The sequence below is a fragment of the Abrus precatorius genome, unplaced genomic scaffold (assembly GCF_003935025.1).
Source record: "Abrus precatorius isolate BTA unplaced genomic scaffold, Abrus_2018 Scaffold2, whole genome shotgun sequence".
In the NCBI taxonomy this organism is placed as follows: Eukaryota; Viridiplantae; Streptophyta; class Magnoliopsida; order Fabales; family Fabaceae; genus Abrus; species Abrus precatorius.
In genome coordinates this window covers 23374188-23446276 of record NW_020874362.1, presented here as the reverse complement: position 1 = coordinate 23446276, position 72089 = coordinate 23374188, and the positions used below count along the sequence as shown (strand labels likewise).

The window sequence follows — 72089 nt, the reverse complement described above, 5'->3', positions numbered from 1 at the left end:
TATATTTAATATATATATATATATATATATTCAGTAATTCAAAATTAATTTTATTAAAATTAATATTACTCAACGAATACTTAACCTCGTCGTGATACCGGCCGGTATATACATTTGTTACCGGCGATCTCTCTTCACACAGCTGGTAATATATCGTATGGATAAAAATATTAATGTGTGGAACCACCAAATTTACTTGTAGTTGGCGAATTGCTTGCGAGAGGAAATGATAGCCTATGTGATTGATCAAATCAATCTGTACAATGCAAATGCTTTTGCTTATCTAAAATTTGTTAATAACATACTTTCTATTACATTTTTTATATATTATTTAAACTTTATATATAAATCTTATTTATGTTTTTAATGAATTATACTCATAGTTAAATAATTTTTAATAAATTTTAATTAATAATAAAAATATATATTACAAATGTATTAAAAATATTTTATTAATACTTGTCCTTATATTGTATTGTTAAGATGAAACTTCGCTCAAAATGGGACTACATATATAGGCCAAACCATAATGCTGTTTTTCTTTATTAATTCAGCGGCAGTTCCCACCAGTTATGTCAACACTCTTACTATTTACTATATGAAAAATGGAAAACAAACTTGGATATAAACAGAAACTCAATTAGGATCACCTAAACGAACGGTTAATTGATAGAAATTTACATTATCTTATATTGTTAACTAATATGATATGGGCATTGTTTAAACAAACTTTTTTTAAAAATATTTGTAAGTAAAAATAATGAGGTGCATGAATAATTTTTTTTAAGTTATAATTAAATTATGCAACTTAACTTTTGAAGAATTGATATGATAGGACTTATAAAAAAACTGAAGAATATAAGTTAATTTTAACTTTCAGGAGAAATTTAATTTATTTTACTTTTTAGTTTTGTTACACTTTTATTTTTAATATTTTAATGTATGCAATTTTAATTTCTTAATTTTAAGTTTTATATTTAATTTTTCTAATTTTTTAAATTTGCATAAATTAGTTGTGTATTATATGTTTATTATATTTTTGTTAATATTATTAGATAAATTTTTGTAGTAAAAGACTTAATTTTAACAATTAAAAAATTTAAAAGACTAAATATGAGTAATTAAAATTAAAGAAATAAAAGTTGTGTGTAAGTTAAAGTATGAGAACTAACATGGTACCAAAGTCATGCTTCTTTATATATTTTTTTTTCTCCAATAAATACTTATTGGCCATTTGTCATTGAAGTTATTATAGTTGATCATTTCACTTCTTAACTTTATAAATATCTCACTTTAATCCTTAATTTTTTAAAAAGTATATTTTAGTTTTTTTTTTCATTTAATTTTCATTTTCATTATTATTATCAGTCAAAAATAAATATAATAAATGGGTACAAGGGTATCCATACTCATATACATCATTCACATGACATCTATGTCTATCCTAATTTCATATACAACAAAAGTTCATTTGTCCATCCATGAAAAAGAACAATTAAACCTCTATACTTTTCCATCACTAATTTGACATTAAGATCATTATATTTTGTATGAATAAAAACTAAAATAAATGTATAAATATTAAAATAAGATTTTTGTAAATTTAGGGATTAAAATGATTGACTTTTTAAATTTGAATAATTAAAATAAATATTTACTATACTTATTGATAAATTCAAATAATATTAGAAAAAACACAATTTTTATAAAAAATAGAACTCACAATAATTAGTTGAAGGTTCTACAATTAAATTTAATAAAAAAATGTATTTTTCTCCTTTTTAACATTACCATGATACATTACTCAATAACATAACACGAGGATATAAACTTATTATCAAGAATGTAGGACGTAGGATATAATTTGAACTCGTGTAGAGTGTAGACACGCTCTATCACCCATAATTCTATCAGACACACACTTTACCTTAAATGTTTGTTAATTAAAATTATATTTTCATTCCAATAGTTTAAGTTGAAAATTAATATAAATCTGCAAGTTATTTAGTTTAAATAAAAATACTAAGAATATTTAAATAATTATACCGAAATTTTGCCAAATTTGGTTCTTATTTAAGGTAATCAGCACAAATTTTTCTGCTTTGCTGACACACATTAATTGCTCTTGGTCATAAGAAGTAGAGGCCATGCGCATTTATTAATTGCTTATACATATCTTTCCAGTATATATATATATATATATATATATAGCAAGCAATATTGGAAGGTGCTGTAGCTAGCAATATGAAGATAATGCCGTGTAAACAAAGCAAGTAAAGGTGTGTCATTGTTGCAGCTATAAATCGGTTGAAGATAATAATCAATTAATATGGGTACAGTTACCCGATAAAATAGGGACGTTGTTTGTATTTGGTATTACTTATTTGTCCATTTAAGCTCTACGTAGTTATATGTTTAGTTAGGGTTATTGTGAAGTTTTTCTAACCACTTTCAAGTATCAATAAACCCAAGAGATTCCATACCATGTAATAATACTGGCTTAATTATAACTAGTAAGAGTATAAATACTTATAGTTTTTATTTCTCTATTATAACTAAATTATTTAATTTGCAATATTTTTATTTGAATTTAATTCTTCAATTTTTAACTATTACTGTACGTCAAGTCTTTGTCACTTTACATAAAATCCTTAAATCCTTGATTTATGCTCAAATAATTAGAAGATTTTTATTTTTTTATCATAGAAACTAATTTGAAACCCTATAAAAAGTGTTGAGTTAAAACTGTCCTTGTTAATATGATTTTTATTGAATAAAAGTCAAACTGTTGATATACATTGTAATTAAAAGAGAATGGAAGCATATATGATATGTGCTTGTTTTCAATTCAGGGGATTACCAAGGTGCAATAAGTTAAAAAGAGAGAAAAAACGGGTAACAAATTTAATTAAAGTGTTGGTTAAGGATATGTCAAGCCTCTCTGCTAGCTTTGGTTGCAGTCACTAGAATGAACGAATGAATTTTGGTCTCAATTTACTTCTCCAATTAGTCTTTGTTTGGAGAAACTTACAATAGGAGTCTGTGTTTTCAAGCTAAGGTAGTTGAATGAAATAGATGAATTAAATAAATTTTAAATTTAATTATAATGAATGGGTAAAAAATAAAACCTAATCTATTTTATATTTTTAAAAGAACAATTTTAATGAAAATTCATTTATTAACAAATTTTTAATTCATCAATTTAAAATATATTATATTTTGATTTATTAAATACATTTTTATAGAATAAAATTTAATATTTATAGACATTCAATCACGATGATATTTGCTCCTCCAAAGTCCAAAAATATACAATAGGTTACGAATAAGCCGATCTAGTTTGCATTAGCTCAGCCCAAACTTGTTGATCGTTAATGGACCCAACATGGTTGGCATACTTTTTAAATGTCAACCACTTTGGTGCAAGGAATATAAATTGCGAGGACGTTCACTAATAGCATGAATGAAAATTGTAAACGTGAATTGAACGCAAAAATTATAATTAGTAATGTTAAAATAAACATAAAGTATGCCACCATATATCTTAGCAAACTTGAACTTATTTTCATAGGTCTAAAATTTTGCTTTGTTCACCGTGAAAAGGTTCCAGAGAACTAAAAATATTGCCTTTTTGTTTCAGGAAGTTTGGCTTTGTTGATATACTGAAATTTTATTTTGTTCTAGGTGGTTGTACTAGCATAAAAAAAAAAAAAAAAAAACCAAATAATGAGTATCCTTGTCATTTTCATATTTAAAAAAGAAAATATGATTTGATTTACAATACTAAAAGATTCATAAAATTTTGTCTAATGTATATATTGTTTAGCCAACTCAAATCAAGCAGCCAATGCGACTAATTCCAAACATAAACGAGTGGAAATGGATGTTAAATTTTTTGAACTACCTCGAAAAAATCTAAATATGTTGATTTACTATGTCTCACTAAAATTAGTGAAGAAAAATCATATAAGGTATGAAAAAAGAGAAGTTCTCTATGATAAAAACAGATAAAGAGAACTCATCATTATTTTTGTATATTACGATACCATCGTTTTTCATATTTAAATTGAGAATTCAACATTAGATCAAGCTAATTTTTTTACACTAAATTTGCAACTCGTACATATATATTTTTGTCATATTGAATCGTTAAAAAATGCATGAAGAGAGAGAAAAATGTATCACGATTTTTTACTTTGTCATTGAAATTTTTTTATTTTTTTATTTCTTGTTTGTGAGCATTAATGTTTTGTTCATTTTTGTTGCTTGTAAGCTTAGTCAGTGTACTCATTAGAGAACTTCTTGTATCCTTTGTTGAACATAGTAGATTATTTCTTTAGTATAGGCTATTCGTAGTTTTTACTCTTATCTTGAAGGATATTTTAGGTTAACAATCATTTGTCTTTTGTTATATTTTATGGTTCTATTTTTACTTTATTTTTATTTGTTCTATTATTTATTGATCACTTATTATGTTTGTGTTATTATATTGACATTTCTTTATTAATGAATTGATTGTAATGTACAATGAAGACCTGCTTAATAAGAGAAGAAAATTTGTAGTCCTACATTTTGTTCTTAGATTTTATTTTAAAAATTTAAGATGAAATACTTACTTGTTAGGTACCACTGTATGGAAGAATTAGTTTGACAAGTTCATCCATTGGGTTTGAGAAACTATTTTTTTTTTCATTATAACAAAAAAAAAATTATAGAGAGCTCTCCAACATTGTTTTAAAAAGTATATTAAACCACTCTAACAAGTATTCTATGCAAAGTGGATGTTAGAGAGTGGTTTTCAAAGCATTAATCTAGAATATAAATTTTAAATTTTTTAATGTTTTTTTATAAGTCGGAAATTCAAAATTTTTTTTTTGTAAGTACCTAAAACTCAAATTTGCATGACATGTTAACCAAATATTTTACATTGAAATGAATGAAAAACTAGTAGATAAAACAAGATTTCCCAAAAAAACATGAGATTTCATTACTAAGAGACAAAAAGGAAAAGTTAGAATAGGAAGAAAAGTGTGAAAATAGAAGTAGTTAACTTTCATGATGTCATTACAAGTTAAGCAATGCTCACTACTGGAATTATGGTTATTACCTGCAAATTTTTTTCTAGAAATTTTCTACAAAAATTCATGCAAATTTAGAAAAAAAAATTGTTTATTTTCCACACACACAAAAATTAGTATAAAAATTTGCAACAATTTATTAAGTTTCCTACAAAAATTTTCAAGAATTAAAAAGGTAAGAAAAGATCATGATTTCCTACAATTATTTTTACCAATATTTTCATAAGAAAAATTTGAAAAATTTTTTGCAGCAATCCTTAAAACTTCTTGTGTTGTTTCCTTGGAATAAAAAAGGTAGAACAAGCTTAATATTTTTGCAAATTTTTGTGCAAAATTTTTTATAGAAAAAAATTGCATGTAAACTTATAGAAAAATTTAACGATCTTATAAATTTTACTGCCAAAATAATTGTAGGAAATATTTGCAGCAAAATCTGTAAAAAAAATATTTTTTAAATTTAAAATAAAAAATATCCATTATTCACAAAAATTTAATTAACTAATTTTCTCATTACAAGAAAATGAAATTAATTTTTTAAAAATATAAAATAATTTGAAGATATTTATAAAAAATTTAAGAAAATTTTATATTAATTTAAATAAAAAATATTTTTTATTGACAAAAGATATTAATTGATTTTAAATAATAATTTTAATTTTTTATATGATTTACTTATTATTTGAGTGTTTGTGTGAAAAAAATTTATATTTTGACTCTCGTATAATTTTGTTAAAATTAATTTTATTATTATTGAAGTTATAAAAAAATATCAATATATTTTTATTAGATATTAAAAAAAAGCAATATATTATATGTAAAATTAAATTATAAAAATTTTTATAAAAAAAATTAAAAGTTAATTTTTAATTAAAAGCTTATTCACGTTTTTCTCTCTTTTCACTCTCTTAAAAGTAAAAGAAGCTCGCTCATATTTTAGGTGTTCTAACAATTTCTTAGTTTCTTACATAGTTACTCTTACTCAACCTCTTATTTTGAGAAAGTTATAAAATTTTGCTCCGATAGAATCTGCTTTCTTGTTTCAGCAATTGAAGTATCGGCAAATTGGGTAAGCTAAATCATAATAACAATCTTTAATATATTGCAGAATCTAAATCTGTTGCGAAATCTGCAGAATAAACATCAGCAGCCTCGAAATTTGAAGTTGGCTAGGAAAGAGTACTTTTAGGGCTGAGAAGGTCTGGGGTGAAGCAACCACTCTCGTTCACACTATTCTCACAAACTCTCAGTTTCTCAAATCTCACGTTCTTCCAACTTTATGTTAGAATCGTATCTCAGGTTTCTCTCCTTCATCACTTTGCTTTTTTCTTTTGGATTTAACAAATCTTCAAGCTCTATTTTATAATTTGTAAAACTCAATTCGATAACTTTAGCTCATTTTTTATTTTTTATGTTGAATGCATTATTATTATTATTATTATTATGTTGAATGCATTATTCTTATAAACATATATAAGAATGAAGCGCTTTATTCTTATAAGTGTTTAAAAGTTAAAAGTTGTTAAAATATCTCAAAATTTTAATTTGTGAGAGCAATTAATACATACTTTGTTTAAATATTTAAGTCCTTTAATTTAAAGTACTTCTTCTAAGAATAACTAGAAAAATAACAAACCTCAATTTATGATAAAAATGAGTTAAGGTAATTTAAGTTTTACCTTAAATAAGTTTGCCTTTAATTTAAATTTTATACTTGACTTTTTAAAAGCCTAATTGAATTTAAATGTTATTTTTTAAAAACTGCTTGATAAAAAATTTTAAGTAAATCAATAAAATTATTTTAAACAAACCAAAAGATTTAAGAAAATGCTAACTAGTGTTTTAAGGAACTGATTAACGAATAAAAAAATAAAAATATTTTATTAAAAATTGTAAGAACACTCCTTTATTTTCATGTATTTTAATATAATTTTTAATAAATTATTGTTATTTATTGTTATTTCCTTAATTAGTATTCTAAGAGTATTGGTTAGTAAAATTCAAAGACTTACTTTTGTATGTAGCTTGGTCACCTAATTTAGATAGACAAATAATTATAGAATATTAATATTAATAATAAAAATAATATTGTTAGTATATATTTTTCATTTACTTAAAATGAAATATACTAAGTTTAAAAGATTGTCAATTAAAATTTAACATTGTTTTAAGATTTTTAGCTTAATTAAAATTTTAATTTAATTTTTTATTGTAAAAATAAAATGTAATTAAATTTAAATGTAATTTCAAAATCAAATTAAATTTATTTTATTTTTATTTTAATTTAGATTTTTATTTATTATTAAATTACTTATTTTAAAAATATTTATTTTTATGGATTGATTTAATATTTTATTTGGATTTAAAATTGTAAATTATATATTTATTTACAAAGAAGGAAAAAAAACTAAATTATGAAAAGGTGTTTAGGGCACGTAGCCTGTCATATATTTATAATTATGATAAAAAAATAACATTTATATAAAAAATATAATAAAAAACTAAAATAAATATATTATAATACAATTTAGTTTAGTTTTGTTCAATTCACTTTTAGCAATAGTAACTGAAATTCAAACCAAATTACAAAATTTAATGAAATATTTTTAATCTATTTAGAAGTTTAAAAAAATTGATTTAATTTTGAACATTCCAACTTAATTGTAATTTAGATTTTTTAATTGAATTATAAGTAACTTTAACTTTTCAAATGTGTTTGAGTTAATAAGGTCTGTAATTTTTTTAATTTAAAAAATTGGTTCATGTTGCTGCTTTTTTCACATTAAACCTCTAAATTTATTTTTTTTCCCAAAAATTTAAGAATTTATGATAATTTTGGAGCATTAAATGATTTTAAATTTTTTAAATAGGAAAATCTATAAGCTTTAATCAAATTTGAAGGATGTTATAAGATTTGATATTAAGATTTGAAAAGAAAAAAAATAGTATAAAAGAAGACAAATGATAATTTTTTTTTCTTTAAGATAAAATTTCACATTTTAAATGGTAAATTAAAGTAGATAAAGATTATAAAAATTTTATTGTAGCACCCTATATTTTTTTATTTCAAATATGTCAATTTATGAAGAGTTGTAAGAAATAATTAAACTTTCATCATCCAAATAAATTCAAATTTACTTAAATGAAATATTTATATTACTAAAATTACGTGTAAAATCATAAAAGTTAGAAATAACTGCATAAATATACTATAAATTTATATTAACATACTCGAATTTTTATTTACATCATAAAATATTACATTTACAAACTTTTCATTTAACATATTTTAAAATATACAGTAGTTCATATTCATCTCACATACCTGAGGATCTGAAACTATTCATCTATATCATGTCGTCCTTTAATTTTTGTCAAGTCCTCAACGATTAATTCATTATCCTCTTCAAGGTAGGCATCACTAGAGTCCGCCACTATTTTTATATTAAAAAATCTCTCAAATGTATAGCTATTAAGCTTTCCTGGCAAATCATAATCATAATAAGTAAATACATTATTCATTATCTGATAAGGCTTTTCTATTCCATGGTATAGATGAAAACTAAAAGACTGATGAATTTGATCACTAGTGGAAAAATCAAAAGGTACTGTATAATTATAAATTACTTCTAAGGTATACTCCTGATCATCGTCAAAATGCACTATAAAATTTAAATGTATTACACGTCTATATTCTTCTAAAAACATAATTTAATTTACTACTAGCATAAACATCTACTACACTAATATGCACGGGACGTGTCGTTATCTTTACTACCTGCAGAGTGATGTAAAAGTGAGCATCTATTCTATTTTTCTAATATAACATAGATATATCATAACATTTATCATAACAATATCATAATTATACAATTAAATAACAATTCATACTACATTACCACATATCATATATTTTATTCATCATTCATGTTCACACAACCTTATTGACATTTCCATTCTCAAATTTGCACTTTAAGTGTAATGTGATTATAGTCATTCGATGCTTTCAGTAGTTCTTAAGGTTTTACTCAATCATATAAATAGTCATCAGTTAACTCATATACACAGATACAACGTATATAATAATGAGACTCTTAGCAAAGGCATAGTCAAGAGTCTAGTTGAGAAACAAGTGTGAAGCCATATGTCACATTCGTTCTCAAACAAAATGTGTACATAAACGCGAATGTCATTTACTACTCTACATTTTTCTCATATTTTCTTATCATTTCCGGACTCTATACCCCTAATGTATCTCTGTAACTATTTGCACAAAATTCATTTAGTTTTCAGATTCATTCCATAATCCAATCACAAGATCGTGCTTAATAGCACTTCTAGACTAATTTCATGTTGCTCATACTACTAATTCATAATATCAATAATCATATCATCCAATAAATTATCGATGACTTATTCATCATATTCAGATATTTCTTAACAACAAATAGTTACAGTATATCTCTGTAACTATTTGCACAAAATTTATTTAGTTTTCAGATTCATTCCACAGTCCAATCACAAGATCGTGCTTAATAGTACTTCCATGCTAATTTCATACTGCTCATACTACTAATTCATAATCTCAATAATCATATCATCCAATAAATTATCGATGACTTATTCATCATATTCAGATATTTCTCAACAATAAAGTCATACCATATTCAATGCATTCATTAAATATCATCAAAACTTGCTCAATCATAATTTTATACTTTTCCATCATATCTTTCATATGAGTATAGTATGATTAGTCAACCAAACAATCAAACATATACATAACGACAATCTTTCTTTATTAATACTCATTATTCTAGCATATATTATCAGAAAATGCTATATAAACATACTCTCCTAAACTCAACATATAACCTATAACATATAATAATAAAATAGAGCTCCCTTTACCTTACAAAGTGAAGATCTAAATAAGTGTTGATGATGAAGAACTTTCAAAAATGGCACTTCTACTTAGATAACACGAATTTATCTCTTAAGAAAAAGATTCAAAGAAAACAAGCTGTAAAAATGCGATTAAAATTAGGAAAACTTACTTAGGATCATGTGAAACGAATGGGTAATCACGAATTTGGGAAGAAATAAGTGTTTTGAGGGATTTTATCTGAGAAATTGTAAAGAGAGTTCAGAGAAATGAAGTTTGGACATGAGAGAAAGTGAAGAAAATGAAGCTTTCATACATGAAAAACCTTAAATACGCTTAGAATCGCGGCATTCTCACTACATCGAGCATTTCTCGTTACAGCGAGAAATTACTCGTAACTCCTCGCTGTAGTGAGAGACTGTTAATACACCGAGATGCTTTCACGCTATAGCAAAAGTATCAAACAAAAATTGCACTCTGTTTTCTACACTTTTTGCTACAGCAAGGGATCCTCACTATAATAGGACTTCTCACGGCATGTGATATAATCTTATCTACTTCTCTGACTACAGGGAGAAAGCTTCAAAATGTTCCAATTTCACCGCTTTATTCTCGTTACAACGAGAATTATCTTACTATAGCAAGAATCTTACAGTCCTAACACTTCGAAATTTTTTTAATATTTTCTCACATGCATATTTATTATAACAATACAATTATAATTACTATAAAAATAAAGATGTTACATTGTTTCAATTTAAAAAGTTTTAACTAAATATAATAAATTAAAAGTTTTGAATAAAAATATCAAATTTAAAATTCAATTAACTAAAAATTATCGAGACTGAAGTTACATACAAAATAAAATAAAAAATAACAATAAAATTAGAAAAAGCTAAAACCTGTCTCATCACAATTCTTAAGAAAGGCATTACTAATTTCCCGCTTCTACCTGAAATAATAAAATAATATTCGGTGCCTCGTTGCTCGTGCGCTATAGATTGTCCAAAAAATCAGATCCTTTTCAAAGGAATACTTTGCTTGTTGTTTGCCAACTTCTCCACATTTTCTTTGTTACTTTTTCGGGTCACTTTTTTCCAAGCCACTCTCTCTCTTTGTTCTTCACCTTCAGTCTCTTTTTAAGTGAAACCGTGAAACTCTTTCTCACTTCAGTTCTAGACACAACCTGCGCAAAAGCATAACTTCATTGCAAGACATGGGTACTTCTGACAACAACAACTTTCTCCAAGTTGTCTTCAACAACTTCGATGTTCTTGCTCTGTATGTTTTTTATTTTATTTTATTTTATTTTATTTTTCAGATATCCAAGCTTTTCTGTCATTTCATTTCAAGACCCAAATTAAGCATTTTATTTTGTTTAATTAACATTTTGATCTGAGGGTAACATTCTCTGTTTGTCTTTTCCCGTAGGCCCTTGGTTACTCTTGTTTACCCTTTGTAAGTATGCTGCTGCTTTTCATTTGGGAGATTTATGTTTCAATTTTTTACCTGTTTTTTGCGTACCCTCTGTGTTTATGGTAGATATGCTTCAATTAAGGCTATAGAGACCAAGTCTAGTGCTGATGATCAACAATGGCTCACGTATTGGATTCTGTATTCCATTATCACAATATTTGAACTCACATTTGCCAGAGTTCTTGAACTGTAAGTTTCCTTCTTAATAATGATTGAATATAGGAGTGAGTACATTATAAATGGTTCAATTTAGCTGTTGAGTGTGCTCTCTGTTCCCTCATAAGGACGAGGAGCCTACATTGTTCAATCACCTAATTTGTAGTTGCTTCACAATTTCACTGCCACTCTTGTTGATCAAATTCATATGATGTAGAGGTTGTTGATAAATGAAGCAGTTGCAAACTGAATGCCCTTTTTTTAACTGGATGAGTTTGTCTTTGATGGGAAATATGTTTTAAATCCCTGTATTTTCATAAAACTTATTTTTGTTTTTCTAAATTAAGCAATTTTAATCTCCTTCGATGACGTGGTCCAACAAAAAATTAACACACGATAACTTTTTAGTTAATCATGTAATTACTAAAGACTAAAAGTATTAAAATGGACCAAAACTGAAAAAAGTAGAAATTAAAATTTTATAGAAATATAGGAAAACTTTCACTGTTATTTCTCCAATATAATTGTAATGCTAATTTCAGGCTTCCCATTTGGCCTTTTGCCAAGTTGATATTCAGTTGCTGGTTGGTTCTGCCTCACTTCAACGGGGCTGCGGTTGTTTATAGGAATTACATTAGACCATTCTATATGAACCCACAAATCCCAATTCCACACGCTTCTCAAATCTGGTATGTTCCACGAAAGAAGTCCTTATTCAGTGAACCAGATGATGTTCTAAGTGCTGCTGAGAGATATATGGAGGAACATGGTACAGAAGCATTTGAAAGACTTATAAGCAAGGTATGCATATTACCCCATGTTCTTGGTGAAGAATTATTGGTCCTGCTCCAAGGTTAGATCTTTCTAAATTTGAGTAAATATGGCTTTGGGACTACTCAACTAGCTTATGTTATTAGAGAATTTCCCTATCCCTAATTATGCCTTAAGATATTTCTGAAGATACAACATTTAATGATGAAGTAAAAGTAGAATTTTGGACAAGTCTCGTATAGCTGTCCCTGGATTATTGCGTATTGACCGAGGGAGATTTGGTTTCTTGGTGTATATTTTAGAAATTTATCAGTAAGATTCAGTATGAGTAAATTTCTCAATAATCATTTGTAAGATAAGAAAATGAAATGAATTAAGAAGATAAAATAATCAAACAACCTATGCACCTTAATTTTTTTAGAAATTCTCTTATTAAATTTCTCCATAAGTTGTGATGTGTATATTAAATTTTTAAGGACGAGATACATGAGTTAATTTTAACTTATACAAAAAGTTTAATTAATTACACTTTCTTCTGTATTTGATTTCTTATATTAGTACTTGTCTAAAAATTTATCCAAACTAATCTTAAATCTATCTTACTTTCTACATTGACTTTTACCAATGCCCCCTTTTTTCCTTTTTGAGTCATTTGAGCTAGTGAACCCTGAATACACCATGAAATTTCAATTACGAGTTGAAAGTACATGTGTTTTAGACGGTCATTTCTCTTGTAAATTCATATGGTGGTAACTTTTTAACATAGCAAGTTTCACTTTTGGTGTTTGTGAAACGATATTTTAATTATAAAAACATAATAACATGTATTTATTGGCTTTGATGTGCAGAATGACAGACAAGCTAGAGCAAGAAGGAATGGAAATTACATGATCTTTGATGACGACTATAGATATTGAAATTTGTTAAGGCATCACTTTGGCAGCAGCTAATATTTCAATAGATCATTGTATGATCTTTTATGACGACCATATATATTGTATTTTGTGAAGGCATCACTGTGCCAGTTGCTAATATTTCAATAGATCATTGTGGAATGAAATATACATTAAACTATTGTAGTAGTTATAATTCTCTTTATCATGAATATTTTAATAGATAGTAGCTTTTTCCTTGATTAGCCCTTTAGCCTGATCTATAAGAAGGTAAAGGATCTTTCATTTAGTCTTTCCTCTCTCGTTTCCCTTTTTAGTAACATCGGAGATGATTATTGGTTGAGATTGATGATAGAAGAAATCAAACCCGTGGGTTTCAAAATTGATGATTTGCCTGAAATTTACTCAAAGTTCTCTAGCTAATTACAGTTTGCATTCTAAGGAAAGGACATTGGAAGTTTTTTATTATAATAATCTTAATATAATTTATTATTTTTTATTTTAAATTTATTATTATTATTTATTATTTTAATATATTTAAACATCAAATACCTTTTCCTCTATTTTTATTATCTTTCTTATTCTCTGATTTCTTTCACTCTTATTTTTTACCTTTTAATTTCATCTCTCATCCAAACAATTAAATGGTCCGCCCCTTAAATTACTCCGCATGCGTAGTTCTTTAATTTTATTTTAACTTGAATTTTTTTCTCATCTTAATTCTTATTTTAAATCAATCAATACACAAAAATAAATTATTTTTTCGATTTTTAAAACAATACTCATTCATATATAATTTTTCACTTACACTGAGGAAATAAAATTATTGAAATTGCAAGGGATGTAATACATTAATTTTGTATATTTTTTTAGTTTGATACAAGGGAAATACATAATTGAAATGATATGATTTCAGTGGATCTCCCGGTGAAAAAATTAATTGCTTCTGAGGCAGGAAAAGCAGCTGTTCACGACTTCTTCTTTTTTTAATTATTTGTTTAATCAATAAAAATTATTATTTGATGAATAAAAAATAATAAAAATAATTTTATATTAAGATAAAAAAAAAAGCTTAAAATTTTCAAGTTAAAATTATTATAAAAAATATTTTTCTATTATTTATTTATTCTTTTTTCTACTTTTTCTTTTAATTTTTATTCATTTGACATTATTTTTACTATATTTTCCTTTTATTTACATCTTTTCTATTTTAACCCTCGTATATACAAAACACTAAGCAATTAAATTGTAATAATAAAATAATAACAAATTTTCTATAATAACAAAAAATATTCTCATTTTTTCAATTCTAAACTCTCTTTTTTCAATTTTTTCATAAATCTCCCTAACTCCATTTTACTTTATCTTTTTCTCCTCTCTCTTTCTCCTTCCCCTCGTCAAATCTCTTCATGCATGATTGATTTATAGAGGATGAAATTAAATGGAGGTACAAATTCTCTGTAGTTGTAATGAAAATTAGAAGTCTAGTTTTGTTTTCACTTAAAAAAAATGAATATGCTTAAGTGAAAATATAGAAAATGATTAAAAAATAATAATACAAAATTCGCTTACATCCCCTTCTCCACCCTTTTGCTCTCCCTTTTTTCATATGCCTAACATTCACTTCTCAACTTTTATATCTAACTCCTTCCTTCTTTACTTGTTCTTAGGCAAGTATACTCGTCGAAAAATAGTAAAGAATTTTAAAAGAAGTTTCCAAGTTATTATCCCATAGAGGTTGTTTTCAACTACTAAAAATATCTTAATTTAATTGTTTAAATTAAAATGATGTGTGATGAATTAAAAAAAAAAGAGGAATTTAAATTAAAATAAAAATAAAAAGACACAATTTTTTATAAAAAGGAGATGAGATGAGCCTAGAGCATATGATTTCACCTATTATACATTTTTTTTGTTTTCTTTAATCTAATTCTAGTATCAATTCCTCTATGCTTGCCAACCATTCATACGTATTCTCTTAACACTTAATGATCATGTAATGTTAATATTTTTTTTTTAGGCAATGACCATCAATGATCATGCAAGGCAAAATATAAAAAAAATATAAAGAACCTATAGGTTTGTTTATTTAATAACGGTTGGAAGAGAAAAGTTAAGCTTGATCCACTTAATTCTTTGTCTCTTTTTATCTTATAGTTCCATCAATTACATGTAATACGTCCGCCTACAATGCAACTAACAATGTGATACTAAGGGTGATCAATTCTTAACATGTAAAATATAATTGAATAGAATAAAAGTCAAATATTAAAAAGAAACTAACATTGTCATTAAATATAAAAATCACATAGAATATGTAATAAGATTTACCATAACCTTAGCTATGGATTTAGTTACTCATAGTAAAGTAAATAACAAAATTATTGTAAACAAATCCACAAACAATCAAAAGGAGAATTCAAACTGAAGGAACCCAAAGGGAAAAAAGATGAAGGAAGTTCTCATTCTCTAAAAGATGCTTAATCACTTGTTTAAACTTCGAAGGAACGTTCGTTGTCTTTGCCAATGATCTTTCCATTAACTTCAATAGTTGATTAAGTCAGGATTTAGAATATGCCTTTCTTAGGAGTACAAGACTTCTTTATATAGGACGTAGAATGATATATAAGATCATAACTTGACCTTCAAGAGATAAGCTCAGTTTTTAAGAAAGGATATTTATTTTGTCAACCTTCACAATCTCAGTTAAAAATCAATTCAAATCTTTAGATCCAAATCTAATATTCGAATTCATGATTTAAATATTAAATTTAGAATTTGAACTCAGATTGAACTAGTACATTCGTATATAACCTCTAGCACAGTCGTGCTTAAAGCTTTGAAGCACACCCATATTGATATTGCGAAGTAAGGCTATGCTTGCTCTTGGACAAAATTCTAACTTCAGTTAAATTATCTAATTTTTTGTCTATAATATTTTTATAATGCACTGATGAATGCTTCAAACTTAATTGCAACAATTAACTATATAATTATTGTAAAACACTCGTAAAAAAAGTTTTAAGTGTATAAATATAAGTAATAAAATATATCAAAATATAAACTTATCACCCTAATACCCAACTTCTCTCTTCTTACCCCAACTCCTTCTCCGTATCGATATACCCAACTCTTCTCTTCCTCATCCCCACCCCCAAACTCACCTCTCCCATCTTTTCCACATACTCAACTCTGCTACCATCCTCTTCCTCTACTCCCACTTCCATACCACTCGCCCTTCCTATGTCCATTCATACCCTTCTTACCCCTAGCCCCCTCTCCTCCCTCTCATGAGAAACATGTGAAATTCATTTAAGCAAATCTTGTATAATTTTTTTTTTTTTTGCATTTTCATTTAGGCGAGTCTATTTTTTCTTAATGTCTAGTTTCCACTACAATAAGAGAAGTTTTGGATCAACTAAATGGTGGGACTTGATGACTGATTTGTGCATATAGGGGTAGCAGGCAAGGTTAGTGAGTGGTATAGGTAGTGATTAATGAGGGTGTAATGATCAGTGCCATGTGTTGGGCACGGGTGGCATGTTGGTGGTGGATGAGGATAATATTTATTATTTTTTAACACTACAAATAATAAGTTTTTGACAAAAATAAAATAAATTATATATTACATACATTTCTTAAAACCAATTTATTTACATATATGTCTTTTTTTTTTATGTAACATAAGTCAATTAAAATCGACTTTTGTACAAAATATTTTAGTTTCAGTCATCATTATCGCTCCTTTATATATCTATAAGCATGTTAAACCATGTGAAAAGTTAAGTAAAACCATTTTACTTGTAAAGTAGAAGTCAATTCTAATCAACTTTTGTGTGTGAGACACTGCATGTGGAAGTTGATTTTAATAGACTTTAGTAAATCCATAAGATCAAATGGACAGGGAAGAGGAGGGAAGTTTAATGCATTATTTCATTTATGCCCAACATTAATAACTACTAAAATCAAATGAATAGAGAAGACGAGGGAAGTTTAATGATATTTTTGATTGTGCATAAATGAAATGCTTGAGAAAAATAATTTAACAAATAACATTGAAAAGGAGCGAGAAAATAAAAGAAAAAAGAATTTCAAGATTATTTTTTTACATGTTATGTCTGTTGAGAGTATTAGTGTGTTGTTAATATTGAATAAGAGAGAAAGGATTCATTAGTCATTTTTTAAAAATTTCTTTCCAAGTATAAAAAGTGTAAAGAAGTGTGTTAAAGAAAGATTTTATAAAGTAATGACACCTCATCAAATTATGTGTATGTATGTATAATATGTACATCTCATACACACATACTTACAAAGGTACATAACAATTTTTATTTACAAATATACATGTATGGATATAGATAAAATATATTTCAATTAATTTTTTTTAACTGATAATAATTTAAAAAATTTGTGAATATATGTTCAAATTCAAAAAATTTGATAATAGTTTACATAAATTAATAAATAAAAAAATGATATATGCATGATGTATTTTTATTTATAGTGTAGTTGATATATAATTTAATGCTATAGTATAGTAAATTTTACATACATCCCTTCTCTCTATGTATTTATATTTATATATATAAAAAAAGAATCACGATTAGTTGATATTATATGTTAAATTTAAATACTTTCAGCATTTAAAAACTTTTTATAAAATGTGAATTTTTTTTATTATGTAATTAAATTTATAAATTTTTATACAAATACAAAATTCATATGTACTTTTTCATATTTCTTTATTTTAATAGGTGTTATATTTTTTAAATATAAATAAACATTAAATTTTAATTAATATATTTATAAATATCTAAATTATATAAAATTTGATGTACATAATTACGTAGATAATATAAATTGTTATACTAATTAACTTGATCAATTTTAATATACGTGAAAAGTTATTAAAATATATAAATATTCAAATATAACACATGCTTCAATATAAAAAATATAATTTAAATTAATTTAAATACATTCTAGTATTCTAGTGAAATTAAACATTTCAAATTTAATTTTATCAAAAGTTTAAATAAAAGACACTTGTTTAATACGATTTACCCATACTAATTTTATTGACCATTGTTCACTTATTTGTTCCGTATGTATTCACTTGAAATTTTCCAATAACACAATTATTAAGTTTAATGGTTTTATTATTGTCAGTTTTTAACATTAAGTTTAAATATTTAGAAATAATAATTTTTTTAAAATTTTATTTTTATTATGTTAAAAATAATAAATATTTTCTACGTTTTAAAATTTAAATTCATTCTTAAAAATTAAAATTATCAAAATGGTAAACTTTTCCAACACGTGCTGCTCACCTCCCAAACAAGGACAACCTTATGATTGATATCAAAAACCAAATGAAATTTCCTCCGCAGGGGTAGATATACAAATGAAAGCCCAAGAGACTACAGATTGAGTCGCGGATTAATTAATGCCTAAATGTCTTCAATCCTTAGTCAAACCCTGGAAAAAAACAAATGGAACCAAGATTATCGGGTGTGGTAAAGAATACGGTGTACCCCATTTAAAACGCAAGTGTTAATTTTAGGAGCTCAGTCTCTGATTAAATAAAGGGCAATCCCTAGAAGGTCTCACCGTAGTCGTGGATGCACGGGATCCGAGCACCCTCTGTTCGGACGAAGAGAGCGACACCAGCTAGGCATGTCGTTTCAAATCCCGAAATTGGACTCATTTGTCCCCCCAAAGTTCAAGAAAACGACAAAACCAGCCATCCCTATCTCCCAGATTTCAGTTGGTGACGTGGCATTAACCGGCAGAAAAAACAGTTAGCTCCTCTCGGAAGAGAGAGAGAGGGAGAGAGAGGCCCTTTTCGCGTGTTCACAATTTTCGAACAACGCTCTGCGAATTGGAGCTGAGTAAAAACCCAAGTCATTGTCTCCCAACGACGGTAACTCCAAATCGCAACCCCTGGTTAGGCCAATTTCCTTCACCGCGGTTTCAACGACCCTGAGTTCTTCCATAACGGTTAGGTTTTCACGATTTCTGAGGATTCGTTACAATGTTGCTACTTTTGATTCCCGCTGCGTCGTTTTGTCCCACATTTGAGGCGTTGGAGGTGCTTTGCTAGAGATAATCCGAGTAATTCCAAGGTTTCGTGGGATTCGAGGTGGGGAACGAATTTTCTAGGGTTTAGATAACCGGAGGAAAATTTCTCTGCCGTTTTATGAAGCTGGGGGTGTCGTTGAGCTATGGGGTAGATAAAAGTAGCTCATTTTTATCCATTTGAATGCGCTGAATCCGTTTTGATGGGGAGAGGTTGGACATTGCTCTATGGTATATGTTTTGTTTTGGGTTGTTGTTGTGGTTCAAATGGGTATTGGGTCCATTCTTGGGAATCACTTGTTATTGCAACTTGAATGGCTGATCCTCAGAAAACTGCTCCTGGCGAGAGGGATATCGAGCAGGTTCTGTTATTGCTTTCTTTACTTTCTTTATGTTTTGTAATGATTAGTGTAAGAAAATAGTGACTTGAAAGCACTCCATTTGCTTATCTGTTTGTACCATTCACCGTAGTTTTTATTTCTTTGTTGTTATGTTCTTGCTCAGCTAATATATTTTAATGGGGGTGAATAATAGTTTATACTAGTTCTTCTTTTCTAAAATGAGGAGTTGTTGAAGATGGAAGCAGGGTCTTCCCTTGTGCTATGGAGTTTTGAAGTCATGGGATTATCTTCTTATATGGATAACTAAATTTTTTGTTCACTTTATAGGCAATTACATCTCTTAAGAAAGGTTCATATCTGTTGAAGTACGGGCGAAGAGGGAAGCCGAAGTTCTGCCCATTTAGGCTTTCCAATGTAAGTTGTTATTGCTATTTCTCCAAGACATGAATCTAGCTCAGTTTTTTGTTTCAATTAGAAGTTTATACCATTTGTACAAAACAAAGTTCGTAAGATATTGAAGACATTAACAGTTTAATAATGGAAGGTGATCAACACAACAATAATTAGGCCATTTTATAGAAATGATGACAGCTAAATCATGATAGTAGAGTAAAACCAGTAGTTGAAATGTTGAATATATAGTCCAGTAGTGAACGGTAATTTAGGAACATGTGAGTTTTGTTTCTATATATAGCATGCAAGTTATGCTTGAGAAGAACGATCAACAGCGTTGTCTTTAGATGCATCATATCTGCAATGTTGAAATACGGAACTATTCTGTATTATTCTGATTTTATCCTAATCCATTCACATATTAGTTCTACACATCTGAAGCATTGTGGTTTCCAAATAAATTTAGAATGTAAAAGAAAGAAAATTAGCATGTTATGTTCTGTTCTATTCAATGCTTTTGGTTTTGGTTTCAGGATGAGTCTCTACTTTTATGGTACTCTGGCAAGGAAGAGAAACAACTTAAGCTCAGTACTGTTTCAAAGATCATTCCTGGGCAGCGTACTGTAAGTTTGTAGAAAAGCCTATAGACTATTTTCTCTGGTTAATTCTGAGTGCTGTGATTGCAACTTCAATGATGTGCCTATATCTTAGCACAATATTTTGTTCTTGAGGGATTTTGCACTTTATTCTTTGTATTTGTAGGCTTAGTTGGAAAAATACATATGTTTAACTGATCCTGTTTTATTTTTGCCGTCACCTTGCTGCTCAGTACTCATTATTTTGATTTGGTGTTATCATCCAGGCAATATTTCATCGGTATCCTCGGCCTGAAAAGGAATATCAGTCATTTTCTCTTATATACAATGATAGGTCCTTGGATTTGGTGCGTTCTCTTTCTGCATAATTGTTATGCGAATTAAACCTACTAGCCCTATAATGAAGATTGTCTCAATTTTTTTCTTCTCTTACTCTCCTGGTTATGAAAAAGGCTACTCTGATAGTTTTAAAGTAGTGCATTGGATAAGATAGTGGAATTTATACCTTGTAGACTTCATGATATGACTCATTGCCATTCTATGTATAGATATGCAAGGACAAAGATGAAGCTGAGATCTGGTTTGTTGGTCTTAAGGCTTTAGTTGCCCGAGGTAACAGTCGCAAGTGGAGATTTGAATCAAGAACTGACAGTCTGTGTTCTGATAGTCCAAAATCTGGCACACAAAGATCCACTCCGTCATTTTCACCATTTGTATGTAACAATTTCCTTCATCTTCTGTTGTTTCATACAATTCAGATAAACTATTAGACATTGACAGTTTGCTATGTTTTTCAATCTTTCTAATTTAAACAACAGGAGCCTGGAGATACGGGCAGTGGTTCTTTTGATCTGCAAAATAAATGGGTAAAGGCTTTCTCTGAAATAATTTCCTACACTGCAGCCAGCAAAAGTCCCAGTCATACTGAATCAACTGCGAATTGCTCTTTATCCTCTGGGTCCGTGGATAACTCTAGCAATCGAAATTCTGCATCTGAGGCATTTCGAGTTAGTTTATCTAGTGCTGTAAGTTCGTCCAGCCAGGGTTCTTATCCTGAAGATTTTGATGCCCTGGGTGATGTTTTTATTTGGGGAGAAGGTCTTGGCAATGGAATTCTTGGTGGTGGTGTCCATAGAGTTGGAACCTTATCTTGTTCTGAAATGGATGCATTCCTCCCCAAGGCATTGGAATCAAAAGTAGTTCTAGATGTTCATAGTATTGGTTGTGGGTACAGACATGCTGTTCTAGTTACTAAGCAGGGAGAGATATTTAGTTGGGGGGAGGAGTCAGGAGGTAGGCTTGGACATGGTGTAGAAGTGGATGTTTTTCACCCTAAACTCATTGACACTCTTAGTGGCATGAATATTGAGTTAGTAGCATGTGGAGAATATCATACTTGTGCTGTTACTTATTCTGGGGATCTTTATACATGGGGTGATGGTGTTCACAATTCTGGCTTGCTTGGACATGGAAATGAAGTCAGTCACTGGATTCCTAAGAAAGTAAGTGGTAACTTGGAGGGTTTACGTGTATCATATGTGTCCTGTGGACCTTGGCACACTGCTATTGTTACATCAGCTGGGCAGTTGTTCACATTTGGCGATGGAACTTTTGGTGCCTTAGGCCTTGGAGATCATAGGAGCACAAATATTCCTCGGGAAGTAGACACTTTGAAAGGGTTGAGAATAACCAAGGTTGCCTGTGGTGTTTGGCACACTGCTGCAGTTGTTGAGGTGATGAATGAATCTGTGGAATCTTCTACACACTCATCTAGTGGAAGACTCTTCACCTGGGGTGATGGAGATAAAGGCCAACTTGGACATGGTGATAGGGAACCTAGACTAGCTCCTGATTGTGTAATTGCATTGAGTACTGAAAACATTTGCCGAGTGGCTTGTGGTGACAGTCTTACAATTGCTTTGACAACATCAGGACATGTATATTCAATGGGAAGTACAGCTTATGGACAACTTGGTTGTCCTGCAGCTGATGGAAAAGTCCCAACACGCGTTAGAGATAAAATTGCTGACAGTTTCATAGAAGATATTGCGTGTGGTTCATATCATGTTGCAGCCCTGACTTCCAAGGCAGAGGTTTACACATGGGGAAAGGGTTTGAATGGGCAATTGGGTCATGGAGACAATGATCACAAGAATAAACCCACACTTGTTGAGTTTTTGAAAGATAAGCAAGTGAAAAGTGTTGTTTGTGGTTCAAACTTTACTGCTGTTGTATGTCTTCATAAATGGATACCAAGTCTTGATCATTCTGCATGTTGTGGTTGTCGTAATCCATTTAATTTCAGAAGAAAGCGTCATAATTGTTACAACTGTGGACTTGTGTTTTGCAAATCATGCACCAGCAAGAAATCTATAAAAGCTTCCCTTGCTCCCAATTCCAACAAGCCATACCGGGTTTGTGATGATTGTTATCTTAAACTTAAGAAAGCTGCTGAATCAGGACCGGTGGTTCAAACTCCTAGCTTGAGATGTGTAAGTTTGCAAGACAGTAGAGCCACTAAAACACAGGGAACACTTTTAAGACTTTCATCTCTTGGATCTATTGGTCAAGCAGAAAGCAGTCAACCGAAGCTTCCAGATTCACATGATAGCCATCTTTTCCCAGCTTTGAACGGAAAATTACAGATGGGGGGGTTTGCTTCTTCAAAATCAGCAAATTCTAATTCTAGGGATTCTAAGAAACACCTTTCAGTTTCTGAGCCTGCTGCAAGAATATCTTGTCAATCAGCATCTCCAGTTTCATCAAAGTCAAGTCCAAGACAATCTTATGAATATGTCAATGACGATTTAAAACACAGAAATGATATTCTAAGTCAAGAAGTTTTAAGTTTAAAGACACAGGTAAGGTTGATCAAATATATCTGATTCATACGTGTATCTATCATTGTAGAGAACCTTGCTTAATCCTAATGAAAGTATAATATGATAGATATGTTCCATTGTTGTGGTTAACTTTGTCTTCGAATTTGGTATCCCTCCTTCATGCTTATGTTCTTTCCCACCTAAAACAGTTTGAAAGGGGCTTTTCATGTCACATGTATGTACTCTATGTAAGTAATATTGATCTTTCTGGGAGTGATGCTTGGCAATTTTGTTTTCATGAAATTGTTGACTAACATCTAGAAAATTGCATATCTCTCATTGTTAAAATATTGTTTTTGAATAAAAGAAGAAATTGCTTAAAATGTGAACCAGCTAATTAGAGTTTGGAGGATAAGGGTGAACTTTAACATCAAAAAGGAAAAAATGAAAAAAACTTCTAAGATGGAAAGTTCTGCAAATATTGTATCATTTGAACTTTATCATGAAAAGCATTCCATATATTGCACTATTTGCATCAATTGTTTGCAATGCATTTTGATTTATTAGTTTGTATTCACTGCTCAGATTTGGGTAGAACCTATAGTCATGTAAGATAATTGAACTAAAAATTATCCAATAACTAAATTGAAGTTATTATAGTTTTTAACTTTCTAATATTGTTTTGACTATTTGTTTAGGAACTATAAAGTTATAAATATTTGAAGTATACTCATCTCAAAGCTGATCAAATATACTGGTTAGGTTGAAGATCTTACTCATAAGTCAAAGAGTCTTGAGGCTGAACTTGAGAGAACGTCAAAGCATTTGAAGGAAGTGACTGCAGTAGCTGCAGATGAAGCTGGAAAGTGTAAATCTGCAAAAGAGGTTATAAAGTCATTGACTGTACAGGTTGGGTATTCTATCCTAAGGGTTTTTTTTTTTCTCTCTTCTAATTTTTATTCTCTATATTTGCAAGCATTGTTGAGGTTTGTTAATTTGCTCTATGGATTATGTAAGTTTTGCTTGCAAGGGCAGATCTAGAGCTAAAAATCTTTGGGGGATCATATCTTGGGAATGAGAATAAATGAACTAATATAGGACCTTGGGTGAAATAACCAAAACTAGGGAACCAGTTACATTGAATTTTACTTTGTGTTCAATATAAAAGGCAATTTGTGCATGTCACAACTTTCTTTCTGAGGGGCGATCATGTGGTATCTACTGCATATTTCTACAGTATGATGAACTGGTTAATGCACATGGTAAGTAGCAGGTCTTTAGATTTGATGTTTAAAACATTCCAGCTTTGGAACAAAAGATTGATATAAACAGATGGGATAGAAGATGAATACTTAATAAATCTACACAACTTAAATCATCATACTGTAGAAATATTGATATAAATAGATGGAATAGAAGACGAATACTTATTACATCTACACAACTTAAATCATATTTTGGATAAAATCTCTTGATGAAAATGAATTCAGTAACCAAGCCGACTATTTGATTGTGTGCAATAAATGCTGTTAATTTGTACCCCATCAGTAGGTGAAAATTACCCGCACTCAGCACCATCTCTATGTTTGGATCGAGAGAATGAAGATAAGGAAGAAAGAAAACTTAAAAAATTTGAAATTTTCTCATTTCAATGAAGAGTAGGGAAGAAAGAGAACTCCATAACCCAAAAACAAAAAAATCAAAATTTTCTATGTCAATTTTTTAAAATATCTCTCCTTTCTTGTGTTCTTTCCTCCCATACAACTGAAATTCACCACGAAAAGTGTACAGTTAGTGTTGTCTTTGCTGACAAATGCCTAAATTACAGTTTACCTGTTGAAGGATTTAAGAAAAAAAAATGGGGGTAAACTAATTTTTTATCATTAGAATTGGGACATAACAAATCCATGATATATTTCTTTTGGTTTGTGGCAATCAAGAGATGCAGGATTAGGTGATTGCTATTGAAGTTGACCATTCCTGTGCTTTAGCCATTGATCAATTATTTCCCGTGGATGTTAAATTGTGTTACAGTTGAAGGAAATGGTGCAAAGACTGCCAGAAGGACATAACGCTGACTCCAGTGCAGAGTCCTGTGCTGAAACCACTAATAGTATTCTAAATCAGTCCATAGATGAAATCCATTTAACAAACACTCTCACCCCCAAAAATGAAGGCAGCAGCAATGTAGCAAATCAGATATTACCTAATGGTGTAAGAACACAAAGTGGAAAGGCAGAGTGGGTGGTGCAAGATGAACCAGGTGTGTACGTAAGTTTGTCATCCCTGTCATGTGGTGGTAATGAGCTTAAGCGTGTTCGCTTCAGGTACTTATTCTTTGCTATCCTCTAATTACTATATGTATCAAAACTTCATCACATTTGTATATTGACTGTAGGTTTTATTCTAAAATTTTATGCCCAATGTTAGAATAAATTCTGTCATGAAATAATAAGAGTAATTACAGAATAGTTTATGAACACAGAATCTCCCCATAGATGAGAAGTGACTCTGCTTGGTTACAAGACCGATTTGTTATTGTAGGATTTTCTCTTTTGACATGAGTACTTTTATCACTACTTTCAACTCAAGCACAATGGATGATGTTGAGATCCTCTGTCAACTACAAAATTTGGCTAAAATTATAGCTTATAAAGTTTAAGGCAATTTTTACTTTCATGAGCTAGCTTCTGAGGTTGAGTTGGGCCAAACTCAAATTCGAGATGGTATCAAAGCCTATTATAGATATGATATTGAGCCATCCTCGACTGTCTAAAAATATTAGAAAACTAGCCCCTCAAATTTTTCTATTGCAGTCAACCTGATCCTGTGGTTTTTTCAGTGCAACCTAATTGGGCCTGCAGTTTTTTTGGTGCAATATAAAAAAATATCATTCCTACAATCTCCATATTAAAGTTGTCTAATCCTGGGCATGAAAGAAGCATGTTAAGATCTCACATTAAGTGTAGACATGGCCAAAGTAGAACTTTTATAAATGTTAAGAAAATAGTTACTTTACAAGATAGCTTTTAGAGTTGAGTAAGGCCAAAACCCAGAGATGATGGCGATCAAACTATTCAAAGTACTTTTCCAACCACCTTGCATGCCATATCCTTCTTTTTTACCCTTTTTATCTGTTGCTGTTTCCTTACCAAATCTGAAACTCATCTTATTATAGGATAGATTTAACAGGTCAGCACATACATCTAGTTCCACTTAAAGCTGACTCCATAAAAGCAACATAAAATACAATTAGGGCAGGTTGATGTGGGGGCTATAAGCTTGTGTCACTTAGCGTTCAATCATGCAGCTTTCTGGTAGTTCAACTTGTATTGTTGTCTCATAAGAAGACTATTAGCAAATTGTTCCAATGAACACTTGCAGCATAACAACTTAAGTATCAAAACTGTCTATATCCTTGGGCCAGAGTTTGCCAATTCTATCGCAATACTTTTATGATGGATTTGATACTTTCAAGTTTCAATACACTTATGACTAGTTGTCTGCCCTAGACCAAAACAACGGAACAGAGGCATGTTGCTTTGTATATACTTCTAAGATAGATAAATCATAATATTGCTGATAGATATTCTTTACTTACTTAGTTAGTTTGTTACATCAATTAGTTAGTGGAATAATTGGTTGCTTTAAGGCAAGCTACCTATAAATAAGAAAAGTTGTTGAGAGGGACCTTTGACTTGGGAGGTGCAGTCCCTCGAAGAACTGCAGTCCCTCGAAGAACTGCAGTACTCTAACTTTGAATCGGGGATTATTTGTATCTTTTCTTAATAAGATACCTAATTTCTATCAGTTGCCTTTTGCTTGAGTTTTATCTTCCAAATTCAATTTTAAAAATTTAGAGATTTTGAAATGTTGTTGACTAAAATATATTCATTTGCAACCCTTATGTCATATTAATCTATTATTTTGCAATGGCCAAATTCAAATAATTTACTGGCTAGACCTCTAGCAAATGCTTATTTCAAAACGAATTGATAATTCATGCAAGGAAAAGGGACTTACCTGTACAGTTATCCTGTAATTGTATTGACAAAAATTAGCTGTTAAAAATTCAGATATTACCAAGTTCACACACACAGGTATATCATAATTTACAAGTCCTATTTAACCCTTGAATCCCTTAGTAAATGACGATAAGAAGCTGCTGACCAAAATTTATTTTGTTCCTTGCAAAGTTGAAAAGTATTGATTCTCATGCTAAGTGCACAACCTTTCTATTTTAGTGGTTGAAATCAAATTATCAATCAAGGAAATAGTTTCAAGTGGGTATAGAACAATATATGAAAAATATGTATCAATTGTGGCTTGATCCTTGACTTGATATGGTAGCCTAATGTCCTCGCCAAAGTCAAGGACTGAGGGGAAAGCACATGTCTGATTCACCCCCTCCCTTGCTAGCTATATGAATGTGTAGGTGTGTAGCCCAAAAACAAAAGAAAAAGGAAAATCTAGTGCTTTCATTTAAAATTGTGATGGATGTTTAAGAATATTTTCTTTCTCTGTTAATTTGGTGATAGGATACTTAACTCAAATTATCAATTGTTTTAACAGTAGAAGGCATTTCACCGAAGAACAAGCTGAAAAGTGGTGGGCTGAAAATGGAACCAAAATATTGGAGCGGCACAATATAGTTGCTTTATAGAAAGCAAGTGAATGTATTCCCTTGAGTAAAAAAGTGAACCTTCTTCTGTGACCCTGTGGAAACAGTAAATTCTTTTCCCTTCTCCCTCTTCCAAAATTAACAAGGATCTTTTGTCCAAAATGGACAGGTAGGATATGAAATTATGGGAAAAAACCACAGTAGGAAGGAAACTTATTACTTTCCAGAAAAGTGCTACTAAACCCCGCTTCCCAAAAAAAATAGCGGAGGAAAATTTTCCTTACTGTACTCACTGACGACGAGTGCGGTGCAATTCAGCTGTGTCTCTCTCTCTCTTTTTTGTACAACAGTGAAAGTGCTTGTATGTTTTACTTGCAGCTGAGTTCTTTTGTTCAGTTTCTTTTCATTTATTGTATAGCTACTTTTCTTGCCAACCTAGTGATTTCTTGCTGTGCATTTTATCATTTTGCTTACTCCATTCGGCACATAGCGTAGCACCGCACTCCACTTTACATCCATGGCTGTACGAACGTTTAATTGTGGTCATTTTCACCATTTCGATTTGCAATAGCTTTGCATGCATAGTCTTGCATTCTGCTTCTATGCCGTCGTTTTATAGCCTAAAAGGATTTTATCGTGAATCTAAAGTAAAAAGGTACGCGGATAGTGTTTTTTTTTTTTTTTTTTGTCAACTGGATGGTGTTTAAATTTGACTAGCCATCCTCAGTAACGAGGATTTGGACATTTTGTAGTTCATTTTTCAAGCCCTATCATTAGTTTTGTTTAAATTTGACTTGCTACCATTAGTTTTGTTTTTTCATCCATCCAACACCATTTTTTGGGGTAAATTCCTTGGAAGAGTCTGAAAACTTATTAGATGCGCCATGTTGATTAGCATCCGTTCTAAATCTTGCAGAGAAAAAATGTTCTTACTGGGAAAAGTGGGGAAAAAATGGTGATGAATACTCAAGTGCATCTTTCATTACGGCCTCAAGTTTCGTAAGAAGGTAGCAAAACTATCTCCCAAGATCGGGCACTCCAAAATAATAATTTTCTCCCTCAAGTTCCTTGCCCTGAACTTCTCCACTTCGCTCACCTTTGTCCCTTAGGATTTGCTCTGTATTGTATCCCGCTGCTTGCCAGGAAATTCTAAGGCTTCATTGGTTTTGATCGCATTCCTCTTCTCAACGCTGAAGTCCTAAAGCTTTGGTTCAAGTTCTCCAATTTTGGGGAAGCATTCTTGAGTGAAAAGAAGACTAAACAAAAGGACTGGATACCATAAATAACCATCAAAACTTATAAATGGGTGTGTAGGTTCCAAAGCGTTAAGAATTAGTGACTCAAGTGAAGCTGTCAGGGTTTTCTAGCATTGATAGGTGGATGGAAGCTCACGAAAACGCTATTTTTTAAAGATAAATTAAGCTTTTTATATTATGTTCAAAATAATGAAAGTGCTTAAAGAGTAGTGATACTTGAAATATGCTCGCAGAAGGTGGTAAGAAAGGAACGAAACTCAATGCAATGAAGACCAAATAAAAATGAAATAAAGGAACAATGAAACTTGAAGCAATGAAGACAAAGGAGAAAAATGAAAAGCTGATAAAAGACCAAGGGCCGAGTTAACTCACCTATTTTAGAAAGTAATTAATAATTATTATATTATTTTTTATAATATTTTATTTAAATAAATTAAATAATATATTTTAAATATAAAAATATTTTAAAAAATAAAAAAATATTTATTCAATACATTAAAATTTTATCATTAAAAATAATATCAAATATAATTATATTAAAAAAATTATAAAATAAAATAAAATTTAACTTTTGCATTTGTTTAATTTATTTAATTAAATTTAATATATTACGTTAATAATTTATGAATTTAATTAAAATTTAGTAATACATATTTTTTTAACTATACAATAATTAAATAATAAAATATTATTTTTTAAATACTATTTAATAGTTATTTAATAATTAATTAATTATTTAATATTATAGTGTAGTTAATTTTACGTATATTTATTAGTTCAAAATAATAAATTAATGCCACAAACACCTGATTTAACTTAGAGCTTAAAGTCTCTGTTGAAAAGGAAGAGAAGTGTGATAGTCATCATAAATAAAGTGAGTAAGATCTTTACAATCATGAAAACAACTATAAATACTACTCAATCTTCTTCTACTGAAATTTCTGCTATCCTCTTAAACTCACCAATGTCCTTACCAAAAAACTGTATTTGAATAGTTACGGACAAAATAGAAAATCTAATTGTATATACATATGTTCCTGAAGATGCAAAAGTCCATGAATCCATAGCTCCTTTATTAAGCCCGTACAATGTGTTTAGAAGAAAAAAATCTCCTCTTGCCAACAGGATAAACTTACTGATTCTTAGAAAACAATCTCCTATTAAAGAATATGTCTAGTCTACTAGAATAGACCAGTGTAAATTACCAGCCACTTCAAAAGAACAGTACATCAACCTTAAAATTTCTAAAACATTCATTGACTACTGAAAAACTGAAGGATATATTATTCTTCACTTTAGAGCAATTAGATTAATCTTATCATTACATGGTAGGAAAAATCTTCTTATCACTGCCAAAATTGCCCTCCTTGACACAACTTATATTCATTATGAGCATGCTGTCATTGCCACTTTGCTAACCACCCTTCATGTTGGAAGCGTGGTCCTGTCAATCTTCCCAAACTACAATGTTGCTTTGAAAGATAAAACTCTTCCAACCAGGTTGAAGGTTCAAATTCAGATTACTGGAGTAGAGCAAATTGAAGAAGCTCTGTCGGTTACACTCCATTATCAAATGATTTATAGGCTATCATGCACATGATCTTCCTCTTCTAGGAATGAATAATGACAATCTTTTTTTCATTGCTAATAGGAATGAAGATGATGTTCCTTCTATCATCCAAATTCCTAGACAGATTCCTAGGAAAGAACTCTTCAAATTGATCCTACTTGAATGGACAACTAATTATGAAAAAATTTGAAAGAACAACAAGTCAATCCAATCTTCTGAAGTTACTTTTAGGAGATATGTTGATGGTGGTGTCCGGATAATCTTTAAAAGACCAGAAGATGATCTCAGCCTGTCCACTAACTGTTTTCAATCTATGATGATCACTCCAGTAACTGGAGAAGATAAAATTCCAGTATACAGCTTCAAACTAGATGGGTCTGCCATCTTTTCTGATAAATTTGATGGTCACTTCATGTGGGATGTTGATCCTTCAATATTTGATCTTGAATGTGATTGCTGGATGCACTCTGGTAATACATCCATATTTGATCACCTGGCCTCCTCTACCAGGACTTTGTAATTCTTTCGTCTCTCTTCCTGAAAAAGTTTAGAATCCTATTTCTTGCATGATGTTTTCTAGATATGATGAAGAATTTTCTTTTCTTGAAAGGAAAGTAGATCCTGTCACTAAGGTCAACACTAGACCTTTAGTGATTCCTTTTGAAGTCCAACCAGATGGAGTTCTAAAAGCTCTATCCCAAGCTGAAGAAGTTCTTAACTGGCATACTAAGAATTCTTTGGTCCAAAATAAGCTTTTAAGAAAAATGGATGGAAAAATAGATCAGATCGCTGATTCCATCCACAAAAATGATGAAATACTCCAATACTTATCTGAAAAGCTCATAAAGTATTACAAAGAATCTCAAAAGCAGATTGCTAGATTGAAATTGGACATTTCAAAGTTAACTGAAGAAAAGGTTGTATTCGCAGGAAAATACCACAAGAAAGACAAATAAATCGGGAGATTAAAGGAGCAGATCAAAGAAATGGATGAGATAATCTCAATCAAACAACAGAATAGAGAACATGAAATAAATCGTTTCTTTATACCACCTCTTGTGCAGTAAAGTTATTATTCTCCTTTCAGTCCATCTCCTTTTTATTCTAGGAAAACATTTACAGCCTGTTCATACTCTCTTCCTTCAGTATACAGGCCAAAACCTGAGCCTATTCCTAAAAGCTCAAAAGGAAAAGGAAAGATGAGTATCTCTTCTTCTGATACTATCAAAACAAAAGATTTAGATTCCTCAGAAGAGGATCAATCTCCTCCAAAGAAATCTTTAAAAACTATTCCAGAAAAAACCCCTTTTCAAGGATTAGTGACTGAGAGAGAAAATAGTACTAATGAATCTGATTCCAGTTTATCTTAAGAAGAAACAATTAGAGAATCGTCTGAAGTTTCCAATTTTGATGATTCCCAAAGCAATTCAGAAATATCCAAAGAATCATCTGAAATAATTTCAACAGAAACATCAGAAGCATTAGAAAATGATTTCACTGACATTACTAGGATGATGATGGTCCATACAGCTGAATCCAGTAATTTTAAAGGATCTTTTATGATTCTCAAGAAAATGAAGAAGAAGAAGTTAACAAGAAGGAAAAAAAAAAGGATCTAAACTTAATGGAGGTCCTTATTTTACTCTCGATGATGTTTCTTCTCAACATTGGAGAAAGTGACTACTTGATTTTGTTGCATATGCTGATCCATAGAAAGTCATTGAAAAATTTTGTTGTAGAATGATTGGTTCCTTAAAAGAATGGTACCACAATCTTGGAAGTGTGAAACAAGACCACTTTCACCAATTGGCCAATACACGCTCAGTTCTTGGAGCAATTCACCAAGAATTTGTGGGAGATACAGATCTTTATGATAAAAAAGTCAGGCATGATTATTTTGAAATGAAGTGTTACTCGTTGAAGAAAAGTCATTTGAATAAGCATTATAAGAGAATGGTAGAAAGTTTCTATCTCCTTAATGGATACAATGATACCAGTCTCAAAAACACTTATGTTGCTTCTCTTCCCGAAGAATTACAACATGAAATTCACAAGGTGATTACTGCTCAAGGGAGAGACTTAACCAACTTAAGTCTTGGACAAATCCACCAGATGACTATAGAAGCTCTTGACAAACTTTGTAGACAACATTTGTTCTTCATAGATGTTATGAATCAAAGATCAAAATTCACTAAAGCATGCAAGAAAAATTATCTTAAAATTGGGTGCAAAGACAAGAAGTGTGTCTGTTCATCCAAAAAGAAAGGAAAGATAAAGAAGTTCTCAAAGAAAAAGAAAAAGAAAAAGAATATAAATTTTTTTAAGAAGAAATCTAAAAAAGGGAAAAACAAAGGCACCAGATGTTTTATATGTGGAAAGAAAGGGCATTTTGCAAAAAAATGTCCTAACAAAGATTCTATAGCTCAAAATCTGATAAATTCATTAGATCTTATTGAAGGAGACATTGAATCAGAATACTCTAAGCAAAAAAAAGTTGATCAAGACACAATTTTTGCAGTACAAAATTTCTCTGATGATTCCTCTGACTCAGCTGACAAAGAAAGTGATTTCATTCCACTTTATTCTGCCCAAGAAGTTGAGAGTCTCACTCAAACTCCCTCACAACCTTATGTTGAAGTCCAAGTTCTCTCTTCAAAGTTTGCTACTCCAAAAAAAGGTTATTGCTTATATGGATACTGGAGTTCAAAGAACGATGATGAATCCAAATATTCTTCCTAAAAAAATTTGGAAGAAAGATCCATCTTTTTTTGTAGCTGCTGATGGAAAACTCTTCAAAACTGATCTAGTCTTAAAAATGCCCATTGGAATTAAATTTTTCCCAGATTATATAGTTTGGATGAAAGTTATAGGAAGTCATCTACCCAACAAAGGTATTCTCCTTGGCATGGATGCCTACTACCTTGCTGAAAAACTTCAAATTCTTCCGAAAGGGATCAAATTCAAAAGAAACTTTAAGCCTTATACTGATATCTTGAATCTTTATTCCCTTGAAGAATGTCCAGAAGAATATGTTGAAATCAAAGGAAAACTCAAAAAATTATGTGCTGAAGGCTATGAGAATTTTTCTCATCTAAATCCTATTTGGCACAATCCAGAATTTTTTATTCTGCTTCCTTTTAAACTCAATGAAGATATCAATCCTACCAAAGCTACTCATCCTGGAATGGGTCCTAGTGATCTTCAACTAGCTAGACAAGAATGTAGTGAACTCTTGAGACAAGGATTGATTGAGCCTACAAAGTCTAAATGGGAATGCCAAGCATTTTATGTAGAGAAAAGATCAGAAAGACTGAGAGGAAAAAAGAGGTTAGTTATTGATTACAAACCCTTGAACCATTTCCTCAAAGACAATAAATTTCCTATTCCAAAGACTTCATCTCTTCATACTCTGATTAAAGAAGCCGTGATCTTTTCAAAGTTTGATTTGAAATCTGGTTTCTGGCAACTTGGGATTGATCTAGCAGATCGATACAAAATTGCTTTCTGCATTTTCAATGCTCAATATCAATGGAAAGTACTTCCATTTGGTCTAAAGGTTGCACCCTCACTTTTTCAAAAGGTCATGACAAGAATCTTTGAGCCTATTCTAGACAATATTCTCATCTATATAGATGATGTTCTTCTATTTTCAAAGGATAAAGAATCTTATAAGGTTCTTTTAAACAAATTCTTTGAACTTGCTGATCTTCATAGAATCATGCTGTCTGAAAAGAATATACAATTAGCTCAAACCCAGATAGATTTTCTGAGAATGTATTTTTCTCAAGAAAATTACCAACCTCAACCTCATATTACTAAAGAACTACTTAATTTTCCTGATGAAAATTTTTCTATAAAATAGATTCAATAATTTTTAGGGGTCTTGAATTACATTAGGGATTTTATCCCTAATGCTGCAAAATATACAAGTTCTCTATCAAAACTCTTAAGGAAAAATTCTCTATCATGGGGTCTAGAACAAATTGAAGTTGTTCATCATCTAAAATAGATAGCTCAGAATCCTCCGCCATTAAAGATCCCTGGAGAAGGAAAAAGGATTCTACAAATTGATGCCAGTTATCATTATTGAAGAGCTGTCTTATTGGAAGAAATAGAAGGAAAAAAGGCTTACTGTAGACATGCCAGTGGACAATTTAAAGAATTAGAGAAGTATTATCATACCACTTACAAGGAAGCTTTGGCGGTGAAAAATAGAATTCAAAAATTTGATTTTCATTTAAGAGAACATAATTTTGAAGTTCAAATGAATAATTCCTCTTTTCCTGCACTCCTTGAATTCAAGAATAAGATGCCTCTTGATCCTCAAATTCTTAGACTAAAGAATTGGTTTTTCAGGTATGATTTTACTGTCAAATACATCAAAGGAGAAAAGAACATAGTCCCAGATCTGTTATCTCGTCCAAAAAAGCCTATCTCCATTGTTACTTCTGTACAAACCTATCCATTGATATTCTCACTCAATAATGCAGAAGCCAGTTCTAGCCATAGTCCTTCTCACATGTTTCCATCAGATTTTAGAACTGATGACTTTATCACTCCAGAATACATAAAAGATTTTGGCTGCAATCATATGTTCCATTATCTGGCACTTTCTCTTCATAATCATGGAGTCAAACCAAAACCTTCCTGGTTTCATCCAGATGCTCCTTATCTAAATATCTTTACTCTGTTAATGGAAATTTCAATGATTGAAGAAGACCTCTGGTACTTGTGGTGTGTTTCTCTCCTGTTTCATTATCATATAGTCTTTACCAATTTCAAAATGTTTGAGTTTCTTAATAATTCCCAAAATGAGTCATCCCTCTTATGGAATTATTAACATTGTATCAACTCATTCCTTATTGGAAAAAGGATTTCCAAACAGAAATGGAGAGGTTATTCATTTGGTAACCGTCTGAGTTCCCAAGAAATGTTATTGTAGTAATCATTCATAGGCCTTACTTTGAACATCCAACTTCTAAATTACTTTATACCCAGAATCAAGTCAAATTTTGGAATACATATGGAAGTATAAAGGATGTATCTGAACCAGAAACACCACCTTTTCACCAGGCAGATTTAATTACTCATCTCCATGTAATCAATGGAGCTTAAGAAGAAATGACTAAAGTAAATTTCACTTGTTCAAATCTGAAACCTATGGATATCATTTTCCCTCCAGATCCTTATGATGATAACATGTGGAATAAGATTCAACAAGTGGTTTCACCTCTTGTCTCATCTAGTCTTGGTTTTGGAAATTGGGAAAGAGAAGCACATGTCATTATTCGTGATGAAGCTGAATCATCACCAACTGATACAGTGATGGAGTCTCAGGATCCTTTTCAATCAGTAATAGATCAAGAAGGATGGGGAACTAATGACGATCCAAATCTCTCTCCTAGTTATGAGCCTATCTTCAATGATTGAAGAATCTCTAATAAAGCAACTTTATGTATTCTGTCTTTAAGTGTGACTCATATGTATTAAAAGTTTTATGTTTTGTTTATATATATATATATATATATATATATATATATATATATATATATAATGATCTTTTGTGTTTCTAGAGCATGCAAATATCTTAGAATCATCATATCATGATTCTTTTTATATAGTACATCTACATTAAAAAAGAAATTCATTACTCATTTACTCAATGTTCTTTGTTCACTAAGAGAGACACTTAATGACTATTCTTGATTTTTTAAGTAGTTCTTAATGTTATAGTGCTAGAGTTTATTATTAGATTCTTTTTCTATCATTTGACAATAAGCAGATTGATCATGTTGTCATATCTTTATAAGCGACATGTTCTCTTTTTGACTCATTAGAACATTGATGATAGAGTAACTAAAATATCAACAAGTTGATTCTCCTCATGAAAAATGTGCTGAAAAGTGATTTCATCAAGATATTCCCTCAATTCCTTGATGAAAGCTTAATAAGAAATTAATTTTGCATCTTGAGTACCTCGTTCCCTTTTCAAGTTATGGATGACTAAGGTTGAGTCATCATATACCTCAAGAACTTTTGTAAATACCACATTTTATCTTAGAGTAGGTTTTCTTTTATATTAAATTTTTCTAAAAGAGATTAAAACAAGTTGTGTTTTCTTCAAAAGCAAAAGTGTTCTCAACAAATAAGAAAACTTGTATTTAACTTCCAAAATGAGATTAAACTTTACAAAAATTGTTGAAAGTATAAAGAAGTTTATGGTACAGAATAATTTAACATTTTATGAGACAAATACAAATATTTACTTTGGATAAATTCTCATTTAAATTAAACAATAATACTGGTAAATTAAATTTATATTATATTTTTTAGTTCTTATTTTTTTAATTAGAGAAGTTTTTGGAGGTATCTCATTTTTATAAGCCTCGTAATTGTTTGTTTGTTTTTTTAAAATGAACATTCTATTTGTTAATTTTTATTATATTCTAATATTATTTCTTAATTTTCATTTTAAACTTAATTTTATTAAAATTTTAAATATTATTGTACTATATCCACTTAAAGATATTTTTACGATAAAATTAAGTTTTAAGATTATTGCAATCTTAACAAATAGTACTTTAAATTGAACTTTCAAATTTTAACATACTAATTCAATATAAATTAAGAGTTTAGAGTTTTAATATTTTGTCAATTAATTTATTAACTTACATTGTTTTATAACATGAAAATATTAAAATAAGAATTCAAATATTATATGGGAGAATTGAAAATAATAATAATAATAATTGTAAGCGTTATATGAAAATATATCTTTTCTTCTCTTTATTAAAGAATAATAACAATCATAAAAATAATAATATTACATATATTTTAAATTTACAATGATTTATTTATTTGTATGAACAATAATAATATATATTACTTCTTTTTTAAGTCATGAAATGTTTTGCAAAAGTATATATATATATATATATATATATATATATATATATATATATATATATATAATTGTTTAGTTGTTAGCATTTTTACGGTTTTTCTTACCTTAAGCCACACTGATACATTGTTCACATGTTATTTTAAAAATTAAAATTTTGGTTTAAGTTTTAGCTTTAGATTGCTAAGCACACGACAAACCCTAGAGTAGTTCATTCTAGAATTATTGTTTAAATAATTAAACTGCTGTAGACAATTTTTTTACAAGTTTTTTTTTTTATTATTGTAGTACTATATTTTCTTATTCTTTAAGTACCAGAGTATAAATATGTTTGAATATATAACTTAATTAAGTACTTATTTAATATATTTTTAAAAATTTATATAATACATTTAATCATCAAATTTATTCAAAGATAATATAAGAACTTATCAAAATAAAAAAAATTATAAATTATTTATAAATCTTCTAAATATCCTTAATTCATATTTTAAACGTTGAAAGTATTTTTTTTTAAGTGCTTTAAATTGATGTTTACTAAAGTCTTAACATTACAAAATTTTTCAAGTGTTGAAATTAAATTTGTATATCAAATTTATTAAAAGATAATATAAGAACTTATTAAAATAAAATAAAAAATTATGAAAATTATAAAAAACTATCCTTAATTAATTCATATTGGCTTCTCTTCAAAATTAAACAAATTACAAATCCCATTCTAGTTCGTGTGTGTGTATGGTAGGCTATCACGCCAGTGTCCGTTATTGCAACGTACACAGGTCCCCTCTCATAATTGTACTTTTAACCATTTTAGTCCACATATAGGCAAGTGGGGAATTTTGGGATTTCCCTTTGCTAACGAAGAAATAAAAATAGTGCAATGAAATTATAAAGGTGTTGTTATTATTTGAATTTTTTTAAAATATATAAAATTAGATGCACTCTAATTTATTTTTTTGTTTTATTTTTAACATTTAGAGTCCCATTTTATTTTCTTTATGTAGGAAATACAAATCATTATTTGAAAACTTTATTCTAATTTATTTCATTGTGTTTCATATACCTTTTAATATTCAAACAAAGTTAGACATCCTCAATAGTTTAATTAAGAAAACTAAAGCAATTGCTAACAATAAGTGTTGTAAAAATACTATTTCTCAAGATAAAATTTAATTAAATTTTATAGTTTTATATCATAATTTATATTTGATCCCGGCCTTTGTTTTAATTAATAATAGTAAGTCCTCATAATATTTTAATGTTTAAAATCAAATTTTTATTCAAAATTTCATCCAATATTGTAAGTAAAATTTGATGTGATCATATTAATTTGTATAAATTGATAAATAAAAAAATACGAAATATTTAAAATAAAAAAGTCAAAACTATCTTATGCTACACTTCATATATCTTGCCTTTCATTTTTATATTAAGTTTATACATTTTCAATATACACGGATGACACAATACATGTTTTAATTATATTTTTATTAATTATTAATAAAATAGAGAGACTTTACAATAAATAAAATAAAATATAAACAATTAAAATTAAAGGATCAAAATTACATATAAACTAATAAAATTAGAATGTTAATATAGTTTTGTAGATTGTTTGTATATCCGATGAATATAGGAAGGCTAATAGGTGTGTTAATTTCTTTTGTTTTTTGGTTCGCTATGAATCTTTTGGGTATAAACTTTTGAATTTTTCCTTTATGCAACTTGTTTCTCTCCTTTGTGGGAATGACTACGGAGCTAGTTTACCTACGATGATTGATTAGATTTTCTGTTCATTTAGTCGTTAAGCCCCATTGAATATAATAAAAAAAATTTAAAATATAATTAAATTCAAATTATAATGACAAAAATGTGCTTGGCACAAAAAATATGAAAAAAATATTATTCTGACATTATTAAAAGAACAAAACGAAGCCCATTTTATTTAACCTGAAAAGTCAAGATACGATTAAAATAACATTAATGAAGAAAAAGTTAAATAGATCACGACTAATCACTTTGTTTAATATGAATATGTGCCCAAATGGTCTTTGTAGTTTCTGAAACAAATCGACCTCAACAGTACTGCTAATCCAACCACGTTCACATAAGCAACCCATGATCTTCGCATAAAGGGGGGATAAAAAAATGAAAAACAAAGGAAAAAAATGCCCTCAATTTTTCATTTTAGATTTCACCTTGACCTTCAATAACTTCGTTTTTCTTATTTTATATTGCCTATTGCCTCCAAGGAAGCAAGAGAAACTAAAGAAAGAGTCCAGATTGCAACAAAGCATAGTAATTAGCAGTTTCATCTTCAAGCTCCCACAACCCATCACATATAGAAGAAAACATGTCTCCACCGTTAAACCCGTCTTCACCAAAATCAAGTAACCCTTCTACTCTGTTTGGAATCCCAAGCTCATCATCAGAAGCTTCTAAAAGGTGTCTCATGACCCTCTCTTTATCATCATCCTTCACGGTGTCATTAGAATGATGAGTGGTGCAGGTTGAAGATTTCTCTAAACTATTGGGTGTCGAGGTGGTGGTGAGTTTGTGTTCTTGGGTCAAAAGGGTATCTGAATCTGAGGCACAGTTGGTGATTTCTTGTTGGAGGGTTGTGATGAAAGGAGAGAGGTCTTGGGTGGAGTCCTCTAATTCCTCTGATTCAAGAAGAGAGAGTATGTTGTTGTATGGTTTGTGCCTCTTAGACGGCTCTTTTTCATGACAAATATTTTGTGCATCTTCTGTCACTTGAGGTTCTTCTCTAGGCCTCTTTGGCACCACAGTTTCCTCCATTTAATTAATTTCCTAAAAAAATACTAAGAAAAAGAAGAACTGGGTGAGGTGATGTAAAGTGAGAAGCGAGGATGATAGAATGTGAAGAAGAGTGCGATGAGAGAGATGAGGGTAGAAAGGGTTATATATAGAGGGAGGGAGAGAGCAAGTTCCGGAGTTTGAGGTCAAAACAAGTTAAAAGATAAAGCAATTGGAGAGTATTAACGGGGAAACTTTCCTTGGAAACTCTGGGAGAAAACATATTAATATATATATTTATTATGTTTTACCAAACTTTGTCCAAAAAAATTGTTTAATAAACATAAAGAAAGGAGGAAGGGAAAATTGTGGGACATGGGTTTGATCTGCATGTGGGAAATGATTGTTGCACGGCACTTCTTTTATGTTACACTTTATTTGTTTGAGTAAAATGAAAGGATAGACTAACTTCCATTTTTCTGTCAATTTTTAAAAAGGAATTCTATATGCATATTTTATTCATTCACTTTTTTTTAAGTTTAAAATGATAATATTGATTAATACTTTTCAATTATATTGTAATAAAAAGATTTTAAAAAACAACAGTGTATGAAATGTTAAGGTAATATATTAAAGAGTTTTTGTATATCAATAAGATAGTTAATAGAATATATTAAAATTATAAATACTTTTAATATAATAAAAAATTAATTACTTTTAGTTTTTAGAATGGTAATTTTTTATATTATTATAAGAATGATTATTTGATAAAATACTACTATGTGCATATATTTTATGTAATATATTTTAGGTTTATATTTATAATTTTATTTTAATTTATAAACACTTTTAATATGCTTTATTTTTAGAATTTTTATTATTTTTTATTTATTAGAATAAATTGAATTTATTACAAATAAATAATTTAATTTATATTTTTCAGTAATTTTGACCTCTGACTATTTTTTTGGTTATAACTTTTTATATAAATATCATTTTTGGTTGATTCCAGTTGCATTGGATTTTATATATCCAAGGTTTCAAAATACATATATGGATCGCTGGATTTGTAGTTGATTTTAATTTTTTACGATTTTTTGAAGTTGAGAAAGATTTGTTGAATATTATTGCGAAATTACATTTGGACCCTTTGTTATTAGATAAATTATATTTGGACTTGTAGTTATAATTAAGGCCCAAATTTTGGCTATTTAAATTACCCTAATCAGAGCTTATAAATAGACTAATAAAGTTCTGATTTAAGGAAAGTGATAAAAATACTTTGAAATTTTGAAGAATATTTGTTTTTACTTTGTTTCGAATTCTCTAGTTTTTTTCTCATTCTTGAGTGGGTTAAGTGCTTAGATGGAAGACTAAAACTCTCATTTAATCTGTGGAATCCAAACGCTGTAATTCTGACTTGAGTTCTGCACTAAATTACTTTGAGTTGTTCTATTTTTCTATCTAATTTCAGAATTGTGTATTGCAAGTGTGATTAACTTTTCTATTGTTAGAATTTAAATTAGGACTCAATTAATGCTTTGATTTGATAATTAATGCAGAATAGGTTAAATGATTATTTGATTTAATTTGTAACTCTATTCAATTAGGTTATTCGATTAAATTAATAATTGAATTGGGTGATTATTCAAACGTAGATTTAAATCTTTAGATACTGTGATAGCTAGAGTTACACGTATTTGATATTTTGTAGATTAATGTTTCTTAATTCATTTTTACACAATTTTATTCTGTTTGTAATTTAATTCGATTAATTTGTAATTTTTAAAATCTCAAAAACCTTATTTGCAATTTTTAAAGAAAACTTAAAATTGAATTTGACTGAAAATGTGTCTCCGTGAATCGAATCGACTTAGGTTTGACTCTATACTACAAATTTTTTAGAAAACTTAGTTGTTTTGATAGCGACTCAGTATCGTCTATCAATATCTTTGATACGAATTTTATAATATACATAAAATAATATTTATAATTGTGAAATTTATATATTATTATGACTGAAGTGTGTGTTTAAACTAAAATTAGAGAATCATTATTTTAAAGGACTTTCTAGGAAGTTAATTTTTGTTTTAAAAAAAAGGCTAATTTAAAACAGTCTAATTTAGGTTATAATTCATAAATAATACTTTTTGTTACACTTTATTTATTTAGGATAAAAAAAAAGAGAAAGAAGATGTATAATTATTATTTTAATATTTTAATACGATGTCCAGATTATATATTTATAAATGGTTTGAAAAAGAACATAGTTTCTAAAAATATTTCATCTTTTGAAATGAGTTCAAAAATTTTACTAAATTTAGTTTAAAAAAAATATTTTTTGAAAATAAATTTTATCATTAATTAAGAGTCATTAAGCGATGACTAAATAAATAATATTACATGTGATTATTAGCCCTGCTACCTTATGGCAAGACTTGAATAAGTAAGTAGTCTATAAAAAATACACTTTTAAAAATTAGTCTCTATTAATTTTATTTTTTTTTAAAATAAACCTTTATGATATTTCTTGAATCAACATTTTTTATTTAGATAATATATTGCATTTCATCTTTTCCTTAAAAATATTCGAACAAAATATTATGTTTTGAAGAGAATTTCAAAAATAATTAAAAAAAGTTTTACTGTTTAATATTGGAAGACCTACCTCATTATGCACTCTTGAATCTATATTTTCATTTTTTATTACCTAAGATAATAGAGATGTTCTCCATTACATGTGAAGTGATAAGATTTATTTTTATTATATCATGTTTCATAAATAATAGGAATATAGCCGCTTTTTTCATAATAATAAAAGCAAAAGAATTAAAAATTATTGAAACATTACATATTAGTTGATTCCAAATAGTGAAATATTTTAGTGTTAAATATAATCATAAAAACTTATATTATTTAAAATTTTACAAGATTAAGATAAAATAAATTAACAGAAACTAATTCATAAAAAATATATTTTGTAGGACTAATTAACTGTTTAAGTATTACATATAAAACTGGAATTATCACATGCCAACTATTATAAAAAATTGTTACAACGACTAGTTTTAAAAGAATGTATAATTTTAGGGATTATTTTTTTATTTAATTTTTTATAAATTATAAAATATGTATTGTGTAGTTTGAATTCATCTATTTTTATATCACTGACTTACAATTCTATCACTTAAATTATATTAAGAGGTTTAATTATTTTTTTTAACGTTATTTGTAACAAAAATTAAGAGATAAAAATAGTTTAATCAAAGAAGAATATTCGAACTGTGATCAAAATTATTTAATATTTAATATTTTTTTATAATTATTTTAATATACAGATAAAATTATAATTAGAATTTACAGTATTAGCTTTGAAAAAACTACAAAATTTGAAATATAGAATATGCTTGCCAATGCATCTCAATTGGTTGAAAAAGCTTGTTTAATAAAAATAAATTTATTTTTTTAGGAAAGTAAAGAAACAAATAAAAGAAAAAAATTTACAATATCATATATGAGACTTTCCTAGCATCAATCTAGAGAAGTAATCTTAAATTTGTAAATGCAGAAATTTAATTTTTGAAACCACAATATAAAGAAGCTCTCAACTTATCAAAAAAATTTGCACATGTGTTGCTTTCATGCAAGGTGTATATAATGGTAATTTGTTAGTCTTTTCTCATTCACTCTTTTATATCCCAAATGAAATTAACATACTTGTGGAAATGTAGAACAATTTCTATCACAAGGTCATAGTCAAACTAATACAAGAGATGTTTGATATTTAGATTCCAAGCCATTTTCAACCTCTAAAGCATGACTATGAGTTCTACATGGATATTGTCTAAAATGCCAATGAACCCAAAAGTCCTTTAAGCCAAATTCCATATCTATTTCTAATAAGACCACTCGAAACTAGCTCTTCCTAAGCTCCCTCAAACACTCTCATTAATATTAAGGATGAATTTAAAATTCTGATTAGCCTCCTAACGAACTTAATGTTCTAGGTAGGCTTAAGATTATAATACTTGTTCACATGAATGGTGTTGGTTGGTAAGGTTCATAATATCAAACATAATTTTATAAATTGAGATCTTTTTACTAGCAATGCAATCAGCATTCTTGGTCTTCCATATCCACCATAATGTAGCTAAAAATAACGGGTGAAATTATGTAACCAAGTTTATATTAACATTTAAGATCTAGAGTTATAGGTTAAGGACATTTGGACCCAACAAGTGAGGAATTTTTCTCAAATTACCACTTTGATACCAACATCAATTACTTTAGTCATTCATCATAAGAACTTGGTGTCTTCATCCATTTTTCTTGAGATGTCACACTTGCACTGAGTACAATCTCCACTATGTCAAAGACTATCTGATAAGGAAATTTGGGTTCATGCAGTTCTATGAAAAGAAGGATTTGTAATTTCCTTTGATGACAACAACTAGATTATAACTCAACATAATTCTTCCTTATTTTAGCTACACTACGGTGGATATTGAAGGCCAAGAATGTTGATTGTATTGCTAGAAAAAAGATCTCAATTTATAAAATTATGCTTAATGTTATGAACCTTACCAACTAATTTTATTTATGTGAACAAGTGAAGCAATCTCAGGCCCACCTGGAGTGCTGAGTTCGTTGAGAAACTTATTAGAATTTTGAATTCATCATTAATATTGACAAAAGAGCTTAGGAAAAAAAAATGGTTTCAATGCTCTTATTAAAAATAAGGATAAGAATTGGCTCAAAGTAGGAATATGAATTTGGGCCTAACCCGTCAGGCTGGCCCATATAACCTACTAAATTAAGTGGGTCGGGTTATATACCTTCAATCCAATAACCTGCATAACCTGCCCCATATAATCCATTTGAAAACGAGGTCTGAACGAGTTTGGGGTGGGTTGGCCTGTTGGACTACCATTTTAAAAAAATTCTTATGTTGGACCGAACTTGACCCATTAAACATTTAAAAGAAACTAAAAAAACCCTACTTTTATTTTCTACCCCTCAAGCTCTCTCCTCTACCAGCCACAACCACTTACACCCATCGCAGTCTGCATAGCATTTTTTTCTCTCTCTCAGCTTCTTCAAATCACCACTGCACTGCTACAACAACAATTGGATAGCAACTTCTCTCTCCTTCAACACCACACAGTGGCGCGCTCAGTTCTGCAACCTCTCTCTCTCTCTCTCTCTCTCTCTCTATATATATATATATATATATATATATATATATATATATATGTATAAATCAAGCTCTCTCTATTTACCAGCCGTAGTCACCCACCACATAGCATTTTTCTCTTTCTCAGTTTCTTTAAATCACCACAGCACTGCTCAACAGTCACTGGATATCAACTTCTTTCTCCCTTGACACCACACAGTGGCACGCTTGGGCATTAACCTCTTGTTGTCTCTCTCTCTCTCTCTCTCTATATATATATATATATATATATATATATATCAAGCTTACGCTATAAAACTTCTGCCTTTATTGTATTCAAAAGTTGATGCTTGTTGAAAGTTTATGCAAATAGAAACAACATGGGTGAAAAAATGATTGTAAAGTTTAAAAAATATTGGGATGACTATAGTATTGTACTTGCATTAGGAGCAATTCTTAACCAGAGGATGAATCTTGAATTATTGTTATTCAAAAGTTGATGCTTCTACTTGTGAAACAAAAGTGCAACAAGTTAAAGAAATATTGGGATGACTATAGTATTGTGCATGCATTAGGAGCAATTCTTAACCCGAGGATGAATCTTGAATTATTGTATTATTTTTATTCAAAAGTTGATGCTTCTACTTGTGAAACAAAAGTGCAACAAGTTAAAGAAAAATTGTATAAATTATTTGAACATTATTGTAGCCCAACTTCTAGTGTGCACAATGATATTCATTCTTCAACTTCTACTTCTAGAGTGCCTAAGGAATCAAAGATTGACACATCTCTTGTCTTTTATGTAAATTTAAAATTTTATTAGTTAATGATTGTATGATTTTTTATTATATTTTTAAAAATCTTTATGTCACATTATCTACTTACTTTTGACATGTTGACTATGTCAAGGACTTCAAATTGTACAAGTCACAAAAGTTTCTAAGATTGAAAATTTTCAACTTGATCTTTATTTGCAGGAGTCCACTATTGAAATTAATTATCATAATGATTTAGATGTTATAAAATGGTGGAAGAATAATAAAAGTTGATTTTCTAAACTATTAATATTAGCACTTGACGTGCTAAGTATTCCTATTAATACTGTTGCATCTGAATATGTATTTAGCATTAGCTCACATGTCCTTAACATATATAAGAATCGTCTCTTGTCAAAACATGTAGAAGCTTTGATGTGTACTCGTAATTGGTTGCATGAATTTGGTAGTAATGATAATATATTTTGTTTACATGTTACTATTTACCAATTTGAAGTATCAACTTTTTTATTTTAAATTTAATATTAGTAATTATCTTTTTTAATTGTGATATGCAACCATGGATATAAATGAGATGATGTTAGTGATGAGGATGACAATAAAAAATATCCAAGCGTTTTCTTCCAATGCAACATCAAATTCAAATATTTTTAATTTAGAGGATGATGATTAAAACTTTAAAATTGTTGTAATTTGGGACTTTATTTTACTTTGTGAATTATGTTTAATGATTTCAACTTTGATTCATAAACTATTTATTTTGATTAAGACTTCAAAATTGTTGTGAATTATTACTTTATTTTATTTTGTTGATTAATAGATTATGGTTTATGATAAGTTGTTAAAATTTGTGTTTTAAGATTATAAAGTTATAGTTAAATTATATTTTATCATTTTAAATTTGTAAATATAAATAATTTTTACATTTTTAAATTTAATATTTTTTTATTTTTGTAAATTATTTTTTGAACGGACTAGCGAGCAAGCCCATGGCCCAACCCTAAACCAGGCAAGCTACACTTTTTTGTTCACATTTAAAACTAGCCTGACCTAGCCCAACCCATGTTTAGGTAGGATAAAGGCAGCTCATGACGAGCTAACTTGTATTAACATCCCTAGCTCAAAATAGCTTCACGATTCATTAGAATTTTTAACAATACACATATTAAACTATAGCCATTCTTCAGGGTTGAAAATATATTGGACTTTAAATATCAAATATGCTAATATCATTTGAGATATAAAAAAATAATTAAAAAATGAAGGACAAATCAACATAAGACACACCCTACTTAAAGACAATACATGTATAAACTTTTTAGCTAAAAGAGTTTCTTCATATTATTATTTTAAAAATTAAATTTGATCTCTTCCATACTTGAAATTATTTCTTTAAAGTAATGCTAGATAAATCCAATATTTAGGATTATAAATTTTATTTATTTATTTATTTTTCTCTAAAAAAAAATCTCTCCTGTATCAGTAATCGTTTGAGTACTTGCTTCCTAAAGAGTAAAGAAGCATGCGTTTTAATTAATTTTTATTTTTTGGGCAAAATTGAAGTGCACTGTTGCAGGTATCAAATTAGAATTATTACTTTTGGCAACAAAGTGGTGGGGTCATGAATTAACTTGAGTTTTCTTTTCTTGGTCTTGTGAAGGCCATTTAGAAGTTAATAAAGAAGCATGCAAGATGAGGTGCCCATAAAATAATGAAAACGCGAGGAACGAGTGGAAAACTAGAAATGAAGAGGAAATTTGTCTCATTACTTGGAAGTTGGAAGTGGGGAAAGAAAATGACAATATGACAATTTATTATTTTAAACTTTTCTTTTGGAGCGGTCAGAATCACACGACTTCGTTTACACGCATTCCAATTCTGTTAGTACAGTGTGAATTGAAACTCAGAAATAGAATAACGATTTTTGCTTCTCAAGTGTGCAGAGGCACGTAGATAGCGCAAAAGTTAAATTGGGTTTTGCTCTGCTTAGGTATGAATGTTATCATGTCTCTGTAAAACTGTACAACAAATATGCTATGGTTAAATTAATGGTTTTATGGTTATTATCTCATTGTAATTTTAATTTACGCTTTGAAATTAAATTTTTTTATATTTTTAATAAATCTTACTAATAACAGTATTTGAAAAATAAAACATAAAAAACTTAAATCATCTTTATTTTCATTTTTAAAAAATTAAAAAATTAAAAAATTAAAAAATTAAAAAATAAAAAATTAAAAAATTAAAACAAACATATTCTTACTTTTTTTAATTATTCATTTATATATATTGTATGATTAAAATTAATTAAAAATTACGGTGAATTATATATATTATTTTTATGAAATAATTTTTCTTTTTATTCATATATTTATTAAATTTTAGTATATTTTTATATAAATTTTATATGTTTCATACGTAACTATTAATTATTTTTTGTTAAAATTTAAAGTTTACTCTTAAGAGTCTCTCATTTCTTACATTTATAATTATTAATAAATATTAATTATTGTCATCGATTTTTTTTTTGTATTACACGATAAAACTATTATTTTAAAATAAATTATAGTTTAAAATTATTAAATTTATTAAATTTTTATTATTTTGATATATATTATTTATAGTTGTAGACTTAAGTTAAAATATTTTTATAAAATTTATTATTTAGAATAATTGTACATATATATTTATTATAAATAAAAACACATACGAGCATTGTACATGTTACTAAATTAGTTAATATAAAATAGTTTATAATTATCTGAGTTTATTCCTTATTTAGAGTGAAATAATAAGATTAATTATTGATGACCATTTAGTACTGTTTGAAAATTATAAAGGGTAAACTTACTCATATCTCAATATTTTTTTAAATATTAATTTATATAAATAAATATTTTCATGAACTAAAACGATTTAGGTAGCTAACATCATCTAGAATATTTATTTATTACAAAAAAAAAAAAGTTGGGTGGATCATTCCGTCAACCAAAATCCGCGTTTTCCACGTCCTATTTGACTGTGACCGATTCACGTCACTATCTCAAACATGTAATACTACAGTGAAAACTCTCATCTTAAAAAACTAAAAATAAAAATAAAAATAGTGAGGGTAAATTTGAGTTTCCAATTGGGTTTAATTTACGAAATTTTTATTTAAATTTTTATATTGATTTCAAATATTTAAAAACAGTTGATTTCTAAAAAATAGTTATTATATTAAACAATAGTAGCATACAAAATCTTTGGTCAATTAAAAACCATTAAAATCTGCTTGAAACGGGTTACATATGAGAGGTTTATTACATTCCTTAAACCAAATTTTATATCACAAATTCATTTCGTATGGGTTATACGATGACGTTTTATTTATTAAAAAACACATTTATCGTCTTCAATTAATTAATTAATTAATTAATAATGGTTTTTATTTTGTAAGAATGTTGTTTTAATTTTGAATTATAAAAGTGTTATTTTTATTTTAATTATCTTATAATAGATTTGATCCAGAATCAAACACAGACAAGTAGAAACGAGTTTGACAACGTGAATAATGAATGCTTATTTTGTAATAAGAAAGCATGATAATCGATATCAAGATTTGCGGCCCAAAGGCGATTCAATTTGTAAATTTTGTCTTTCTATGTTAAATCGATTTATAATTTTTTTATCCTTCTTCAATCATGCATTCAAATACATTTTGTTTTAGTTATTTTAACAATATTTTTTTATCAATATTAAATGTAATATAATTTTTATAATGATTAAAATAATATTTCATTAAAAAGTAATAAAAAATAATTTTTATCAGCTGCATAAATAAAAAAAATACTGTAATATTATATTGCAAATTATCTTTATAGGGAAACTACTTACTTTTAAATTTTTTTATTGTCTTGCCTGTATTTATTTATTTTCTTTTAGACCATATATATATATATATATATATATATATATATATTATTAAAAACGATCTTGTTTAAGCTGTCTACTGTAAATGAAAAATTATCTTTTTTTAAGGTTTAATTTTCTCTCTCTCTCTCTCTATATATATATATATAATGTTTTCATTCAAAAAATTTGTAATGATTTTTCTATATTATTTAATATGTTAACTCACATCCAACACACTTTCTTCTACGCTTCACTCAGTTCAGTCTGTAATTATCTTTTTTGTTAGTTAATATTAAAGTAAATTTAAAACTTTTTGAAATAAAAAATCTTAAATGTGTATATTTTATACATTAATTTATATTTTTATTACCAGTAAAATAATTTTATTTAAATTTTTTAAATTTTTTTTATTTTACATGTATATAAAAATTCAAACAACGCACGAAATTATTAATAATTTTATAAAATTTTATTAAAAATCTTAAAAATTACATTCCACTTACCACTTAACCCAACTATTTGAATAGCTATACTATCATGTATTCATATATACACATTATTAAAGATGTAATCTAATGATGTATTGGGGTTCTGATGGAAAAGAAAAAAATGGTAATTTTTCTTTTATTTTTATATTAAGAAAGTGTTATATAATATTTATAAAAAATTAAAAGTTAAGACGTTAAGTTTATGATAATATCTCTTTTTTTGTTATATTACAAAATATTAAATTAAATAATATTTTTGAAAATGAAAATTATATTTTTCCCTCTTTTGATTAAAATTTTATTTTCAAACATCCTTTGAAATATATTTTTATTCCTTTAAATATATATCAAAATTTTTATTTTAGCTCTTATAAAAATATTACTTATTTTTGTTTCTACTTAAAAGAATAAGTGATCTTAATCTTATATCATACATTAAAAATTAAAATTTTTATATTTGAAGAATTCAAAATAAATAAAAATTTTAATTTAAAACTTTATAAAATTATACTTTTAAGAGCTATAAATTTATTAATTCATAGATGGTTAATCAAAATGAAGTATCAGATCTGATCAATCTGATCCGTAACTCAAATTAATAATTTAGTTCACATAAAATATAATTTTAAACAAAGTAAAGACTTATTTTAAGATTTTTTACTTTTTTTAAATTTTAAAAGAATTAAAAATTAAAAATAGGAATTAGGTGATTAAAAGTTAAAGATAATAACAAAGATTAAATTGTCAAAATTAAAATTATAATGTTAATGTGTAGTGCCTCTACCTTTATGTGTTATAAATTATCAAAATATTTGTATACTAATATTATTTTAGATTTTATATGTCATCAATATATTAAAAAAAATTAACTTCTAATTTAATCATCTACATGATTATTTTATTTAATTAAAATTTATCATCTAAAACATTCTTCTATTTAAATTATTAAGAGTTAATCATATTATATATATATATATATATATATATATATACATCATACATGATCTTCTCACACTAGTATAAGTTTAAAATCTCTTACACTCATCTTATTTTTTTTTTATTATAATTTATTACTTCACTGATTTAAGTATACTTCCTATCATTTTTATTTTCATAATTAATTAAAAATATATTCTCTTATAAATTTCTTTACTTTTTATTAGAAAAAATAATTTATTTATTTACTTATTAATTAATTAAATTAAAATATTTTTATCATATTAATGCAATAATTTGTAGTGTAATTGTGTAGTGTCTTTACCTTTATATATTTTAAATTGTTAAGACTTTTATTTACCAACGTTACCTTGGGTCTCATATAATATAAACGTATCAAATAATATTCAATCTTTTTATTAAATAATTATCTTTATTAATAAATTTAAATATATTTATATCTTGTATTATATGAAATTAATTTTATATTTTAAATTTTTTAATCATTTTTCTAACTTTAGTAAATTAAATAACTATCATTTAATTACTTTATTTTATTTTATTATATAATTGTTTGCAACATCGACGTATAATTCACTTTATCTTCAGTTTTCTAATAAATTATAAGGAATTTATATATAATTTATGCTATTTTAATTTTTTTTAATATTAATCTAATTTTGTCTTAATTTTTTTCTACCAAAAGGCTACTATCTTAATTTATTAAAAGATAAAGTTTTGTTAAGGTTGAGTTTAAGTATTTATTAATAAAAATTTATGAAAATTATTTTTTTATTAAAAGTATAATAAATCCTTTTTTTAATAAAATTTGTCTGGTATTAGTTGCTTGTATTAAAGCTAATGTTAACATATTCCTAAAATATAAACTAATTAAATAGGGTCCAAGGAGCTACACTGTGTATTATGTGATAGGAAAGGCATCCTAGTAAACTATCAAGATTAAGAAATTCAATGTTTGGATCACTTTGCGGGTGTTTGAAGCCTCAGTGTTTCTATGCATTCTGCCTTATGTTAGCTTCCATAAATATGTTAATGCGCATTCGACGCGCGCGGGAAGAATCGAATCTTTTCTTCAAACTCTTTATTATGTTGTGGAAGTGATTGTGGTTGTGAATAGAAGAATAAACTGTATGTACCATTTGAATTAGCTGGCATTCGATATATCTATAAGTATTGAGTATCATTAACTTTAACTTTGAAAATCTGGTGATGCAAGTTTCTCTGCGAAAGAACTTCTACTCGATTCATCTAAGCCATACTAAGGAACCGTAAAACTTTTTGCTTAAAATCAAAGGAAATTTCTCCTATTCCTTTCTCAAATGATAGAATATTAAACCGACAACTCTAAACCAAAATTTGGTTATATATGACTGACAATACTAACTTAAGATCCAATAATGATCTACAATTCCTAGGAAAATTGATAATCATTGCTCACCTATCAAGTTGATGGGGTCAAAGATATTTTGAATGAAGATATTGAAGTTAGACCGTAAACATGTGCTACTATACTAAACTAACCAATTACATGTTAAACATTGAAGGCAGTGGCATAAGTGGTTTGCACGTGGTAAGCAGACCAAACTGGTGCTCAATTTCCCTTGAAAAGTAGAGAAAATAACCGGAAGTTGATAATATATATCCTTACTCTAAAATGACCTTTTAAGGTACCCAATGGATGTAATGTCACGAAACTTAGCCTCAAATGCTTGAGCTAGTGCATTGTATTATTGTAAGGTGCGATATGAATGGTTTAGCATGTTGGTCGTTAATAGGCAGTAGATATTCTAAGAAGGGCATCCGTGCACGTGCATGAGAATTTAATTGCAAGTCTCCATTATAGGTGTGTCTCAACTACTAGGCACCACACACATTTAGTTTTCATTCATTTAGTTGATTGCGTGGGTCACTGATTAATCTCAATCATGTGTAGCTTTCGTTAACTAGTTTTCCTTTCAACATTTTAAATAGCAACATTAAAACATGCTCCCACATGCCAAAGTCTTTTTTGTTTTGAGGAGCTAAACAATATTAAAAGTTACAAATAGATTTTAAGGAATGGGGAAGGTAAATTTATATATATTAGAGACAGATAAATTTTATTTTAAATGCTTATTCTTTACTACTCGGATCTAAATTAATTATGTCGCTACTTAATGATGAAATTTTATCATCTCTAATTATTTTTCTTAATTTGATATGTGAACTTTTATCTCTAATGAAGAGAGAAAATAAGTTTTATCTATGTTCGTCTCTAAATTTATATATTTAAATTCAATATTATTTGTCTTTAATATAAATAAATTTTATTTCTAAATTTTCTCTATATTTAATATAATTATTTTTAAATTTATTTGTAAATTTAACTTTCTTTATAAAATTTTTTTATAAATATTTTAAACAATATGAAATAACCAAATTTCATAAGCACAGAAATTAAATTTAAAATAATTTAGTCACATAATCGTTCAAAGCATAATATATCATTTATATATATATATATATATATATATATATATATATATTATGTTATAAAATGAACATAAAATTATAAGGAGTAAATGAGAAAATAAAGAGAACAATATTAGAAAGAGAGAATCTTAATTTCATTTCACATATCTTCATTACAAATGAGATGCTTATTTATAGGTCTAAATTTATAACAGAAGAATCTCATCTTTTTAAATAAGAATAAAACAAAACGGTTAAAAAATCGTAAGTTACAAAGAATATAAGAAGTTATGAATATGGACATTCACTCACAATAATTTATAACACTCCCTCTTGAATGTCCATTATTTGAGAATGTATTTTATAACATCTAATTAGAAAAAATCTAATGGGATAAAACCTAGTGAAAAGAAAAATATATTATTATTTAATATGTTATTACATGCTGCCTCATTAAAAACTTTATCAGGAAAACTCAATGAACAATACTAAATACCTTTCTTATCTCTCTATAAACCAAAACAGTGGAAAGTCTCCGATACTTGTCATCTTGCTCCACTAGGAAAAAACTATACCTAAAAAAAGAGTGCTGAATGTATTTAATTCTCCCTTTTATGTGGACAATCATTTCTAAGACGATAAAATATAATCTTATGAACTAGTTGTTTAAAAGTTTTACTTGGAAGTGATTTTGTGAAAATATCTGCTAGATTCTCACATAAACGAACTTGTTGAATATTTATATCACCGTTCTTTTAAAGATCATGGGTAAAAAAGAATTTTGGAGAAACATATTTTGTTCTATCTACTTTAATGTATCATTCTTTCAATTGAGTAATATACGTAACATTATCTTCACATATAATTGTTGAGGTCATTTTTTTCAAAAGATAAACCACAATTTTTTTGCACATGTTGAATCATAAATCTCAACTAGACACATTCTCAATTTACCTTATGTAATGCTAAAATTTTTGCATGATTAGATGATGTAGCTATTATAGTTTATTTTGTAGATCGTCATGAAATGGTTGTACCACCACATGTAAACAAATAACCCGTTTGTGATCTACCATTATGTGGGTCAGACAAAAAATCGGCGTTTGTATAACCAATCAAGTCAGACTTAGATTTATTTGAATAAAATAAACTCATATTTCGTTACCTTACCTTTAAGGTAACGAAATATATGTTTAACTCCATTCCAATGTCTTCTTGTAGGTGAAAAACTATACCTTGCTAATAAGTTAACAACAAATGATATATCAGGTCATGTATGACAAGAAAGATATATTAGTATCCCCATTGCACTAATATAAGGTACTTCAGGACCTAGTAGTTTTCATCCTTCTCCTGAGGTTTGAAAGGATCATTGTTTACATCTAGTAACCTTACAACCATTGAAGTACACAATGGATGTAATTTCTCCATATAAAACTATTTTAACACCTTTGTGGTACAAGTTTCTTAATGCATAAAAATTTCATTCTTTATATATTCAAGTTGTAATCTAAGACAAAACTTTGTCCTTCTAATGTTCTTCATCTCAAATTCTTTCTTGATGCAATTTATTGTTTTTTAAATCTCTTCAAGAGTTCTAATGATATTTAAATCATCAACATAAATAGCAATTATTACAAATCCATTATAAGATCTTTCTATGAAAATGCATGGACAAATGGATCATTTTTATAGGAGATTATACTACATGCGTCTAGATTGTTTCAATCCATAAAGTGATTTATTTAATTAGATTGAATAACCTTCTCTATAATTTGAATTATATGCATCTGACAAATTAAAACCTTTAGGGAGTTTAATATAAATGTCATTATCAAGTGAGCCATACAAATAGATTGTAACAATATCTATTAATCGCAAATCAAGTTTTTCATTTATTGCTAAACTGATTAAGTATTGAAAAGTATTTGCATTCACTGCAGAAAAATATGTTTCTTCAAAATCAATGTCAGGTCTTTGCAAAACAATCTTGGGCAACAAGTTATGCTTTATATCTTACAATTTCATCTTTCTCATTTTTTTTTCACACAAAAATCTATTTATAACCAATTGGCTTTACATCTTTAGGTGTACAAACTATAGGTCTAAAAACTTAGCGTTTTGTAAGCGACTTTAATTCTAACTCAATTGCATCTTTCCATTTTTTCAATCACTTTTTTGTCTACACTCGTTGACTGATTTTGGTTCATGATCCTCTATATCAGTTATCACATCCAATGCTATGCTAAATGAAAAAATATCATCAACATTGACTTCATTTTGATTCAATTGTATTCTATTTATGACATAATTTATTGAGATATCTTTATTTTCAGGTGCCTAGGTTTCTTCGGGAATTAAAATATTAATCATGTTTGATGACTCTTCTGGAGTCTTTACATACTCATTTTAGTCGTCTTGATTCTTAGTTCATTTGCTCTTCTGAGGATTTTTATCTTTGGAACCAAAAGGCCTATCATGCTTCATACGTGATTCAAATTGATTTGCAACATTAGGTTGTTCAATTAGAATATTAATTTTAATTGGAGCATTAATAGCTGACACATATGATTTAGTCACTATTTTTGGATTTGTAAACACATTTGATAGTTAGTTGGCTAAACCTTACAAATAAATTATCTTTTGAAGTTTCAATTCACATTGTTTCGTTCGAGGATTAAGGTGAGATAAAGATAATTCATTCTAACTTATCTCCTTTTCCAAATGCTTATTTTCTCCCCCTAAAGTAAGAAAAATTGATTCATCAAAATGATAATCAACAAATCGAGCAGTGAACAAATCTCGTCATTGGCTCAAGATAATTTATTATAGATGAAGATTCATAGCCAACATATATTTCCAACCTTCTTTGAAGACCCATCTTAGTATGTTGTAGTGAAGCAATAGGAACATACACTGCATATCCATAAATTCTAAGATGAAAAATATTTAGTTGTTAACAAAAACTAATTGCAAAAGGGATAACATATGATAGCTTATTGGCATGATGTGAATAAGTGTTGCAGTATGCAAGATTGCATGTTCCCAAGTAGAAATTGAAAGTTTTGATCTAATAGTCTTGTAATTAATTTTAAACGTTTGATTGATGATTCAACAAGTTCATTTTGAGTATGTATATGTGCTACAAGATGCTTAATATCAACTATAATAGACATACAATAATCATTAAAAACTCAAGACGTAAATTCACTCTCATTATCAGAAAATGAGCTTTTCAACGAATTATTTGTGCAAGTAATCTTACAAATGCCTAGTTACAAGTTGACAACAAACAAACATGTGATTATCTAGTTGATGCATCAATTAAAACCTAAAATATCTACATGGTCCATATGATGGGTGTATTGGTCCACAAATATCACTTTGTATATGTTCCAAAAATATGATAGATTCATTTTAATGAGAAATTACTAGATTGAAGAATTTGGTGGCTCTTCAATGAATGTTCACATGAATTTTTAATTATTTTTTGCATCATGATTGATCTAGGATGACCTAATTGTTCATGTCAAATAAAAAAATTATCATGATTTGTAAACTTTTGATTTACAATAATGTGTGTTTTAATTATATTTATATATGTGTAATGTAAACCAAAAGAAAAAAAAAAGGTAATTTTTCTAACACTTTTTTTATTTGAGATGATTTTTATAACATAAATGCATTCTACTTTTCCTCCATTTGTTGTTTCAATATGGTATCCATTTTTGCGGATATTTTTGAAACTTAATAAGTTTTTGTGAGACTTAGTGGAGTATAATGCATTAACAATGTGTACTTTTTTCCACTAGGCAACAATATATTAACTTTACCAAAGGATTCAATAATCTTTATACTACCAGATATAATATTTACATTAGTTTGTTATATCACTAAATGAGAATTTTGTTTTTAATTTTGAGAATTGTGTAAGTTGTTGAGCTATCAATAAGACATATGTCTTCATTGTTGGTGTCATCCACAAGAACATACATTTTTCATTGTAAAAATAAATAAATAAGTTATTTTTTATTATATAAAAAATATATCAAACATAAATTAACGCATAACATAAAAACTCAGTAATATATATAAAAATATGATAAACTTATTTTTGGACACTTCTATCACCAATGAGATGGTCAATTTTTTCATCAGGATTAGCAAAAAACATCAGCAACATCTAAGTGAGTAATGTCCATATGACTATAATTAGAATCATCATCATCTTAATAAATAAAATTTATCTTAATTTTTTCCTTATTTTTAAGTGATTCTTGATAAAGATCAGTAAGATGCTTTAGTGTACGACAAATACGTGACCAATGATCTTTGCTTCTAAGACGATAGCATATGCCTTTCATATTTTCACTACTTTACCCTTTCCAATTTTTTCATCATTTTTTGACTTCTGGTATGAAAATGTATATTTTTTATTATCATCACAACTATGTCCATAACCATTACCACGACCATGATTATTGTAATGTCCACAACCATGACTATGACCATGGTTACGACTATGACCGTAAGTTTATGCATAGTTACAATAGCCACGAGTTGTTCATTCACTTCTGAAAATGGAGTAATGCCAATTGGACGAGATTCATGATTTTTCATCAAAGGCTCATAATTTTGTTTAGCCACAAGGAGACAAGAAATTAATTTAGAATATATTTTAAATCCTATTTCACGATATTGCTGTTGCAAGAGCACATTAGATTCGTGAAAAGTGGATAATATTTTTCCTAATATATCTTGATCAGTAACCTTTTTCTACATAATTTTAATTGAGATGTGATTCTAAATAATGTTGAATTATACTCATTAACAGTTTTAAAATCTTGCAAGTGTAAATGCATCCAATCATAACGAGCTTTTGGTAAAATGATTATTTTTTTTGTGATCATATCCGTCATTTAAATTATTCCAAAGCACAAGTGAGTCTTTTATCATGAGATACTCATTTTTTAATCTTTCATGAAGGTGGTGACAAAAGAAAGATAATAGTTTTAGCCTTATCTTGCTTAGATGCTTTATTTCGTTTTTTGATAGTATCTCCAAGACCTTTTACATCTAAATGAATTTCAATATGTAATACCCATGATAAGTAATTTTTTCTCGTAATATCAAGTGCGACAAATTTAAAGTTTGTAAGATTTGATATATTTAGTACTTTGTTCGAGAAAGTTTCTTTCCTGCAAAAGTGTGTAACAGAGGTTCACGCTGATAACGTGTTATAAAATAAACGTAAAATAATGAGCAAGTGAGAAAATATAAAGAACAATACTAAGAAGAGAGAATCTTAATTTTATTTCACATACCTTCAGTACAAATGAGATACTTATTTATAGGTATAAATTTATATTAAAATAATATCATTTCTTTCAATGAGAATTAAACAAAATAGTTGCAAAATTGTAGCTTACAAAAAATATGAAGAGTTATGAATATTAACATTCATTCTCAATAGTTTATAGCATATTACAAACACAATCATGGATGTAATTTTATAAATAAATAAAAATTTAATATTATAAATTAAAAAATGATGAATTCTCTTTATAGGGGGTAATTTCTTCAAGTTAGGTCTGTAATATGTATTTCTTTTACTTATTTATATAAATATTATAAATTAAATATATATCTAAAAATAATTTAATTTATTAATAATTAAATAATGTATAATAAAAAATTTAAATCACAACAATAATTTAATAATTTTGGATTTATAATTTAAATTTGGCCATACATATTTTGTCCATCTATTTTTTAATTAGTATAAATTATTGTAAAAATGTTTGAATTGATCCGTTATATTCCACCTACTTTCATATTTATAATTCTGAAATATATAAATTATAACTTTTACATACTAACTAAAATTTGTAAACAATAACCTAACTTGTTTATCTTAATTTGCAATTTTTTTCTTATCATTTGAATCATTTTTTAATTAATTTATATTTTTATATTTTTCTAAAATTCAAAAATATTGATTCTAATAAATTTTTTGACTAAAAATTAAAAGTATAAATTAAAATATAACAATTATTCAAAATATAAACTAACCATGTTAATTAAAAAATTAAAGTTTATATCATCAAAGAAAGTAAATAAAAATACAAGAAATAATGCTTATAATTAATTGTCATAATTACAGATAATTCTTTTATATTTAATTAACTTTTAACTAACTATCAGAATAGAACGGCACTAGATATGCAAATTATCTAACAGAACGATATAGACAAAAATTGTCAAAAAGAAACTATTTTGGTCTCTAAATTTTATCTCTAACATATTTTTGACTTAGGTTGGCACTTAACGAAAAAAAAAAAATCTGATATGTAATAGTTTGAGACAACTCAATTTTATATCTAAAATTTGTTTCTAATACCATTTTTTAACTTTTTATCACAAAGACAAAATTAAAAATGTTATTTAAGAGACTGAAAAATATTCATCTCTAACATCCATCTCTAATGCAGTAAATATAATTTTTATTTTTATTTTTTTTAAAATATAAAATTTTGCCCTATTTTCATCTCTAACAAAGATAAAAATATTACCATGTCTCATTTCTCTCTAAATCAATATTTATAAATAGTGACACACGCAAGATGAATTAGGATTAAAGGCAAGAAAAATCATCGCTAAATAGCTCAGTTTCTTTGTTAATAAATTTTAAAATGAAACTAGAGACAAAATATGGTTCTTCTCTCACTATAAATGTTTTATTTCATACATAAATAAACACAAAATCATTTTATCTCTAAATATTAATTTATGTTGTTAAGTGGGTAAAATTCAATGATTTACCATTGCTCTCACAATGAAATTATTATTAGATGTGTCACTAATATTGTAATTCAAAGTTATGACAAAAGTTCAAAGTTGTGTGATCATATTTTTTATAAACTTGAAATTGAGGTTTATTTAAGGTTCTATAGCCATTTCTACTAAAGCTTCTTCCTTAGGCTCTAAAATTGATGTTTCCTCTTATTTTTATAAATCACCTCTTCCTCAGTTTGAGTTAAAGAATGGTTCTCTATTATTTGAATTTCTTCCCTAACTTGTTTCTTGATTTTGCACATTAGCTTGTAAAAATTGTATTGACAAGGAATCAACTCTTTTATTTCTCTTGTTTTTTATTTTTATAGGATCAACAAATCTTTAATCTCCACGACAATATATGGATCAAATTTAGATATGATTGGAGTCACTAGGGGAATGTATTCATCACATAATCCATTAAGAATAACTTGTATATATTCAATATCATCAATAAGAAGTCTCACAATAGTTAAGTTATTTGCTATTTTCTTTATGAATAAAAGATATTTATTAATGTTACTATTTTTTTTACGTTCTTAAGTTGTTTTTTTCCAAATTTTGATGAGTGCTCATACCCTATGATTTCAGTGTAAAGGTCAGAGGATATTGATGCTAGGAGCTAAGTTAAGATGAGTTGATGTTGGTATTTTAAAATAGTATACTATTTGTTGATTCTGTTTTTATCGTATTTTTTTAGTGAGATATTTTCTTAATATTCCCTTAATTTCCTTTTTTTAATATGAATTTTTGGAGTTTCAATCTTTTGAATATTTCTTAAGCTTTTTTTTTATTTAAGGAATTTTTCATCAATTAGCTTGATGGATGTTAAAGTTAAAAGCGATTGAGGAATGAAACGTGAAGTCATTACAAAGCTCAAAAGCCATGTAGAATGAGAAGTCATTATAAAGCTCAAAGTTTTGTGGATCAAACTTTTGATATCATAAAACTATCTAAGCAATAACTAAGAAAACAAAATGATACCGTAAAATAAACAATATATATATATATATATATATATATATATAGAGAGAGAGAGAGAGAGAGAGAGAGAGAGACAAAGTTATAGTAACTATAAACTATAATACAAACAAAGCTCTAACTTAAAAATTAACAGTCATCCATAATATAACAGGTTTAAAATAGCAATAATTTATAATAAAAGTAATCAAAGGGTTGGGCTTTATGGTAATAATATTTTTAAATTTTTATTCTTCATTAAGCTTGCTTCAAATAATTTATCTTAGCACATGCATTAACAAATGTCACCTTTTGTAATCTTGTGAAAGGTGATATCTACAAATAAATACAAAATTAAGTGTCATCATAGAAATTTTGGTATGCCAGAATTATTTTAATTTATTAATCTATTCAGCAGGTTTTGTAATATTTTTTTTTTCACTTTAACCATTGAATATTTTAACAAGAAAATTAAGAGTTTAAAAAAATTGGTTTCAATCAAACCTATGCCAAATCATGTTATCCTAATGGAGGAGAAAAAAACATAGTAGATATAAAATAATTGATTTTTTATTTATAAAAAAGGATTAATTATACTTTAATGCATGTGCAATTAGACTTTGAAAATTTACAATCCTTACTATTTGCCTTATGTGATGATCGTAAATATGTCAAACCTATATATATTTAATCCCTTTCTCCGTCATTATATATATAGCATCCTGAAGATTATTATCAAATACGATAATTAAGATTTGAAACCTACCAAAACCAATCTCTCTTAGCATGAGATTCACCAAACAAAATTAGAACATCATATAAATTAAACGTAGGGCAATGTCATAGTATAGTATTAGATTGGCACCGGATATACAACTAAATAAGTGTACATAAACTAATGCTCAAACTAAATCACAATTATCATAACATATACCAACAAGGATCCATCACCAAAATCATGCCATATGAACCGAATTAATATCATATCACAATGGACTATAAAATGTCATTTGAGCGCATGCATGAATATTCTTATCACAACATCATTGGTTGAATTAATATTAAAAATATATAGACAACCAAATTAGCAACCGAACGCTGAAATAGTAAAATAAATAAATAGAATTACTTCATATGCATGTATATAATGAAGAGGAAAAAATGAAAAGTATTCAGTATATATTTTTAAAAAGTGTGATATTAATTTTTAGAGAAAGAAACAGCCAGAAAATTTTAGAGGGAGAAAATTAAACAATAATTTTAAAAATTTTAGAGAGAAAATTGTTTTAAAAATTAGAGAGGAAGAAAGATAAATTTAAAAGAAATATTAATTTTTAGAGATATAAAATTATTTAATTTTTTATTTTTTGCAAAAAATAAATTTAAAGAGAAACCATTGTTTTACATAAAACTTTGTTTTTTGTATTATTATATATATATATATATAAAGATAAAAGGGCAATAATATAGTTTACAATGAATAATCCTCCCATTATCCTTTCCTTTTAATATTAAACATACCCCTGCCATGTCCTTCTTTCTCATCCCTCTCAAATCCTTTATTTTCTTCTCCATTTAAACTCTCAAATATAACTTAAAATAAATAGCTGTGTCAAAAACAAATTATTTCGTCATTCTGAAAACTAAAATATATAGTAATTTTTACAAGTTCAGCCCAGTAATTTTCATTAAGAACTGTAATGTTTTTTAGGCCAAAACCTTAATTCATTAAATTGGGGAAGAAACAAAATCTGCTGAAAAGGCTAACTCCACAATTGGGATGGACTTTTAATAAGATCCGACAATTGGAATCACTATTTTTTCCATACTTAAGATGTGTTTTAAAAGAGAACGATTTAGAACTGCTATATTTTATAGCACAAAACGGATATTGAATATTTTTTAGTGCAATAAATAATTATTAATTCAGAAAAAAAAATTGAAAACCAGCAAAAGATATTTTAAAAATCCATAAACCAAAAAACTCACCAATCGTATCGACATTAATATTCTCCATCTCTTGAGGTACCTATACCTCTCGTGTCAATTTCGATCTCGTTGTTAGCAATGGGTTTCATACGTACTGGTTTACTTTATTCATAATTATTGCATTAGAGTATAGCATTTTCTAGCGATCATGTCTCCTAAGGTAATCTTACTGCAAAGTTATAACGAATAATATCTCAGATTGAGATTGTGCTAATCTGATACTGTTTGATAAAAGAATGGGATAAAGTGATTGTACAATTAGAACTCTATAAGGTAAAAATACTTTGTACGTTACCATATTTTTGGTAAATTTTAAATGCTTTTATAGTTTAAGAGTTTGTAATTGAGTTTTTATACTTTCAAAACTTTTTAAATAAATTTTTACTTATTTAATTTTTTTTCTCACCCAGTTTAATTTGAATCTAATCTAAGTCACACATCTGGATGTGTAGTAGGTAAGTTTACTTTTACATATACAAAAACTTAAATTCAAGACTTTACTTAAGTTACACCAAGCTACTTGCCACCTAAACCAATCTCTATTAGTATTTTTACTTGTTTATTAGGTATTTATTTTGTTAAATTATAATAAATAAATATTTAAAAATTATATGCAGATCTATGGCAAACAAACAACAATTAAAAATGTTAATATGATTAATTTAATGTTTTAATAAATCTTTCTAATTTACAACTTTAATGATATCATTAATAAGTAAGGACTTATATATATGAATTTTTAAAAATAAGAACTTAATTAGAAACTTTTAAATTTAAAACTTAAAAAACTATAAAGATATAGGATATAATATAAACATTATATAACGATAGAGTATACGCTTAATTTAGATAAATTTATCTATAAGTACTTGCAAAAGTGAAAAAAAATTAGTAATAAAATGAATCAAACTTTTTTTATAGCATAAACTTAATTATGCTTTTTTTATTTAATTTCTTTAAATTTAGGAAATATAAACTATTTTTAACTTATAAAAAAATATTGTTTTTTTATTCTGATCTATAAAAAATTATTTAAATAGAGTCATATTCGTAATGTTTTTTGGATGGTTAATAAGGAGACAAAGAGGTGGGAGTGACGTGGAATTGGTGCTGGATAGATAGCATAGGTTGGCCAAGTGCTAGTCATCAAAAGCAATATGAATCCCATAAATCACATATTAATGTTTATATCTAGCAATGCACTTTATGCTGGTTTTTGTGCAATCTGCTGTGTGCACCAAATAGGGAATGTTCCCTGCACATGATGATCTTATCCTTGTGTACGGACGAGTTTAATACTATTAGGTTTCAGTGGGGGAATAACTTTTGGAACTGTCCGATGTAAACATAATATAAGGTTTTGTTAAAAAGAGCATTAATGACAATAAAATTAATAAATTCAATTAGAAGAAAGATTAAGATTTTGAATCCTCCAAGGAATGCTACATAAACAACACCTTATAGCATGGCATATAGCTCTTAAAAGGATGTCAATACCAATGCAGCCCTACATGTACAACGATAGGCTGTGATCAATTTAAGTATAAGATGCGTGTTATGATTTGATAGGACCCAAAAAGCTGAAGAACAATTGGGCAACCCAAGATTCTGAAATGATATTAAGGGACATCATGTTTGACAACTGGGATAAGGAATGAAAAAGAAGTGGGAAAATGTTAGCTCACATGCTTTTATTTGAGAGGTAATGGATTCCACGTATTGATCCTCCAAATTGAATTAGGATTGAGTTCCGTTCTGTCTACTAATCAAGGTGATTAGTGATATATAAAAATTTCATGGTGCTGTGAAAAAGAAAGGTCTCATTAATAAATTATAGACAGTGCTGACAAAATTATGCCCATTAGACATTGAGTGTTGATCCGTGATTTGCCGAGTTTGAACATGGATGAAGTTGCCAGACAAAAGAAAGATTGCGTTTGTCTAAAGTTAAGCGTTTTAATCAATGCATTTGATCACTATCTTTTTAATCATAAAGCTCTTTTCTTTTTCTTTCATAAAGCTTGGATATTGTTGTTTGGTGTGTGAAGGATAATATATAAAATTATTGTATATATATATATATTATAACGAATACTGTTGTTAATATAATTTTAGATTTCGTTAAAAAAACATTTTAAAAACATTGATTAAATAATTTAAAATGTATTTTTTAAATCATGACATTAATTATTTTGGTAAATTTTAAACCATAAGACTTTTAATTTTTTATGTCACATAATTTAAGAGGGAATTTGGTATTTAGAATTTTTCTTTATTTTTAAGAAGTATGTTTCACAGAAATACTATAAATGTGTTTTGTATTAAAAGATTCCTGAATGTTAGTTTTTTTCATAATGTTTTCAAATATTCACAAAAAATATAACTTTTTTAATTTAAGATTCTTGAAAAATTTAGAAGAATATCTCTACTAATTGAGTTATATACTAAAACTAAGAAATATATCTAATGTTCTTGCTTTTTATTAAAATTGTCATATCTAATTTCTTGTTATACCCTTTTAATTCTTTCACTAATAAATTTTTTATTTTACAATTGATAGAAAATAATTAATGTTGTTTGGAATTTATAAGAGTGACATATAAATATGAATAAAATTTTTCTAAAAAACATGATATATATATATATATATATATATATATAGGATTGAAGGGAATATTAAATGTTTAACTTTAGATTACAAATTCTTATTTTAAATTTTTTAATCAACGTCTTAAAAGTAATAGTTAATATTCTTTAAAAAAATATTTGTAATTTTTGTTATGTATCCATAAACAATTAATAGATCACATTTGCAAGAATCCAAAGAAAGGCCCAAAGAAAACGAGTGTGGGTTTCCTTATATTCCTTTAGCAGACACTATTTCCGTCCACCAAAACCAAAACCGTATTGGGAGCTTTCGATCGCGTATTTACCAATTCAAGATCAATCAAGGACAACGAAAATGGTAAAACTTCAATTTGTTAATAAAAAACAACTTCAATTTCAGATTAAATTGATTTTACGCTTGCATAGTAGTAGTAAAGTCACTTTTAAAATCCATATTAAAAAAAGTCCCTTTTAGATATATAACGAATATTGGACTAATTAAAAAACACTGAATAAGAAGGGGTTGACCTTTTTATTTATTTAAAAGATAATTTTATTTGATTTAAAAATATTTACAATATAGTAAGGTTAGTTTTTTTAGCAAAAATTTCTCCTATACACAATACTTAAATATGAGACTTTGTTTAAAGAAAGTCAAGCATGTACTATCTGAATCAACTATTAGTTCGAGTATGACATTTTTATTTGATATTATTAAAATAGTAATATAATATTAAATTAAAACATATTCTATCGCTATCTCTCTCTATTTATATTTATATAATATAAACTGTCGAAATTTCCACAAAGCTACCTCTAAGCTGCACCTATATGGTCCGAAATTTTCTAATGCTATTTTTGTTTTAATATAAGGACATTGTTTCGGATAAGATTGACCCACCCTACTCTGAAATCGTTTGGTGGTCTGTAGGGAACCCTCATTTCCTAGGTAAAATGACCATCCAATTAAGGAGTTAGGATTGTATTTAAAAAATAAAAACTTTTTTTGAGCTTTCTTAATATTATTCCAGCTTACCAAATATTATGAAATGCAAAAGATAGTAATGGGCTTTTTGTAGTAAAACAATGATGGGGTTTTACAGTAATATAATGATTGGACCTAAATAGCATTTATTCATTATAGGCTACAAATAATGTTTGTGTCATGGGTCATAACGATATTACACACTGGTTACAGACCATATTTGACAGTAGACGAAAAGGCAAGTTATCCACTGTCCGTTAAGGGATGGGATAGAAGGTAAGATTATGGCCCATTCCAAACCCAATAGTTCCCCTCTGCACCTGAGTTAAAAGAATATATATACACTAAAAAGCATGTTAAAAGGTGTTAAAGAATGTGTAAAGAGCATGTTACTGGATTCTCATATTTTGCAACGTTGTCACAAAATCAGCATTTAAGCCTGTCAATTCCTTTTGGGTATCATAGGTACCATAGCAACTTCAGAGGTGGCAGATATACATTAACTGTTTCGATAAAATGCATCTCAACAAATAATGCAACACTTGTTCTTGTTCCTATAGAGCTTTCCAGGTGTTGTTCTCTATTTCATTTTCTTCCAAAGAAATGAATTCTCTCTGCAACTTCTATTACGGTCGTGAAGCATATAGACCCTTCCTTGCACAGACATGAAACAGAAGCATAAAAAAATATGCTTTGTACAGGTTAAACATGTTTTTCAAACGGATTTGAATCTACTCGTGTTGAACACAATAGAGTCATTTTGGATACAGAAAGACAATTTTTATCAAATAAAGGCCCACCTTGATCGGTTATTGATCATACTAACTAAAATTGATAAAAATTGTGTCTTTCTCTATACATTATGGCCATATCATATTACTTAATAAGAAAATATAAATCCTTCTCAAATGCCATGCGACACATGTAGCCAACACGGACGCAACGAATTCCTTAGGAGGGTTATGGCAAACATTATTTTCTTATTATTAGAAACAAATACAATAATGCAACTTGTTTCGGTCTTTACCTTGACCTAGTCTGAGATCAAGATCTGTAACAACATGGAGATACCCACAAAAGTAATACCATTTTCAACGCAATGCAATAAGAAACAATCGTGATATCACACCAAAGATTTTATCAATGGCATGAGCATTTAGGACAATAACGGATACACACAAGATCTTGTTCGAATTCGTTATAGCAATAGGCCAATTGCAAAACTAATAAACAGAAAACAAGACACCGAGGAGAGATCGCAGTTCTAACAATGGTAAGTTATGCCATACATCTAACTATATTGAATTAATTTAACTTATATTTATCTCGTAACATTTCTGGTCATTTACAACTATCATTTTACCTCTAATAAGCCAGCTCAAAGCCTTTAGCAATACTTATAAAGCATAACCTTGTATATCTAAGTAATTTGTTACTAAATCTGCACAAGCCTATAAACATATAGCAAAACATGATTTTATGAGAACTAGTATACGAACTACAAACAGGAGCAATCTCTCAAAATATAGGACATAAACACTTGAATCACCATGCATAGTTAATTCACAATTAACATGATATTTTGCGTACACAAGTTATATGTGAGCGAGTTTAGTTGGTAAAATGCTTCCTGTCTAGGTAATCCACAATTTCGATACCACAGATGCATTATTCTTAAATGCCCCAAACCCACAACTATGTTTCTTCTAAATAACTTAAAATGGATATTTCACCATGTTCGAGGTATATTCGCGATAACTTTAACTAATGAAAATAGCTAATACAAGATTGACATGGTTTTTTCATCTGCATCATCATTCAGAATTTTGATGGGTTGACGGTGTCACAATTTGGCATTCTTAATTATTATTCTTATACATACTACTCCAATAAAATTGTGCAAATATTGGAGAACTATATACGATCCGTGTTTCGTGTAAAATAATATAGATGTGAAGAAATGAATGGATTTGATAACTAATAATGGTGAATCAACCACCCAACAAAATATTAAAAGCAACACTACTACGCAGGTCTAAGAAGCATTTCCACAGTAGTCTGAACCATCACCACAGACAGAAAATTTTAAAGATCCAGTACCTAACTGCGATTACTAGGGTTAGGACGAACTAGATTTAAGCAAATTTCAATTTCAATCGCACCTGCATGAATCAGACACCAGAAAATAGATCCAAAATATGGTTAATGCAATTAGTAACATAACAAGCATTTTTGCTACGGCCTCCAGATATCATAGAAATTATGGAATTATGGGTGAATGATGTGTACAGCTATCAATTGATGTGTGTAACATCAATCCTCATACAAGCATCAACTTAATCCGTCGCAAGGTACCTATAATGGACTTAGAATTTCTCTATTGCAGAAAAAGACTGCCTACATGGTAATGTGATTTGGCAGTTGAGTCGCAACTCATGATTACGCCTAACAATTAAGAATTTCTGCTCTAATTTGAATAAACATCTCAATAAGTAATTATAAAGAAAAAAGATAAGTAAAATAAATCAAATCAACTGTTTGAGAAGGTTTTTCATCTAATTTCTCCAAAAAGTTATATGCATAAGTTTTAATTAGTGAGAAAATTTTAATTTATTATACCTTATGTTTTCTCCTATAAATGCTTATTGGAAAGTTTAACTAAATTGGTCCTTATCTATAGTTTCAAGCTCAAACTCTTCTTCATCAAGCATTGAGCATCTACATCCTCCATAGTTAGAATTTCAGAAAATAAAATAAATAAACAACCATTTTTTTTTATTGATTCAATCGATAGAGCACTATTGTTTTTCCATGAAGTTTTGATAGTTATAACAACGGGGAAAGAAAAAATAAAAGCATTCTTTCATTTTCAGTTTTGGAATCCATGCAGTCTCGTGTCATAATAATTCAATCATTGACAATACAGGTAGAGAAACTATTATGGTCGCATGCTAGATTTGCAACAAGTAATAAATGAAATGGTTATATACCACTTTCCAGGCTAGGGAAAGCTCAAAATACATAGTCCAAGAATTTAAATGGAAAATTGGATTGCTAAATAATCCAATATTGATAAACAACTTCTGGAAATTATTCCATCCTTCAAGCTAAGAAAACTTATGATCATGAAAATCAAATATCTAATTGTGTGTTCTTAAAAAAAAAAAAAAAAAAAACAACACCAATAACCTACATTTGTGTTGGAAATTCAATTATTTAACCTATTCCTGTGCTACATGATACCAAGCTTTGAAAATTTTCATGTAAATGTAAATGGGGGAAGATACCAATTTCAATGGAACAAAATAGAAACTGAAATTTTTAATATAAAAATAAAAGACTGAAGAGCTCCTTCCTAGAAACTTTTCAGCCAATCTTGAGTAATATCTGAATCTCCTCCCCATCCTCCCCCACCTTTGAAAGGAAAATATCACAGAAAAAGAAGGGGGAAAATACCAATTAGCAAGAATCCTGTGTCAATGGATGAATCAACGTTGTGCAACTCATCAGATCTGAAGCATCAAAATGTGTGACTTTTCACAATTCAATTCTTCAGCATCCCATCACAGCACAATTATAGACGAAATTGCCAGACCGTTTTCTGGCAAGTAGATTCCATTGTGGAGGTGCTTCACTAGGCACCCATGAATTGAGTTCAATAAAACCCTCACCATGAGTCCTAGGCCCACCAATGACAATAAGCCTATTTCCACATGCCCTGAATGCAAGACCCCAACCATTCATTGACACGGCTCGCTCAGGCAGTCTCCCAATGGTAAACCACAATCTTCTGTCCTTATCATATTTTTTTACCTCCATGTCAGCATAATCAGCAGCATATAATTCATCATTTACAACGGCAACCAGAGGTGGTGCCTCAGCTGTTGCAGGCATCTCAGATCCCCTAGCACATCTTCCTGGGGACATGTTAGGAATTTCTGTCCACGTTCTAGTCTGTAAATTATACTCCTCACCACATGTAAGAAGCTTAGAATCACTTCCACCGATTCCCCCAATAACGTAAAACTTCCCATCCATAAATACCCCCGAGCACATCTTCCTGGGCTTGTTCATGCGTGGAAGTGTTTCCCATGTTTGATTCTCTGAATTGTATAGCTCAGCCGAGTCAAGGATATGACCATCTGAATCACACCCACCAGCTAAAATTGCAATCTCCCCAAGGCTAGCAGATCCAAACAAACATCTAGGAGCATTCATCCTCATTCCAGATGACCATGAGTTGGTCAAAAGACTGTATCTATAAATGACATGGGATCTCAGCTCCCTACCAAATACAAGAAGTTCAGTACCTACAGCTAAGGACTCCTTATCCGAACACATAAAGCATTCATTAGAAGCCATCCTTGGTAAATGCATCCACCTT

At 28.1% G+C, this 72089-nt stretch overlaps 4 protein-coding genes across 4 annotated transcripts in view; 2 read left to right on the top strand and 2 right to left on the bottom strand.

Moving 5' to 3' along the window:
• The first annotated feature begins 11176 nt into the window (after nucleotides 1–11176).
• LOC113859026 (HVA22-like protein c) lies at nucleotides 11177–13280 on the top strand. Its single transcript, XM_027491842.1, has 5 exons — nucleotides 11177–11241; nucleotides 11392–11418; nucleotides 11503–11625; nucleotides 12135–12393; nucleotides 13212–13280. Exons 1-5 carry the CDS (start codon nucleotides 11177–11179, stop codon nucleotides 13278–13280), a joined length of 543 nt encoding a protein of 180 aa, XP_027347643.1.
• A 5780-nt stretch (nucleotides 13281–19060) lies between these two features.
• Nucleotides 19061–28401, top strand: LOC113857822 (PH, RCC1 and FYVE domains-containing protein 1-like). Its single transcript, XM_027490044.1, has 9 exons — nucleotides 19061–19696; nucleotides 20003–20089; nucleotides 20602–20691; nucleotides 20931–21011; nucleotides 21213–21397; nucleotides 21488–23525; nucleotides 24249–24395; nucleotides 25521–25813; nucleotides 28059–28401. Exons 1-9 carry the CDS (start codon nucleotides 19649–19651, stop codon nucleotides 28147–28149), a joined length of 3060 nt encoding a protein of 1019 aa, XP_027345845.1. The 5' UTR covers nucleotides 19061–19648; the 3' UTR covers nucleotides 28150–28401.
• Nucleotides 28402–39818: 11417 nt separating this feature from the next.
• On the bottom strand, nucleotides 39819–40807 carry LOC113858783. The gene has a single exon (XM_027491535.1). It carries the CDS (start codon nucleotides 40631–40633, stop codon nucleotides 40100–40102), a length of 534 nt encoding a protein of 177 aa, XP_027347336.1. The 5' UTR covers nucleotides 40634–40807; the 3' UTR covers nucleotides 39819–40099.
• A 26856-nt stretch (nucleotides 40808–67663) lies between these two features.
• LOC113857789 (F-box/kelch-repeat protein At1g26930-like) overlaps nucleotides 67664–72089 on the bottom strand; it is a 6231-nt gene continuing 1805 nt past the window's right edge. Inside the window, exon 2 of the mRNA XM_027489990.1 lies at nucleotides 67664–72089. This exon is cut by the window's right edge and continues 926 nt beyond it. Coding sequence (XP_027345791.1) covers nucleotides 71258–72089 — 832 coding nt within the window. The 3' untranslated portion in view covers nucleotides 67664–71257.

Bases quoted from the DNA above. Each gene is read 5' to 3' on its own strand.
- LOC113859026 (XM_027491842.1), top strand. From the start codon at position 11,177: ATGGGTACTTCTGACAACAACAACTTTCTCCAAGTTGTCTTCAACAAC. The intron at 11,419-11,502 runs GTAAGTATGCTG...TGTTTATGGTAG, and splicing joins GTTACTCTTGTTTACCCTTT to ATATGCTTCAATTAAGGCTA. The intron at 11,626-12,134 runs GTAAGTTTCCTT...TGCTAATTTCAG, and splicing joins TTTGCCAGAGTTCTTGAACT to GCTTCCCATTTGGCCTTTTG.
- LOC113857822 (XM_027490044.1), top strand. From the start codon at position 19,649: ATGGCTGATCCTCAGAAAACTGCTCCTGGCGAGAGGGATATCGAGCAG. The intron at 21,012-21,212 runs GTGCGTTCTCTT...TTCTATGTATAG, and splicing joins ATGATAGGTCCTTGGATTTG to ATATGCAAGGACAAAGATGA. The intron at 23,526-24,248 runs GTAAGGTTGATC...TATACTGGTTAG, and splicing joins TTTTAAGTTTAAAGACACAG to GTTGAAGATCTTACTCATAA.
- LOC113858783 (XM_027491535.1), bottom strand. From the start codon at position 40,633: ATGGAGGAAACTGTGGTGCCAAAGAGGCCTAGAGAAGAACCTCAAGTG.